The 72089-nt window shown below is 39.4% G+C and overlaps 1 long non-coding RNA gene across 1 annotated transcript; it reads left to right on the top strand.

The window, feature by feature from the left end:
- The first annotated feature begins 23864 nt into the window (after positions 1-23864).
- Positions 23865-30524, top strand: LOC132074637 (uncharacterized). Its single transcript, XR_009418623.1, has 4 exons — positions 23865-23943; positions 24772-24880; positions 25029-25164; positions 28113-30524. It is a non-coding gene; the product is annotated as an uncharacterized LOC132074637 (long non-coding RNA).
- Positions 30525-72089: the final 41565 nt, after the last annotated feature.

The raw sequence follows: 72089 nt of genomic DNA, 5'->3' as shown, positions 1-72089 counted from the left end.
TTAATTAGTCACAATGGTTTTGGAAACATCTTCAAAATTTTCAAAGCATTCAAAACATTTCAAAACTTTTTCAAACATTTTCAAAATTTTCTAAAAAGAGTTAAATGCTACCAGCATACATTAGTTTCTGTGTAGCTGTTACTTGCATGTTCACCCAGGAGGTCTTAAAAAGAAAGCTATACTTCTGTGTTTAAATTAGTGTTAAAACTTTTTTTCTAATTTTTGGGTATTTTTTGTTTTTTCTCCTTGGACTATGTTCTGGACTACCCACTGACTATTGAGTTGCCTATGATGTCAGTCTTTCCAGCTTCATAACTTTCACAAGCAGACCACAACAAATAATCTACAATAACTCATATTTATTTCATGGCTGGAGAACAGCTGGCTAATCAAAACAAAAGATAAGCCCTCTAAAGCATTAGTAAAAGTATATTTACAAAGCAAGTCTTTATATAGAGTTGTGAATTGTTATAATAGTCTAGTCTGCTCTTGGACCTAACAATGTTCATTTGGCATTATTCTGTACATTTTTTCATAGAATAACTTTTACCAAAGTTGGTGGTCCCTGTAAAATTTCCAAAAAAGGGGTATTTCCATTGTATACTGATTTCCAGAAGCCATCAGGCTGCAATTTACCTTTCTGGCTTAAGCCTCTAACCATGAATACTGCTAAGCTGAGGATTTTCTGAAAGTGTTTTTGTTTCCATTGCCTGGTAGTGTTCTTCCTAACAATTGGCACCCGCAGTGGCTCTCCAGCTTTTTTTAAGCTTGTTTCCCTTAAGAGCTGCACTAAATCCGAGGCTGAATTGTTCAAAATGGCCAAAATTGATTTTTTTCTGACTCAGAGTAAGCCCTTTGCTTTATATACACACCTTTCTGCCTGACATTTACCCATACCTTTTCAGTCCTGCTGACACACACAGCATGACATGTTGATTTTCTGGGATCTCATTTATGAGTTCTTTTATATAATCACCCACTGGATGGTTCAGGTCTTCCTCATGATTCATGAATATCACATCACCTGTCAAGGTATTGACTATGATCTTGCATTTCTATAAAAGAGGGCTAAGTGATTGTAAGCAGGGTGAAATGGGCTATGAAAATGTTTTTATAACCAGCATGTAACTGTCTTTGGCATGCTTCAAAGGCAGGCAAACCATTTCATCACATGTACAACTGTGTAATGAACCCAGTTAATTAGTGGGAGGGAGAACTGTAAAAGCATTTACTGATTTACTGGAGTCTGGAGTCAATGGTAATCAAAAAAAAAAAAAAAACCAACTTATTCTTTGGCCATATTTACCACATGAAGAATTTTGGAACAATCTCATAGTCTGGCATTTTGTGGAGCTCAGTGACAAAATTTTATTTCTTTTATCTGCAATTCTGACCATGCAAGTGAAAGGAGATGATACTTATGTTAATATTATGTTAATGCTGTGAATTCTCAAAATAACAGAGGGAAGGGAAGGTGCCATCAAAGTTTTATAATGTCCAACATAATAACCCCTGCTTTTGTTTAGAGAAAGGAATGGAATATATTTTTAAAAATCAAAAATGCTGATGTATACATATACAACATAATATATACAACATAATAACCCCTGCTTTTGTTTAGAGAAAGGAATGGAATATTTTAAAAAAATCCAAAAACTAAAGCTAAACACAAACAAAAACCAAAACAAAAGCAAAACCCAAACAAAACAACAAAACAAATCAAAACAAATAAACAAAACAAAAATAATAAATGTCATAACCAGTTTGAACTTGTACCACAAAGGAATATAATTACTCCTTTTTGCAGGTAGTACATAGCAAGGCACTAATGGTTGTGACAGCCAACTCTTTTTTTGACAAATGCCCAATGTCCCACTCCAAGCCATGCTGTTCTTCTTGTACTCCCAGCTGGGTTCTACTGGCACAGTATACATGTTTTGAGATAACTGGCCTTCTTATGTGTCTTGTCATAAAGAAAAGCATTATCCCACATCTCTTTAAAGTTGTGACTCTGGTTTAGAGTAACAGGAGAAAAAATCATGGAAAAATTAATCATTTAAATTATATTAATAGCCTCTTCATTTAATAATCTAAAAATTACTTGCTCTCAGTTCCTCACCCTGAAATTCATAAAACATTTCACCTTTTTTGTCTGCAAAGCACAGTAGCCACTGAAAAGCTGGAGATGAATGCCAGTCTGCTATTCCTGCTTTGAGGAGGATGTACTGTGATGCTCTAAGAACATTAGGCTGTAAATAGCTGTGAAGATAGATGCCTGGGTCATGCACTGAAAAAGATTATGGTGTCTTCTTAACAACATAAATTTCCAGTCCCTTCTTTTTGCAAAGTCTTTATATACTAAAAGGCCTATTCCTTGTGTAAGTCAAATGTTTCATTTCAACACATTCAAGGTATTACATTTTTTCTCCCCAGTACATAGATGTCAACTCTATGGCACCTCAGATTCTTTCCAAGCCCACTGATATGAGCTCCACAGTACCTCAGACTGTTACCATCTGTACTCTTTGGATAAAGAACTGCCAGTCCATGAAGATCTTCAAAAAGACCAAAATGTGTTCCCTGTCTTCTGCAAATAATTAAGTCATGAAGAAAATTCCTTTCTACTGAAATGCATCATGGATTCCATTCCCATGAGCTATCAGTGCTCAGAATGCTTCCTTTCACAGGTATGACTGCTCACTCCATAAGGAAAATGATAGAATGTTAAATGTGGTTATCAGACACCTAAACTCCCTGTGTAACCTAAACAAACTACAGCCAGGGATGTTTGAAGCAGTTCTTGCTGCTTTTTGAAACAAATGGCACTGAATTCTGCACATGCCGTTACAGCTCTGCAGTTTTTGTGTCTGGCATGACTTTTGAGATTACTCCAAACTTTTTCACATCTGGACCTTGATAACGAAGGTTATCATTAATCTAACTAAAATTTGGGGTTTAAAAAGATTCCCTTTTTACAGAATCACTGTAGCTTTTGATCTGAGAACATTTTCTAAATGCAGCTGTAGTGCTAATTGCTATCTTTTTTTTTTCTGTCTAGCTACTCCAGTGTCTCCTGCAGCTGTTTTGCTGCTGCTGCTATTTCTGCATTCATTGAAACCCCAATAGAAAGAGACAGTTCAGAACAGAAAATACATGTCACTAAAAGTATTATTTTTATATATTTTATATATTATAAAAGGATCTACTATATGTCCCTCCTTTTTTGTGGATGAACATGTTAGAGGGGACAAGATTTACATCTGTGAAACCTCAACTACAAACAGAAGCAACTTCAGATTGAGTTGAATTCCTTTATTCTTTCAAAGATACATACTGATCCAGTTGAAGAAAGCCATGACAGAAAAATTCCCTTTCATTTATTTTCAATTAGAAGGTCAATCAAAATTTCAAAAACTATCATTGTAGAAAATAGCCTTGCAATTCCTCATTATGTCTAGTCTTCAGAAGGCAGTTGGATCAGTATATGCCTCACACAGCTAAAGTCAGAGAATACAGAATCATAGAATATGCTGAGTTGGAAGGGACCCATCAGGATCATCACCTGTGCAGGTCACCCCAAGAGTCACACCATGTGCTGAGAGCATTATCCAAATGCTTGTGGAACGCAAACAGAAGCACTGTACTTTGGTACTTTGACCACTTCCCAGCCTGTTGCAGTGCCCAACCACCCCATTCCACTTTTTCCTGATATCAAATCTAAACCTCTCCTGACTCATGCCATTTCTTTAGGTCTTGTCACTGGTCAAAACCTTGAAGAGACTGGTATCTGCCTCTGCACTTTGCCTCATGAGGATGTTGAAGACTGTCGTGAGGTCTCTCCTCAGTCTTCCCTTCTCCAGGCTGAACAAACCAAATTACCTCAGCCACTCCACATAAGGCTTTCCTTCCAAACCCTTCAACATCCTCACACCCTCTTTTGGATGCTTCCTAATAGCTTTATATCTCTGTTATATTGTGGCACCCAGAGTTGCCCCCAGCACTGGAGGTGAGGCTGCCCCAGTGCAGAGCAGAGCAGGACAATCTCCTGCCTTGCCTGGCTGGAGATGTATTACAGCAACCTGAGGAGGTCTCCAGGGTGAGAGAAGGATGAGAATCTTGTTTCATGATCAGAAGGCTGGATTTATTGATATATGATATATAATACATTATAACTATACTAAAAAGAATATGGAGAGAAGTTGCAGAGGCTTGCTAAGCTAAGAATAGAATAGAAAAGAATCTAAAACAAAGTTCTGTGTCCAGGGAATCTTCTTCCAAGCCTGCTCCTGTGATTGGCCCCCAACTGTACACATGGAACATGAACCAATCACAGGTGCATCCTATTGCATGCCACAGCAGCTGATAACAATTGTTTACATTCTTCTTCTGGGGCCCTTGCTTCCCAGAAGATGCACAGATCCCAAAGAAAGGATTTCTGTGAAAAAATGTCTGCGACATCTCACCTTTCTAAATTGTATAAATTAAAAAGAAAAATGCTGACGTGAAATGAACAGGAAATTTCTTCACCTGTAAAATATACAATACTAACAAATTACTAAAACAATCCTACAATCTAAGAAAATGCAAAAAACAATGCAAAGAGAATTCAAGTCCAAGCAGCTGAGTTTCAGGAACAGTCCAAGAGCTGAAGTTGTTTCTTTTGGAATATCTGAGAGTCCTTTTTGGTCCTGAAACAGACTTCTGCAAAAGTCCCATCAATAGTTATCACAAACCATTGACAGTCTTACAACAATTTCAAACAATTTCAAACAATTTGAACAATTTTGGAAGTTCCTTTTCTGGCCCTTCAATGCTTCAGTGCTTCAGAGCTGCTGGCCGCTATTTTCAATCTTTTTTATTTAATTTTAATTTTTTTTTTTTTTTTGATCGAAAAGGAAAAGAGCAGCAGCCGAGCAGAGCAGTGCCAGAGAAGGAAAGGCCCTGGGGGCCCTGGCCCATGATGGACCAGGAACCCCAAAACTGGCCCACAAAGGGGGACCAGGACCAGTAGGAGAAACCACAACTCCCAGAAACACCAGGAGGCCAAGTGATGGCCCTGGCCCAAAAACTTCCTGAGCCCAACGGCCCAGGCCAAACCCATGAAGCAGGCTCTGCATTCCCACAGGCCTGCACCCTGCTGCCAGTACAATGGCAGCATGGGTAGTGAGATGCTTCCTTTCCCCAAAACCACTGAGGCATGGCAGCAGCATGGAAATAGAAGCCTTCCCCAGAAATGCCATCTGGGGTCTGGAGATGTTTGTTCCCCACAGCAAACCAGCTATGGTCTCCTCCATCTGTGCCCTCTTCCCCTGCAATGCATCGGGTTTGTCTCTCATCCACCCCATGGCATCATCCCCACCCCCTCCGGGCTGGGGATCAGAGGCAGGGCTCTCGGGACCCACCTGCCCCCCGCCACCAGGGCTCAAAAGAGGCGGCAGAGATGGCAGCCTCCATGGACAATCCCCGAAAAACCACCCCCCAACCCGCCAAGAATGCTGATCTTAAAAACAGGCAAACGCACTGCCCCCACAGTCAGCTGGCGAGCACTCCCTCCTCCACGGAAGGAGAGACCAGCCATCGGGGCCGCTGCAGGGGCAGCCTGTGCAGGCAGCGGGGGGGGAGCCGGAACTGGGGAGGGAATCACGCTGAGTGTAGGAGCAGCCGCGGGCTGCTCTGAGGTTCCCGCGGGTTCGGCGCTGTCTTCAGCACCCTCCTGAACAGGGACGGTCTTGGCTTGAGGTGGCAGGAAGGCCGATGGAAGCGGCAGGGGGGCCGAAGGGGCTGCAGAGAACTCCTCTGCTGAGCCGGAAGCTGGAGACGCGTCGTCGTCGCCTGGCAACAGCGACTCAGCCACAGGAAGGGAAGCCAGAGAAGCCGCGGACGGGACCGCCTGGAGAGGCGGAGACGGGATCACGCGGAGAGGCAGCGCTGGCAGGGGTGGGGAGGCCTCAGAGACCGGTGCCGCCCCGATCTCTGAGCGGGGCGGGGTCCAAGAGGCCGGCTGGGGAAGCACCGTCCACTCCCATCCCCTCTGTGGGGGAGAAGGGTGGGGAAGAGAACCGTCCATCTGCGCAGGCTTGGGAGAAAGAGTAAAAAAATCTTCCTCACACGGCAAAGTTTCGCCCCCCTCGCTGAGAAGCAGGGGGGGCTGGGAAGCCCCAAATCATCTCCCACTGGGGACGGTGGAAACGGAGTCTGCCCATAGCAGTTAGAAATCCATGGAAAGGCAGCTGCTCTCCTCTTCAAAACTGGGAAGAGCTTTATAAATGCTGGGTATACAGGAGGCAAAAGACGTCCTTCACTGTAGACGAAATAAAAAATAGAATTAATGCACTCCCAGACGAAAACATCCAAAGCATATAGGACATCAGTAAAGAACCCAAAAAGCTTTGCCCATTGAAAGAACTCATAGAGATCTGTTTCTGACAGAAAAAAAAAATCATCTTCTCTACACCATTCTTGCCAGAGGGCAATAAGTTTTTCCTCTGATGGGGAGAAACAAACCTCTTCCTGCAAGGCATGTGTCTGCCACACGAACAGCCACAAACTACGAAGGGCTGAATCCTCAGGGATAGAAAAGCGAACAGTACCTTTTGAAAGAGTCCAGCTTGCTCTGGCCAGCTCCGCGGGTATGCTGCTCTTGTCTACCATGTTTCCTGAAGGTTTTCCAGAAGAAGGTTCACTTGTGGTCAGCCTTGGCTGTGAACTCTGTCCAAATCAGGATCTTCAGTTCTTCAGCTCCTGGCTTGAATCCACTTCTGTGGTCACTTCAAAGCAACCATCAAATGCTACACATACAGGATTTTACCCAGTGCAGCAATTTGCTCCTCTGGTCTTATCAAATTAATTTTTGCTCTGACACGAGGGGTCACCAAATATTACAGCAACCTGAGGAGGTCTCCAGGGTGAGAGAAGGATGAGAATCTTGTTTCATGATCAGAAGGCTGGATTTATTGATATATGATATATAATACATTATAACTATACTAAAAAGAATATGGAGAGAAGTTGCAGAGGCTTGCTAAGCTAAGAATAGAATAGAAAAGAATCTAAAACAAAGTTCTGTGTCCAGGGAATCTTCTTCCGAGCCTGCTCCTGTGATTGGCCCCCAACTGTACACATGGAACATGAACCAATCACAGGTGCATCCTATTGCATGCCACAGCAGCTGATAACAATTGTTTACATTCTTCTTCTGGGGCCCTTGCTTCCCAGAAGATGCACAATCCCAAAGAAAGGATTTCTATGAAAAAATGTCTGCAACAGAGACGCTGTGCCTGATGCACCCCAGGACATGGGTGACCTTCCTGGATGCCAGGGCATTCCTGACCCGTGTTCGTTTTGCTGTTAATCTGGACCTGCAGGTCCCTTTGTGCAGGGCTGCTCTCTGGCCTCTCATTCCCCAGCCTGCCCCATCCCAGGTGCAGAATCCAGCACTTTCCCTTGTTGAACTCCATATGCTGGGTGATTGGTCTCTCTAGTTTGCCAAGTCCTTCGGAATAGATCCCACATCTTGTCCCAGTTCTTCCCTTCTTCACCAGCACCCATTGTAGGGCCACTCCTCAATTTCAGCCTCACCAAGCTTTTATGTCAGGAGGAGACAGATCTGCCCTGAGGAGACCTCTCTCCATTTTCATGCTCTTCAGCAGGCTGTCTGCCATTATTACCAACTAGGAAGGCACTGCACTGTTTTTCAGAGGGATTTTCAGATCATTCCCTCATCAGCTTTCCCCAGGACATGTTATGCTAACCTGTCATCTTCAGAGCCTTTCCTGTGTTGGGGTTTTGGCCAACAAATGCCCCTCAGCTTTTCTCACACTTGCAGACAAACTCCAAATCTTGAGTTTGGTTTTTTTCCTAGAAAAGTTGCCTCCTGAGGCCTTCGCCCAAGGTGAATTATATCAGTTTGAAGCTTCTAGACTTGCTGGTGTTTAGCACATCTAGTGATTTACCTGCCTGAAGTTAGTAATTCACATGGAATTGTCTTCCTTGTTTCCTCTCCTTTGCCCATCCTTGGCATATCTTTTGCACAAAGCACAAGCTGCAAAGTCCGCCTTGCAGAGGCTTTACTGTTATGAATAATCTGTTGAAAGATCCTGATCATTTCTTCTTTTTTCTTCAAATACTTATCAGGGCATGTCTCAACAAATATTAGAGCAAATATCATGCTGTATATAACCTTTTGTTTAGCAGTAGCTGCTAAGCTGGGAGTCCTGGGAATCTTATCCTCAGCCTGGAAATAAATGCTTAGAAATGGAAAAACTTAGCAAAAAAAAATCCAAAAAAATAAATCTACTTCTTATCAAATCTTGAAGTATTTTAAAAACTGAAAGCCTGAAATCAAGTACATCTAAAATGTGGTTACTTCAGCTCTTGCATATATTTGTCCACAAAATTTTAAATATTTCCCTTTCTGAGGTCTCCTTTCTTCACAGCTTTTCAGCATTTTGAGAGGAGTCTGGTTTTGAAAGAACTATTATTATTGCACTTTTATTACATATCTAAAATAGATTTCGATTTGCAAACAGTAAGATGAACAATATGGTTAGAGGGGGTTTTTAATATGTATTGATTAAAACATTTAGAGCTAGCAGAAAGGAATTTAGAGAAAACAAACACAAAGAATGTAGTACGAGGATACAGGCTACAGACGTGCAACCTCTATGATAGATTATTCTGCAGGATTTTAGAAATCTTTCTTTCTACACTGCTCTTAGCCACAGATGGTCTCTGGAATTCCAGGAAAAAAAGAGTGTATATTGGTTAATGAGGAAAAAAATATTAGTATGGAGACCTATATGTCAAATACTATTAATAGCACTGACATATCAAAGGGGCAGATTTTTCCGGAGGAAAGTATTACCAAGTATAAATTGTAACACTACTGAAGGCAATCTTGCTTTGCCTCTGAATTTCTTAAGGATTTCAATAATCCTCTGTTGAAGAGAAAAGCCTTAATGCAAGAAAGCAGCACTGATTAGTAAAGGTAGGTATGTAAAATTTTTTGTGTCTGAACACATATAAATGTAACTGTACAAGTAGTTATCATCAGAACTCGAGATTTGCAGAAACCCATTTGCAGGATTTTCAGATAGAAGAGAATAAACAAATTTAAAGGTTGAGTTTTCCTATTCTGCACCAGGAAAGTTGCTTTAAAACAAAGTGCAGTGCAGTATAAAAATGTGAAAAGTCCCAGAAACATTCAGTGAATGGATGGTGAAGATGACTACCATCCCCCATCACCTCTGCAAGCAACTTTATACTGTGAAACTCTCAGCTTTTTCTCCTTCTTTCTACTAGCACATGCATTTCACACAATGTACAACTCTATATTTCTGTGTTACTATGAAAAGCAGAATAATAATTTACACTTTTTTCTTTCTGACAGGGACTGGAAATGTGATGATTTTAAAAAGAGAACAGAGACTCACAAAATCACAAAACGGCAGAATCATTGGTAGAAGAAAAGACCCTCAGCTATTGCTGTACTCTTAACTTATTTGTGGCAGAAGTAGCAATAGGTGACCACTTCCTGGAAATTAGTATTAGCTGGAAGTTGGTTGGAAAGGACCTCAAGAGTTCTTCAGGCTCCTGATCAAAGCAGGGTTAACACTGAAATTAGGCCGGGTTGCTTAGTTGGTGTTTGAAAACAATGTCCTTGCTTCCCTTTTCAGCTGTGGGAAGGCTTCAGTTTGGGATGGCTTCTAAATCTTGAACACTGACATTGTGAGGCATGGGAATCAAATCCATGCAAATTCACACTGGGTACAGTTTAAATGCTACTTGGCTATCTGGTATGTGACTTTTAAATTTCATTTTATGTACCTAATGCATACACAGACAGAAACCAATAACAACTGGACAAATATATGTTTTTAGCTTATTTTATCTCAGAAATTAAGTTTCAATACAACTAATATATTTGTTTCTTTAGCACCTCTAGGTTTTCCCTCAATTAAATGCTTTTTTGATAAGTCATTTCTAATCTGTTAAAAAGTATTCATCCTTCATACTGTGTTAAGAGTTCATCAGTCAGCTCAACAACATTAATTAAAAAATCATAGTATAAGGATTCGTATTCTTCTATGACTTTTAAGGAAGCATGCTTTCAGGTTTTTTTAAACTAAACAAACAACCTGTCATAAAGAGTCATATCCCAGGGCTCTGGGACAAAATAACACTAAGAGCAATTTCCAGGTGTAGTTCAGCATAGGAAAACCTCAGGTTTTCCTGGTGAAGTGCAAGCCATGCAATTAAAAATCTCTTGGCCCTGGGCATTTGTCCCACAAGCATTAGGACACAGCTAAATATGGTGTGTATGGCAAGGCTTTTCTGAAAATTTTTCATATCTATAAAAATCAAACATTCTGCAGCTTTTGAAGTACTTGAAATTACTTTTGTTACCTGTTCCAGATGCAATGAACCTTGTTTTATCAACCTTTAGCAAACATGGCATTGTTGGGGCCATTCAATCTCTAATATACCACTACAAACATTATCTGCACTTCACAGGTAGGCCATGTGCACAGACACATTGCAATTTGCTTAACAAAGCTGCTAAACCGAGACTTGAAACCAGATGTCCAAAGTCAGAGCTGTTGTCTGACTTTTTTTCACACTGTCAGAGTAGGTTTTATAGTTTCGCTGCCACACTGTACCGTTGGCATCTGACATACCAACTATTTCACTTGGCCTGATAATCAAGATGTACTCAAGTAACAATTTGGTCCATGTATTTGTCACTAGCACATGCTTTTGGTCCATCTGTATAGCCTGCTCCATTTAACTTCACCCAGAAAAATTTCTTTATCCTTCCACTCCTTCCCCTGCTTTTCGATAGCAAAACTACGGCAGGTAATCTGACAGCAGATGATGAATGCAGGGAAGGGCATCTTGTCTCAAAAAAATCTATAGCTAATAAATCCACTCATGTTTTTCCCTTTCTTTGACCAATCAGTTTAAAATTCATTAGCTTGACCCATACCTTTTCTGAGAGCAGTCTCAGCACAAATTAAAGAGCCATCCATCCTCAACAAATAGGAGGGAGTCTGCTCAATACTCAAAGCCACAGTCTCCATAGTGACCAAAATACAGGATTGTCTGACTATACCATCAGCACAAGGAGTGTTCATAGGGCCCTAACACCATCATATTGTCCTATTTGCCCTGTCACTGTAAGTTTTAATTTAAGCCTCACAGAAACTTCACCGGCAGAAGGCATTTAGCATAAACTGCAAATGTTAACAAAGTTCTCTGATACTTTTGAGTCCAAACATTGCATTTCTTTCCAAGCCATGCAATGGTTTCAGGCCTTAAGACAGCAGATGGAACAAGTGGGGCAAAGTTCCCATGACTTTGCAATCATTGCTGAGCCTTCTCTAGTATCTCTTCCACCAGATCATATTTAATTGAGACAAAGGTCTTCCTTTCATGTGGAATTAATGAGAGGTAATGCAGTTAGTTTTCCTGAGAGACATGTCACCTATTAGCAGAAAGCTTCAGTAAAACAATGGTTTGCAAGCTCCTGTGAGGATACAATTCCCGTCTTGTGCCTTTAACTGTGTGTCAGTTAAAACACCTACGGTGTTCCTGAAAAAAAAGATGCAGTTGGGTAGTTCAGCTGGGTGAGCTGTTCATTCAAAACCACATCAAGAGGAGACATATTCATCCCAGGGACTCACAAAGGTCACAGATCTCATGCTGACTCTCCATTTCATTCTTCTAACTAGTAACACCACTGCAGCAAAAGGGTGAATGAATCAGTCTGTGGTTCATGTCTCCTGCCTCTCTTCCTCTGATAAAGAGGGGGGACAGCTGCAGGGATTCCTGCTCTCTGGGTCTACATGATCATGATCAAGTCATGAGCTGCAAGGAGAAATCAGCTCAGCATTGACTCCTCTTGGCTCCTGTTGGACTTGTTCCTGGGATACGTAACAACCCAAGGGAAGAAAAGGGAAGAAAATTGACTTGGAATGAAAGAATCTCTGCCTTGGCATAAGAATCTCTGTTTCAGTGCCTTGAAAAGGCTGGGGAGAGAATGGCTCTCATCACATCCTGCTTGTCTTAACTCAGATGTAGCTACCTCTCACTTCCCATGAAAAATACCCTGACAGCAGTATCTGAAGGGCTTTATAACAAGCTTGTTGTAAAGCATAGCTAGCCCTGTATCCCTTGCTTCCAGTCAAAGATCCTAACTAATTCTTGCACCTGATTTCCCTTCCCACTGAGAGTGTTGTGAATCTGACATGCTGCCATACATTTGAAACATCATTATGGAGTTCATCTCCCGACCTGCTTCCCTCTCCTCCCCCAGACACTTTTTGAACTGATCTGTTGTCAAGTGTCTTGTCTTATATTTGTCTTGCCTCATCTTAGGGCAAGTAACATGTCTCTCTCCACGCTTCTAAAATGTGTGTGATTTGATCCCACTCTATAAATGTTTTAGAATAACAATAGTACCAAAGGATGCTTGCACATCTCAGCTGTCAGGGAATCAAAGAAGAACATTTTCCACTCTAAATATTAACTGTTAGAGTCTTCTATTTGTATCATAATTGAAAACCATTATCGTAATTGGTTAGTAAAGCCACCAAAGGCACAGGCCTAAAATGGAAATGAATGAAGCAGCTATGGAAATGACATCTTAATAAGAATAATGAAATTCAAACCCCTACTGCAAGTACAGTGTATAATCCATTACATGGAGATTAGATGAGATATAAATACCTGAAGGATGTAAGATGACTGATCTGATATGTCATCTGGTTTTGCAGCCATAAAATGTCAAACAACAGGTATCTGAACACTGCAAATTGCCTAACTACCGCTTTTTCATGGCTTTTTCATGGAGGGTGAGAAAGGAATTTAACAACTTGCACTTTCAGGCAATGCCTTATTCTATTCTGGGTGCAGCATTTTAACTGCGTTTTGGTCTCCTCCTTTTAACCCAGAAAGTCCTGTCAGGGCCTGAATATTTTTTTTAATTCCCTGGATCTGCAACTCAGTGGATCAAGATTCAATTCCCAGTCTACCAATAGTGCTAACCTCTTTATAATTCAGTTGCTTGCTCATGAGATGTAGCAAAAAAGCAAGCCTTTACCATTTATGGGTGGAGGAAACATTTGGTAATCTTCATGACATGCCAAAATACTGTATCAATTCTGGGTACTGTCATATTCAAACTGCTATGAAACCTCAAAGGCACAGAAGAAGGAAGCAATCAAGACTGCATTAAAGAGCATGGGATCTGGGGAAGGGTTGATTCCTCAAATAGGTTGCTAGTCCCAAGATACTCAGCTGAAAAAGCCAGGGTTTTAGTAGACTTTTTAGAATCTCTAAAAATTCCGTGTTTCTCATTGATTTTTAAGTGAAAACAATGAGGATTGACAAGTCTTCTGAATCCCTTCCTATTGAGCTAGGGAGAAATCTTCATCCACATGTGAGTTATTCCAGTGGAAATGACCTATGCTGATGTTTGTATCATTCCTATTTTTGTTGTGGCGGTCCAGAACCTCATAAACATGTATAAATCATGGAGACAGCTCAACACAAAGATATGACAGGCATCTGAGAGTTCTAAGGGTGGAAAAAATCAGAGATTGTTTATCTTCCTCTACAAAGCTCATTCACTAGAAAACAAACAACAGAGCAGGAACCCCAGTGTTTAGACACTAGTCAGATATTCCTGATTTCACCCAAATCATCAGAAGCTCCAAAAGTGGGTGGCCCTAAGGGCATTCTGCAGCAAAGTATGTTTCAATTACAGATACTGAATGCTCATAATTGAAGGACACACCACCATCAGTGTAGCAAAGCTAAAGGGACAACAAGAAGGATGATGCTCCTGCTATGCATTTTCTCTAGACAGCTTTTAGCCTGAATCTCTCATGCTGGTGGTTTCTGTAACACACACACCAGCTCTGAACTTTAAGTGCAGGCAGTCATTGAGCAAAGCTGGGGAAAAAAGTCTCAACATAAGCACAGGCTCAAATACAAACATGGTTTCTTTACAGAGGGCACATTTTCATTTTAACCATGCTATATTCTATCTCACCAGATTTTGGTAAATTTCTGTCTTGCCTGGGTTTTGTAACACAGCAGTCAAAGGCTCCTGATTAGAAGGATCTATATAATGGGCACAGCAAAAGACTGGAGGACAGCTAGGATAATTCACTGAACTTGGAGCACCACGTACAAGCAATATCCTTCAGGTACATACAGATTAGGAGTACTTAGCAAAAAGTAATGTCATAATCTGCAATAATCATTAATGGTAAAACCTGAAATCCACAGTCTTACCTCCTTATTCAGTAGTAACTAAACCCTTTGATCTCCAAGACTGTCTCCTCTACTCATAACAACCTCATTAGCAGATTTATAGCCATAAATTAATTATAGGAATGAATTAATTATTTGGAAGGTAAAATCACCAAGTTATACAGGTTGCTTTAAAGACACTTACAGAAAAGAAGATGACTATTTTCTTGAAGAGTTTCTAACTTTACTCCAAGCCCTGGCTGTTGTGCAATATCCTTCCACAATGACTGGAGAAGTGCTTAACATTATAGGAAGGAGCAGTCTACTAAAGTGTGGGCTGCTTTTATGCTGTTCATTTCAGGCTGTCCCCACTTAAGCCATGTGCACTTTATGCAGACTTCATTAATGTCAGAGCCATTACGTTTGTTCAGCAGCTAATGGGAAATATTAAGTGTACTGGAATAAATAAGGCTAAGTAGAAGAGGCCTTAATATTTGGCTTTCAGCAAGCTCTCTTGTCAAGCTGTCACTTTTTGCATGTTATTGTCTATACATATTGTAGAGAACAAGCTGCAGGAAGGCTGGAATAGGAAGATACCAGGACACCACTCCAGGGTAGCTACAGGTAACTCCCAGCCCAGCTAGCTGTGTCAGCAGTTGCAAGTGGTCATTTTTAATCTCTCAGTCTGCTGAGTTTAACTATTAAATAGCTTGAAGGCAACTAGCTTGAAAATTGCCACAGCTTGGAAGCCTGTTTTGTGTTCAAGAGATTAAGAAGAAACTGGAAAATTTTGGTTTCTATCCTTGGCTCTATCAACAGGTTATGCTGTGTGATTCCTTAATGGATTTTTTTCCCCCACAATTACCCACATCACCACATCCTTTCTTCTGTCTTCTCTAGTTAGATCATTGCTACTCAAATCAGATGTTACACCCTCTGCATACTTGAAAGCTTCCTGATGTAGTGGGGATCCTTTCTGGAAAGACAGTCAAGTATTAGAAGGCATGAAATAAGAATATTCCTGATTCTCTGAGTTTTTTAGGCATAATCTGATTGAGCATCATGCACCAGCTGCAGTCTCAGTAGAGCTACTTGCCACTTCCATTCCTGGCTGCTCCAAAATTTGCTTTGCTGCTATACTACCTTCCTACCTAATTAGGATAATCCCAAGGAAGTGAGGCATTGGGAAGAATGAAGACTTCAGAAAATATAATGGCCTTCAGGAGAAAAAGATTCCCTTGTGAATTCAACTTTTTCTGCCTGGTTTAAATGTCACAGCATTTTATTCTTATCCCACTCACCCTGGCTCCTAGCTTTCAAGTTCTGCAAACTCAATGAGCAGCACATGCTGACACACAACAATATTGGGTCAGTTTTTATGTCTTTGAGTCATTCACATGAGTGTTTTTCTACCATTGCTCTGTATGATCCTTCTAAGGTATCAGATTAAAACAGTGGGCTGGCCCCTTAACACGCCCCAACTACCTGACAGAAGAGGCCAGAGAAGATGGCACATCCCCTTAGAATTTCAGTCTCTTGCCTCTGAGTTTAACAGATGATGAAAACAATTAAAACCCAACTTTTTGTTTTGTTGGGTTTTTTTTTTTTCATTCAGCGTTCTTAGTGCAGATAACCAGACCAGTAATGCAGCTGCTTGGAGTACTTACACACTTATCCCTGTATTTCTACAATTAAGCCAATATAGTTCATACCCAGACACTGTCTGGGCCATTGAGGTCCATTTTGCCTGCAGATTGTTGTCTGCATCAATTCAATGTTACCATGAGCCTGGTACCAGCCTCTCAGTCCCCTGAGACAACCATTTCTGCAAAACTCTACATGCTGGACTGTGCCACTTTTCAATAACATGTCCATGACAGAGGGAACTAATACTGCTTTTAGGTGCTTTGACAACATATTAACAGATGTGGTGTAAGATCTTTCTCCAAGCAGCCCCAACCACAAAATTTTTCTTCAGTGTCAGCTGTTTAGTACTAGTGTTACCCACCCTATTTTTCATTTTCTTCAGCTCAGCCATAACAGACTGCTCAATTCCCACTCCAGTTTTATTTAATCTCATCTGAACATAGGGAGAAATTCAGAAACATATACAGACATGCACACAAAAATTCTCACCATTAGCTTTCATAATGGGACTAATAATTTCCTTCTTCTTGTGGAAATGCATTGATAATATCCCTCAACTTAGCTGAACCTGATGTTTAAGCAGGAGTTTGCTTCAAATTGTTTCCTTTGTTTCTGGTCATGTATTTATCTTAAGGATACTCCAATTAAAAATGTTATTCAAATATATTCCTACAGAGGATGTTTGATCAGTAAACTCTTTCCACTTTACTCATAATAATTTGTCTAATTTGCTAATTATCTACATCCAACACATTGATTCTTCATCAATTCAAATTCTGTTGCCATCATAAAACAAATAACCAAACAAAACCCCACCAAACCCATAATGTAGAGTAGAACAGCATGAGATGTTTGATCCCATTTCCCACTTCCTACATGTATTTAATTATGTTCTCAGATAATATTTTTACTTATAGTCTATATCTATTTCTTATATAGCATTCTCCCACTTTTTAATTGTTTGAAGTTTTTTCTGGTGTTTGACCTGAAACACAGACTACAAGTCTCCAGTATTTATTACTGCAGTCTTCCAACAGAAACATTTCATGCTCTTGAGTTCTGGTTTTAACTCAGAAGAGTATTTTCAACTTTCATTTCTTCATCCTTACTAATCTTTGTCTGCACCCTTAAGATCAACAACTCCATCACTATTACTGAAAACCTGCAGCAAAGTATTCTGTCTGTTTTGAGGAGTATCTAAATTACTATCTTAGTCTCATCCTCACTGAAGAATCCTTCAAGTTTTTTTTCTCATTTTCTATTAATGTTTTAAGAACCTGTTGCTGCCCTGTGCAAGACCTAACTCATCTTGACTCCTCCCATTTCCCGCTTTTCCTACACTTAGCAGATTGTTTTGCTGATTTGTGCTTTACTCCATGTATTTTTAGATATGTTTCACTGGTTTGTTTAAACACACTCCAAATGTACATTTATCCATTTTCTCTTTATTTCTCGTCATCCTGAACTCTTCTCTGTTCCTTGACAAATAATATCCATAATTCAGTACTAAAATACAGAATAGCTGTGCTGATGATCATTTAGGTGTCAATCAGGTCTAAGCCCTCTTTTCCATGCCTGACAATCAGAACCACTACTGCTTACACTACAAAGCCAGATTCTCTAGTCATCTACAAAGATCCCTATTTTGTGTAGACGAAGAGGTTGCCCAAGACTAGCAGAATGGTTTTTGTATTTCTGCAATGAATGTGGCTCAGTGTTTCCTGTGCAGATCTCAAAGATCTCCTCAATGCAGTTCTTGCCATTCAGGCAGACTTTCTATCTTCCATCTTCTTTGCACATTCAGCTATCTGTCACTCTCTTTTGTACTTGTGTTCACCATTTTCTAAAGGCACTCCTGGGATGAAGCGATGTAGTCAAGTTTGTATATCTATAAACTAGACTCAGTCTGAGTTGTGGGCTTTTTGTGCATTTTAGAATGCTTCTTAACCTTTTTTTCCCCCTTGAGTTGCTTAAGCAGTAAGAAAACTCAAGACCAGGATCTGTCATCTTTTCAATTATCTACATGAAGAACTTTGTGGATGAGTTACGCAGAGTAATGTCATAGGACTGTTGGAGGGCTAATTCCATTTTTTGCACTCAGGCTGGTCAGTATAACCTTTACAGATACAGCCTTTACTTCTCACAAATTTCTCTTTCAAAGTGGGTATTAATAGGCATTTTAACCTAGAGATAGTCTAGATAATGAAGCTATGTAGTTAATTATGATGAAAGTCCAGCCACTGTGCTTAGGGTAATGCAGTGGGATTTGGTGGTTACTCTGCCTTAAGGAATATTTTATTTTCCATTTAATTTTTAATATTACTTTCAAATCCCCTTCAAAGTTGTTTCTAATAATCTGAAAACTTTTAACTGCAACTGCATGCTTTACCTCTTGGCATTAGACTACAGATACACATCTCCAAGTGCTAAGTCTCTGAACAGGGTTAGAAACTTACACCAGGCTGAGTGTCTTCATTCATCATTGTACGCTTGTGAATGACAAGCAGTATATCCTTCATGGTAGCAGCTGCAAAAAATAATTTCTATTAAGTATAAAACCAATATTCATAATAAAACCCCAGTTTTTTCCAACCTTTGGAACCATCAAATGCAATTCAGAGTTACTCTTGTTGGGAAATACATCTACGGCAGGTAGCTCTATTTTGTATTTTGGTGAAGTCTGGTCTCACTGTAACTCTCTGAAACACATGGTGCTACAGATTCACAAGCATTTCTAAAGCTCAGTCAGAGAGTGTAGGTAATTTGTGCAAATTTTTCTTTTTATGTAAGCACCATCTTAACAGCAGGCTCTCTCACACCCCACAAAAAAAAAAAAAAAAAAATTGTCAGGGAGAGGTAATTTCTGACTCCAAAATTATCCACAAAAGTCTTTGATTACGTGAGGCAACTGGTCCAGAAGCCACTCCCTGGGGGCCAGGAACCACCCTGCTTCAAGGAGCTGTGTTTATAAGGCAGATGGAGTGAGGGTATTCATGAGGAGAGAATAAGCAGGGATAACCCTGCCTTTCTGCAGTCAGACAGCACCCTGAGTCCAGCAAGAGTAAAGGGCCTTACACTTACTTTGTTGTTTGTTAAACAATTTCTCTTCTGTTTTGTTTGGTAGGTTAAACTGTCCCGACTCCTGCCCCCAGCTAAAGTCTCTGATTCTCTGTGTGCAGCCTTGTATGTGCCTGACTTGTGAAGTTATTAATCAAAGAATCATAGACACAGAGTAGTTAGGGCTGGAAGGGACCTTGAAGATTATTTAGTTCCAACCCCTGAAATCTGCAGGTTGTTCTTTATAATCATGTGTTTTAAGTGACAGAAGAGTGAATAAAGCAGCTCCTGTGAGCTCCATACCAGGTAGAATATGCCTGGGCATCAGTATGGCCTGGAGCAGTGCCTGAATCTAATCCTGGAAGACATCATCCATTTGGCAAGTTCAATGGCTAAATCCCTTGCTACTGTGATCACTTGAGAGGGCAAAATGATCATACTTTAAAACCTTGTATTAGCTTGTAAGATTACAAAAACACCACCTTTTTGTCCTGTGGGATCCTGTTTCACCATACAAATAAAGAAAATTCTTTCTCCCCTTCATTATAAACTATGGAGCTGAGCTACAACATTTAAAAACAAAAAAAAAATATTCAAAAGGGAAAAAAAACCCCAGTTCTTCCAGATTTTTCTGCTCTAATACTGAGCTGCAGCTTCAGAGGAACAAATAATCAAGGTCTATATGGAAATTCCTTGGTTTGTAAGCACGTACGCAAGGAGAAAAGTATTTCGAAAACCAAGAATAAAACAAAATGCTGTATTTTGCAGGGAAATCTTCTGAGACTCCCAAATCGTCTTGTGCTTATGCTTTGAGGGGTGCATGTACAAGGCTTCTATCTGCCACCCATGTGTTGAAATGTAATAGGAAATAAAATGAAAAAACCTCATGGGTAATTGATTTAGAATACATAGGCGATCTGAAGGGGAAATCAGAACCAGAGATGTGCCAGGGGAAAAAAAAAAAAAAAAGAAAGTAAAAAAAAGATGATATTTAAAATGCCAGCCTCCTGTGAGCCCGTCTGCTTCCTCTCACTTATTTTGCAGCTCTGGGTTCCCACGGTGGACTGCTGCTGCCATCTACTGCCACCAGCACTGCCAGAGGCTGAGCTCCTCTCCTGCAGCCGGGTCACCGGAATCGGGGCCAGGGAGGACGGCAGGGCATGAAAGATTTTGAGTCAATCAAGGAAAAACAGTTTCCAAGGGAGAAAGCATAACAGCCAAATTAAAAACTCAAGCACAGATTTTTCCATTAATGATATAATGCAAAAAATGTTTATTTTCTGAGGAGGGAAACCTAAATGGAAAATCTTTTGCTTTTAAAAGGCAAGGGAAAGCTACATCTGGATCCACACTTCTGTCATGTAGTGACCTACACCTATAGTCAAGATCCTAAATGTTATTAGTTTAAGTGACATGGCTGACAGTCTATGTTCAGCTTCACCAGATGATGAAATGACTTGCACAGCAGGAAAGCTAAGGAACGACAAACAGCCTGGGGGTAAGTCCAAGTCTCCTAATTCAGTCACCTCTGTTACTCCTGTTCTAGGAACAGAGGGCTTCAGATGCTGCTAATGGAAATCTTATATCTGACCCTCGCTTAAAATTCACATCAACAAATACTCAGAGAGCAGACAAGCCCCCAGTTATTGCAGGTGTTTCTATATGAAATCTGGAAGGAAAGCATACTCCTCTGTGAAAGACTATGGAAAGAACAGGAAAAAAAAAAATTGGCAGGGGACCTACAGCATGTCTGTTGCTATCCAGCAAGAGATATGTTGGATTTCATAACCTCTGAATTTCACATAGTCCATTGCAGATGGCAGCAAAGATCAGACCCAGACCTCCCTGATCTCAGATCATATTTCTTCTCTGTTGGTGTTATATAGCAGCTTTCATTAGCAATACCAATCCACACAGTGGTTGCAGAGATCTGAGAAGTGAAATAAATTAGCCTTTCCCCTTCTCTGTGCAGCTCTTGTGAGACTGTTCTCACTGTTTAAGTCAATTTAGTTTAGTAGTCTCTAACTTGAATTTATTACATTACCTGAAATGCACAGTGGAATAATTTTAAGTTGATTTAGCTAAGCACAGTGATAAAGTCATGTTTTTAATCCTTATACCATTTATCTTTGATAGCTACACTACACAATGTGGGCCCTGTCTGTATGGATTAAAATACAAGCCAGTCTGTAGGGCTGCCATGCATTTCTGCTACGAGTTCATAAGAATGCAATATCTATGCATGTCATTATCTTTATTATACACAAAGTACTAAAAGCTAAGTTACATTAGCAAGGGTGCTGTGCCCTCGCAGTGTGACTGAAGCCAAACCACTGTCCACACTGACACAACATTGAAGTATCCCCAGGAATATACCCTCTCTTCCTTAATCTCCTCTAGGAGCTGATCTACCAACACACCAGACAAGAATGGCCTTTGTTGACCTGCCTTGCTCTACACTTCAACAGACAGATTCTCCATAGAGCAGCTCTGTAATGAAATAGGAACTAAAATTCTACAGAAGCCTGCTGGGTAAGAGAGAAGACAAAAACAAAAAATACTGGAAAGCCCTGGGGTTTGTGCTGATATTTTTCTTTCAGGACAGAAGTGCTTCCTCCTAAATCTGTTGGCTGAATATTGCACACTTCATATGGAAGCTGATGTGAGTAGGTGGCCTTCCTTAAGATACTGTCAAAGGGTGATCAAAGAGTAACAATTAATTTGACTGAATGTTTGAAGTCCAGCATAGTTTTTTGATAGTTTTTTTTTCTTTCTTTCTAGTCTTTGTCTCTTGCTCAGGTTTCCCTTTTTTTTTAGATTCTGGATTCAGTGTGTCTCTTCCTCATTTCACAGTGGTCAGAAGCTCCCTCCATCCAAAGCTTCTGGAGGACTAAAGGTCATTACAGCTCTTTTACTCAGTTTTACAGTGTCTCAGGAAGATGTATGGGGAAACATTATTTTCCAACAGTTCATGTTAGCAAGGAGAGTTTTGACCTTTGCCTGACATAAAGCCTAACCCAGTGATAACCCATCTCCATAGATGCTTGTTCCCTCACAGAGCCCACAGAAGTGAGGAGAGAGGGCTGTCTGGCACTGCAGTCTTCTGGCAATTTATCTCTTGGCCACACTAGTGAGCCACAGAGACACTGAAGCCAGATCCAATGCCTGCTTTCAGGATGCAGAATAAATCCAGTAAAAGAGTGATACTGTCCCAAAAGCTGTGCGAGGTAAATTGTTAAGATGGGCAAAGTATCATCATCCCCATTTACAGGTAAGAAAGGAACACAGCTTGGGCCTCTGCCTTTCCTTAATGACACTTTTACTGTATGACAAAAACTACACATGTGCAATTCCAGGAGACTAATATAGATGCTCAATAGTGAGCTAAAATATTATGTGACAGTGAGCCAATAGTCAAAGATTAACGATCTAGCCAATTAAACTTGCCAATAGAATTAGGCAGCTACTTTAAATTATCCCAATCATAAGGATGAGTATTCACTGTTTATATCTGCACAATATGTGTTACAGAGAGCCTTTTGGAGATTTCACTAAATATTCTCCATCACCATGGAAGTATCTGTGTAGTACTCATTTTCTGCACGGTTTAAGTTTTTGGCTTGGCTTGCACCTGAGAGCTGAAGCAAGTCCCCACCACTACACAGGGACAACAAAAAAAGGCAACAAAAAAAAAGCCATAACTTTTTTTCTCCTTTTAGAATCTGGCTCATACAAATGCAGTGATTTGTACTTACATGATGTACACTGTTACCCCATGCACATCCACTAGACCATCACAGCTTTCCTAAAAAATTAAACAAATCAAGGGCCATCCAACACTAAACCTAAAGATCAAATCAGCAGAGAGGGGGTCTTGCAGGTGTTTTTGGAACCATGAATCCAGGAAAAATTAGAGGAATCAAAACACCTTGGTTTTCCTCTTCATGCCATGGTGAATAAAAACATGGACTACAATCAAAGCACTCAGGGCTTCAAAGGAATTCTATTTTTCAGAAGGGATTTTTTTCCGCTATTTTATTTATCAGTTTGTGTTGTTCTGTCACTGCATTTACATAAAACTGGATGCATTTATAAAAGAATGTGTGAAAAAGAAATTGATTAATGGGGATACCACAGATCTACTTCTGCCTCTCCCCTCATATCCAGTTTTGACATTTTCAAGCCATTTCTAATATGATTTGGTTTCAAGAACAATGAATTTATGAATTCATAAATTCAATAAATGTCACACTCTTATGAGCTGCTAGTGGTTTGATTTTAAGGTGCACTTTCTTGTCATATTCCAACCACCTACAATATTACAATTATGCCTTTCTTTAAAATAGAGGGCTATTCCCAACATATTAATCCTTATTTAATAATATTACTTCTGTTGCTCTTCTACTGTATGATGGGCTCTTCACCGTATCTCATGCTACTGCTGTCTTCAGTGAAACTCCTGCTGTGTTTCACTCCAGAATTCATTGATAACTACAATGATCCTTTTCCCACATTCTATAAATCATCATTGCTGCCTTTCAGACAGTCAATAAAGACTGCCAAAACTTTGAATGCTGAAAATGAAAGGTGCGCTGCATATTCAAACAAATGTCAAAAATAGACATAAAAACTTCCACTTCCACCCAATAAACTTGGCAGCTTCCTCAGAGCTGCAGATGCCTATCAGCTCTCTGGGATGACTTTAACTCCCTGCAGAAGTGATGGGGCAGTTGTGGAGGGATAGAATGTAAGAAAATAAAGATAGTGCAGAAGGCAGTCTCACACTTGAGGAGTGGCAGCTGCACTAATCACCAAAGATTAGGAACAGGCCTGCCCTTAGTAGGCCACAGCTGTGTCCAATAAGAAGAAGAGCATTATAAAAGGGTGGGTTAGCTGGGTGGAGAGAGAGATGGGATTTATTGGCTGTCCTGTGAAGAAGGGGTTAGTGCTGTGAGGAGATGCCCATGAAAAATCACTGAGAAGGTATGGAACTTTTGCAATAAGATGACAACAGGCAATAACCGATTTTCTTCTCAGCACCTCTCTGAATTTTATTTTGTTCTAGGTTGAGTTTATTAAGGTTATGACCCCATGTAGCAGACATTGAGAAGTTGTCTTATTTGATCAGTGCATCAGACAATAAAAATTCTGAGGAGAGAATACTACCTTAACATGTTTGTCCAATTTAACTTGCATTTGGTGCAACCCTTCTCAAATGGGGCAACCCATGATAGCTCAGGATCAAATCCAGACATCTTTCTCATAAACAAAACAGCCACCATAGTGAAAATAAGGTCTGAGTAAACTTCAGTTCCTTCTTTGTACCACCAGATATCTCTGAAACTTTCAAAAATTTGATCATAAGCTTTAGGATTTATGTTGAAACATTCTTTAAGTGTAGTATTTAAATGTCTATGCTACACTAACACATATTGATGGGAGAACCTCTAATTTCTATCCAAGTATTGTGTGACAGTTTTGTAGTTGAATGTAATATTCAGGAAGCTGAGTGGCTGAGAGTTGAAAACCCTAAAACTAGTTTCATCACAAAACTTTTCAAAATATTTTTCTTTTCCCTGGAGCATGCTGTCCCTCAGATCTTTCTGCTGGCTATGGGAAAAAAGCCACTCTGTGCATGAAGCACTTTAAGTCAGCTTGTAGCATGATAACTTCTAGCACAGCAAATGCCTGTTGAATGTACTATTCACGATCATTAATCTCAGCCTGAGGCTGGGCACTGAAAAATGGGGATAAGAGAAAAGGAAGATGGTGTGGTAGCACCAAATCCTTGACCTTTTCTCATTTTCTTAGATAAAAGAATCTGAGTGGTAAAGAGCAATTCAACCTCATTGGGTTCAGCAGTCATCAGGTGGCGGGGATGAGGTTGGTGTTTCAAAGAATATGCAAGACAGACACCTTTGTGAGTACATTGATCACTATTATTTTAGGGTGGCATCATGCAGTGCTAACTCAACTATTTTCATTTCATTTACAATTCTTTTCCTTCCATGTTACTGTACATAAAATAAATCTGATATTTTTGATCTTTTTCCCCTTCCATTATACAGCTTCTAATTAGACAACTGCAGTTTTATCTAGGTGTGAAAACGTCAGCTACATATAAGGAAAACATCAGTATTTTTCTCAAGGAAGTACATGGCTTTACAGCAAGATCTCTACAGGGCACAGAAACCTATCTAAGAGGTATGGTAGAGAAACCTCACATAAATACCTTATTTACAGAATGCAAATAGGATGGATTTCTTAAGGTGCCTGGCAGAGAAACATGAAAATTGTCAAAGCCTTAACCAGATACTTAAAAGTTCTGGTTTTGCCACTGACTGTCACCAGCTGCCCCAAAGTAACTTGGCACACACAAGGCATTTGCCTCAAGCCTAAAGGCTCCTGGTGAAATGCTGAAATGTAAAATTGTCCCAGGCTCTGAGAAGGCTTGCAGAGCATGTCAGAACAGGACATGCAGTACTGAGAACTTGTACTCATTTCCCTGCACCTTAGCCTTCATTTCAAACCATAGTTGTTTGGTTTAGACTTTGAGGAAAATGTTTGAGGAATGTCCCAGAAAAAAATAAAGTAGTGAAACTGGACAAAACTTCTAATAATTTTGTTCCTAAGACGAATATTCTGTTCTCATATATTGAGAAGCTACTGCCTTCAATGACAACCTGCCATGGTCATTTTCAGGGTGTAATCATTGGTGTGGGAAAAAAATCTCTGCTTTGAATTTCTCAATATATTTCCCTATAAACATTTAGAGATTTTTTTTTTATAGAAACATTAGGAAAATTGATATTTAGGACAAGCAGAAATATGTGCATCAGAGCACTAAAGAGGAATGCTTTTGCTGCATATGTGTTTTTCCCAAGACACTGTTCAACAGGGCTGTATTCCACACAGGACAGATACAGATCCCTATACCAGCTCTTCACTGGCTCATCCCTCATTTCACACTTGACCAATTTTAATCTCTTTCAATTGCTCCAAATAGTAAGACAGACATTATTTCCAGAAGCTATATTTAGGTGGGTCTCTTGGTTCTTTCCAGTGAAAAGTAAAGCAATTAAAATCGTGCTGGGGATCTATACTTGTGTGCTCTCATTTCAGACATGAAAGCCCAGAAGAACAACCTTTGTTTTTTCTTTTTACATGGCTGAAAGTTTATTTGGTTTGAGATCAAAGTTATGATTTGTTTTTTGCTAGTGATTCATAGGTAACTGCAGTACCTGCCAGTTCAGTTGGCATTTGCTCTTCCTCACCTCATCACCACAATAAGCATTCTGCAAAGGAGCTTGATCTTCAAACTGATCTCTGTGAGGCAGCAAGGATTCAGCTCCTTCTGCTGTAGCTGTGTTTGGGCTACAGCAAAAGAGAAGCAACAGCTCTATATTAATCAGCACCTATAACTTGAAGAAACTAACAAAAGCTAAATCAGAAATTTGCTGTTTCGTAGTCACTTTTATGATTATTATATTTAAACTTCATCTATAGTGTTTTGTTCTTTAATGCTAAAAATTACATGAGAAACCTGCTTTTCTGACCTAAAAGGTTTACATAAAAAATGAATGGACAAATTGTAGCTGGTAAAAAAGGCCTGGCAAACAATCAAAACACATTTAAACTAATAATTTATAGCATTAAAATTTGTAGCATTACTGAAGTTTAGTTTCCTAATGCATACATGGATGTGCACGTGCGCTGGCACGAGTGTATATAATGTGCACACAAACATGCGGAGACACAAAGTTGCAACTAGTTTTCCAAACTGTGAGACAAATGCATGGACAGAATCCCCTCGGTCTCCTAACAAAGAGGATCACTTTTGATCTCATGTAAATTCACTCAAGTCAGGGGAAATTACACTGGAGAGAGGTTTGACCCAGAATGTCAACACTTTTGAGCAAGTACAGATTTATTTATTATGCAATTATTCAAACAGAGGGACTTGCTTTCTCTTTTAAGAGAATGTGTCACGCAGTTTGATGTGTGCTGCTCCTTTTTCAGAAACTGCTTTCTCAGTTCAGGCTAAGGCAGAACAAGCAGAGTCAGGGACTTGCCTATTTGATTTGCCTGTCTTTGCAGTAGGAATATAAAGTTTGCAAGTCAGCCACAATAAGATAAGTTGCATGTCCTAGGACAGTGGAGAAGATGGGATTCCTCCTGCCTGGGTAAATAAAGATTGAGATGAATTTTGATACATCTTCTTTGCACCTGTTTCCCTTTTTTTGCTAGAGCTCATCCCTCCCTTTTCCTTCCCTTGGCAATATTTCAGTTTGTTTGGCTACCAGCAGCACATCTTCCCTCTAATGCATATCTAAAGCTCAGTAAAATAGGATCAAGGAGTCCTTTCTGGCACCAAGGCAAATAGTCCAGGCTGACTTGTGTGCCTTTGATTTAGAGCTGCCTTCCCTCAAAACATATTGGCCATACACATGCTCCATAGTACTTTCCCTAGATTCCTCCTTCAGCTGTACATGATTTCTCTATGGTTCCACAGCTTAATTATAATTGGTTTGTGCACTCCTTCCTGTTGGGAGCCAAAGACCAAACAGACACTTACGTAGTGGAGATGGCTGGGTAGAAGAAATGCTTTAGTGTCTTCTTTGGCCCTCATTTATTTAACACCATGCACATACTGATTTTGACTATTTCACATTCCTACAATCTCAAGTAGCTTTCTGGAACAGATTCACTAGATGTTCCTGTACTTTCTTGTGCCCCAGCTGGCAGCACAGCTGCCCCTAGCCAGCAGTTACTGTAATTCTACAACTGGACTTCCTCTGCTTAAATATAGAATTAATTCTGAGGAAAACCACTATCAGTGCCTCTCTTTCTTCTTTCACTCTGAGTTTGTTACCTTGTTTATTTACCTAAATCCAAGCCTGCCCCACTTAATCCTAGACATTCAACCAAATTTGCAAATGATCCTCAGCTGCCCCCGTGTTTAAAGAAAAGAGGTGGGGAGATTCCTTTAAGCAAAGTCATCTCAGAACTGCACTATTTATGGCAGATGTCAGTATTTTTCTTCTAATAATATGGATGCCCAAAACAATCTTATTTGCGCATAGTACTTGATGAATAAAACTCAGACAAAAGGCAGCCCCTAGCTGAAATAAACACCTTGTCTCCCAATGCAGGTAGATATTCAGTGATTTTGGATCTCTCCATCAGCAAATCCTTTCTCCAGGACTGAAATCCAAACCCTATATAAAGTGCCAAATCGAACTCTTCCTACATCTCTTGGCAGGCACAGCCTCAAGATGCCTGTCATCACTCAGCATATTTATCACTCAACTTACACATCAGACACTTAGAGGTAAGCATTGGTGCCAAAATCTCAAGAAGCTGGAAACAAATGTGACTTCAGAGATCAAACACTCAGTGGGACCAAATCCCTCTGTAAGAGCGCTGTGCCTTGGTAGATACATCTCTTGTTTACTGTCTTTCAAAGAATAGAGTTATTTAACAATGAGCAAAATGCAGGCTTACAGACACATCAACAAGAGACTCACTGTCTTGATACCTCATGGGACTGTATTGTGCCTCTCATGCAGAGTGACTAGGCAAAGTGCATGCTCTTTAGACTATGGTAATTTCCACTATAAAGAACAGATAAGAGCATTCCCCACAAATTAAATGATGGAGACAGTAGCTGAAGTCCTGAGGGTAACAATGCTGAGTTTCTTATCAGGACTTAATAAAACACAGCACAAGATAGTCTCTAGGGAATTCTAATACAATCTTCACCCAAAAAAATTTTGTTGGTTTGGAGTTTAATCAGTATCTTGGAAATTACATGCAAATTTACAAACTACTAAATTCATAATTAGTGTAAGTGTTACGAAACTATTTCTGTCCCTTGTAAACTGAAAAACATGACTTACAAAGAATACAATCAGTGTACCAGCAGATGTAGGGATACTTCTGATTGTGCCTGCCCATGTTCCAAAAAGGGCTTTTATCTTTACGTGATAAAAATCTTAAATAGCAGTAACGCCTCATCCTCCAGCTCAGGGACAGTACGGTGTCAATCACGAGATGAGGTTAGAGAGAAATTGCTTACAGAAGCATTGGGATGAACAGATTTATTCTCCAGTAGTGCCTCTGGAATATATATCACAGAAATTATTGGTCTACATTGTCAGTTCAAACCTTCCAACACAGTACTTACATAGACCTTTAAACTGCCTGGGACACAGAGTAACCTGACCACAGCAACACATAGCAACCACTGTGGTCACCAATAAAGCAAACACAAAGAAAACAAATAAGTTTTTTTAAAAAGTTATCATTGCATAGGGACTGGATTGATACAGTGGCAATCCTTAAATGCACTGTCCATATTGAGTACTTTACCTGTGATTCCTGAGCATTTCTGTGTACCAGTCTTCTAAAAGGAGACAAAACTGCCTCCCTCCCTCCAATACGTAGATACTCTCAAAGATCAAATTCATTTAAAAAGCAGCCCATAATTAAGATTTTTTAAAGTTAGATTTTGTATTATTAAAGCATAATGGGGTCCCCTAGGTTCCAATTAGGAAGCTGATTAAAAAATCTTCGAGTTTAAGAAGCTGCAGGTAGGGAGTTCTGCTCTCAGCTGCCTTGAATTAGCATATTGATGGCACCACAGCCCTGGCTGGAAGGAAAGGCAGAGACCCTGCAGACATTTTGCCAGGCCAGCACAGTGCTTTGTGAGCACTCCTGCCTCAGTCCCAGGAAAAAATTACTTACACAGCCAGGCCTGACCAGCAACAAAAAAGTTATAGCAAGAGAAATGTACTGGGCAAAGTATTTGCTGGTAGTGGTACTTCAGGGAAAAGGTACTGTGATTGGAGCAACATGAAAAAGAACAAATTGTAACCCAAAACAAAACCTATGAGGTTTCTGGCTTGGATTTGGAAGGACATTACTCTATGACCTTGATCCATAACAGAGCTGCAGCTTCAGTTTCAGCATACAGCAAAATTCTGGCACAAACCCAGAAATTTGTTTTAGAAAGGCCCCTGAAATCTGGGTTAACTTTCATCCTCTTGAAAATTTAAGACAATTAGACACACTTGTTTCAAACTGAAACTCACAAAAAGTGAGTTTAGCAGGATATTTAATTTTTCATTCTGAGCTCTTAAACATTAAGCTGATGCTGGTAGAGTGCTTATACACAGTTTCATCCTAGAAGTCAGTTCCCAGAGCACTCAGGCACTTACTGAGCCCTACAGAGCTTTGTGAGCGCTGTGAAGCCCACCACAGGGAGCAGGGGGAATTTCCTACCACAGGTGTCCAGCCTGCTGCTCTACCTGCCCCTTCCTGATCTAACCAAGGCTCTTCAAGCAGAAGCAAAGGAGAAACCTACAAGGCACTGTAATAGCAGCTATTAAGGAAGTTGCTTAAACAAGGTGCTCAGGAGACACAGTACAAAGTTCAGTCTTGGTGAGATAATGGAATGGAAAGCACAAGGAAGGAAGGTCTGAAGTCTGTCAGAAGAGCACAGAACTGATAAACTGGTGAAACTTATCAAAGCTTACACACTGATGACTATTACATGAGAAGAGGATGAAAGTGACTCATGCTTTGGTGGAAATGGGGTTTTTTATGTTAAGAATATCACTTTTGCTTCAGGCAGTTCATTTGGCAGGAGACACTGGAGGGTTTGCACATCATCAAGGATTACTCTGGTGGATAAGGTTTAAGCAAGTACAAAATTGTTCCAAGATGTCTGATGACTGAGGTGAAGGGAAAATAATTGGGATTATGGGGTTTATCTTGCTTCATTGTTAATAAAAAAAAATAATAGCACTGAAGGACTACCTTGGCATTTTCTTTATCCTGGATAATGTTGCAGTCTTTAGGCTCACGAACACAGTGCACTGCAGAAATGTGCCCAAATGCAGAGGGAATCTACCTTGGTTCTGGTTCAAGGACTTCCTGTTCTCTGTAGCTTCTCAGGTTAAAAAAGCTCACTTTGACCTGTACAGTTTTCTTGCAAAGAAGTTTTTTCAGATTTTAAAATGGCTCTTCTCCCAAAAAGAATGTGTGAAGCAAAGGAATAAAAATGCAAAGCCAAGATAGGCATGATTATAGCTCCCATGGCACCTGTAACTCAGATGTCTCCAGCACATGAAGTACTTTATAATATTGAATTTGCTGCTGAACTTGGGCCTTCACTGCATTGTATGTACGGTATGTTCTAATGGGTTTGACCAGTCAGCTTATAGCTTGTTAAATACTATGAGTCAGCTTTCCATCTGTTTCCTTTCTGTTAGTCTCTTGACTGTATTCTCATCTCCATCACAATTTCTGTCATAGGTCCTAGACTAGATCCCCCTTTAATTCCTCCCGTGAGGAACTAACTAAAATCCACAGCTAAGGCAGTACTTCTCATCTGCTGCTTCTTTTGAGAAATGTTCTTCCCATTTCCTAGAGTAGGTCATGCCTGAGCTGAGAAATTGTTGTGGTGTGTTCATTAAGTTCATTTAATTCCTCCCCCATTTTATGTATCTGCTCCCCCCATGTTGTGTAAAATGGTTCTGCCCTGCTCAGTTTTCCCGCCACAGCCCTGCCAGTTCTATTGTCAATCTGTTAGGTTATATAATTCCTCCTCCCCTTTTTCCCTTATATGTATGCTTTTTCTCCTCCCTGGGCCAAGTCAATCACCCCCCACTCCACCTAGTGTTCCAGAAGCTTCTCCTCTTTGGGGGTTGTGGTTGGCTGTGGTCCCGGGGCCCCTCCCATACCTGGTACCTATTGGGCTCTCCACTATGTCATTTGTGTTAAGTTCATCCCCTCTTCTCCCCCTATTGGTCTTCTGTAAACCCCTCCCGGGTCCACTCCTTCCCTTTATAACCCCTAAGCACCCTTTGTTCTTGGTCATTCGCTGGGACATCGTGGGCTTTCCAATAAACCTGTTTGGCCCCTGGCGAGTGTCCAGCTCCTTCCTTCTCGTCGTTTAGCAGCGATCCAGTCCGCAGCCAGCACAGCCCGAGGCCTTGCGACGCTGAGGGGCGCTGGCAGGTTATGCAGCTGGGTGTCGGCCCTAACCTCAGCTAGCCGGACTCTGACCTTCTCTGCTCTAGAAGGCCAAATACACGCCGCTGCAAGAAATGACATTGTGTCTTTGTGAAACACTTTGCTAAGCTGGTATGACTACTAAATACCACACTGCAAGTGTGGGCTGAAACAAAGCCACATTCTGGTGAATGCTGCTTATGAATCCTGAGGTTTGTAGATGCATTTTCAAAACTGTTCAGAGACTACCTAAGTTTTCTTCACATGAACACTTTCTTTGGAAATGCCACCTGAAAATGTCAAGTGATGCCAACAGCTTCAGTCCAGACTCTGAAAGTTTCCGTATGTGTGAATTGCCTTTCATGCACAGAAGGGAAATGAGTGCATGAGTTCTTGTTTCACATCCTGTCATGCAAGGGCACCCAGAGACCTCATGCCTTGTACCTTTGAGCATTAGATTTAAAGGAAAAAAAAGAGACATAGTGTTGCCTGTTACGCTGCAGACAGCCAAAGTAACACAAAAGACCTTTCACATAGCACTGAATATTTAGGAAAAGCCCATTTAAGGAAAAGCAATTCTTTGTGAAAATCCCTGGAGTGTTGCTCACTTCTATAATTGGATGTATGTTCTGAAGAAGATGTACTGAAAAAACAGTCATCCTCGTCGGACAAAAAGTTAGTCTAACTCAGTATTATGTCCCTGGGCATCCTGTAAATGCAAAGGGAAAAGTATAAAACCAGGCAAGCACATAAAGATACTTTTCTAAATACTCCCTCATGATTCAGATATTTGTAGCTTTGAAACTGTGCCTTTAAAATACACAATCCATCCCTCAAGAGGAACTCAGGTCATGAAAGGAGAATAAAATGAAAGCTAAGAGTGGATGCACAGATTGCCACAGCAACAGCAGTTGAACTCTTGAATCTATGCACAGGGCAGTTTCTGTTTTGAGGTAGGAAAAGACATGCTCTGATGCTAACCTTGTAGAGACCCTCATGGTTAGGTAGGCCAACAGCAGCTCTTCACTATTTTCTTTAGACTTATGAATTCACCTAAATACATAAATTTTTTATTTTATAGATGAACCACTAAAGTGAGGCAGCAAATAGTTTTCTCTAATGTGGTACATTCACCTATAGATTATTATTTTGAATAAAATGCATTCATGTCTTAAGTGTAGTTAGTGTGGACTAAGATTCTACTGACTTCTTAGAATGCCAGCTGCCACTGAAGTTGTTTAAAAAAACAAGAAAGAAATTTCAGAAAACTGTATTACAATATATTTGCATTTATAATGCAAATCAAGTAGTCATCCTAAAAATTTTAGTGGATATGTATATAATTGGGAATTGACAAAACAAAATCATGACTTGACAGTCTTTGCTGTCAGTTCTTTTAAGTTTCATATATCACAAGAATTCAGGTACAATAACAGTTTTCTTTAATTATTTGGAAAGCCAAGGAATACACACAATTATGCAGTCAATAAGGATGTAAAACAATGCCTTTTTATTTTAGCTGTGATGTGCAAGATCCAGAATGGAAAACACATACAGGTTAATCAGGAAGAAGCAGAAGAAGAAATCAGAGAGTTTATTCAATCAGCTCTTTACAGTTGCTTGAAAACAGTTCTGCAAAACAATCCTGAGAATGAGTAGCTGATACTTTTCTATCTTTTTCATCCCTCAATTTTCTGTTTTATTTATCATAATTAGACTGTAATATCTGGAGTGCAATATGGCATATCTAGTGGCAGCTGGATTATCAAAGAATTAGGACTCCAATTAGTGATGTTTATGGACACTGGAACAAGTGCTTTGCAGAAATCTTGTCTATTCTAACTCTGCTTTTATAACAGTAAATAATGTTACCACCATGGGCTATTATTACTAATTTGTCATCTTACAGCTGATAGTGCTTCTAAAATCACTTGAGAGGGCACACAGACATCCACAACCACTGTAGCACTGTGCCAGGACACTGACCCACAGGATGTACTTCCCACATCCTGCTACACTTCTGTAGTGCACCAGACACCCTACAGGCAGGTCTGCAAACCTAACTGGAAGCAAAAATCAGTGTAATGTCCTTTCAATGTTCTATTCAGGGTAAAATGATTGAAAATACTGGAAGCTGAAGAACTGTATTAACAGAGAGAATTTTCTTGCACTGATTTCTTAAAGAGCCTTACAGTATGTCCTCTGTGGGCCTGTGAAATGTGTGAGGAGAGCTCCAGAAAAGGCAGTCACTCCACCTGAAAGAGAAAGCAGAGGAGGAAAATACACACCTTTCTTGGAGGTGTGTATGTATTCATTCAATATTGCAGTTTATTTCCTTTGCTTAAGCACTGTTTATCTTGCAAGACTACTCTGGAGAGGAGCAAACAGCTCTGGCTGCAGCTTATATTTTAACTAGGTTTCTTAAGACTAAGTCCAGAGAAACAGAGTGAGAGTATTAATGCGACTCGGCTAGAAAGCTCTGGTGTCTTTGTCTCAGTGCAGATGTGCCCCCACTACATGGAAACACAGAAAGAGAAGCCAGAGAACAAAAATCTTACTGTTTTATTTGTTTTTTCCTTACAACCTGTCTTTTACCAGATACATTACATACCATGTCATACATCGTTTTCTCAAAAACTATAAATTCCTAATTCTGGGGAGTAGGAACTACATTTTGGTTCTGTGTTTGCACCTAATACAATGGAGTAATTAGTACTCTGCACTTCAAAACAGTCTATTTGTTCCTCAGGCCACTGTTTCAAGCTGCTCTAACTTCATTTTGCCAGCCAGTTCTGTTGATGTCTGTAGTCTGCTTAATATGCATATTTGCTCTGAGCCAAATCACCTGATATGGGAAGAATCTCATCCCTGCCCAGATGCAATGAATTGTCTGTTACTGTCAATTTATTCAAAATTTTGCAATGGCAGCACCACTGCAAGCAGCCTGTTCTATTAGTTCCCAATTTATATTAATTCCATATGCTGCTGTGTATTAATACCTCTCATCTCTCTTGCCTTTAGAAATAAAAAATATGATTTATCAGCAGCCTCTTTATACTGCCAGTATATAATTGCACATGGGCTAATTGTTAAAGTTCTGAGGGAGCTACACTAAGGGATCAATCCCTTTATTGCTGCAGTAATGAGATTTTAATGGCTGGCTGGCTAGACCTTCTGGCCTTCTCAGGGAGGCAAGCCTTAGCCATACCCTCTCTTTCTGCCCATTAATCATCAGTCTCCCATAATAGTACAACATGCACTATTGCAAACACGGAGCAAAAACCAAGACTCATTGCATCTTATTATCTCCATCAATACATACCTATAACAAAACTGCAGATAATTTCCTTACATTGTTAGAAAAGAAGCCCTGGATGGCTCATGGCCATGGTAAAGATACATCAGGTTTATCATATTTAGGTCAGTGTTTCCCATCCTGGCCCGTGTAATGCTGACCTGTAGTTACTAACAACTGATGACGTGTTTAAAACCTCACGCTCTGGGGAAGCCACCTCACATCACTGACAGCTGTAACTCATAGCTGGTCACTGGAGAGCAATAGCATTTCTGTTTTTGTACAAAAAGCAGAAAAGGCCTTGGCTGTGTGTAAGCCCTGCTCAGCAATAACAAAAACATCTTTCTATTATCAACATTGTGTTCAGCATAAATCCAAAACACAATCCCATATCAGCCACTGTGAAGAAAATTGACTCTACTTCAGCCAAAACTAGCGCTGCACCTTGTCTCAGTTCCTGACAGCAGGACAGTGGAAGAGATGCGCAGACTTCCAAGTGATGGATTTATGGATCCAGTCAAATGGAAAGTGATCAAGTAAGCAGCTTTTCTCCAGTGTCTGGGTAGGGTCGTGGACATGCACCACTGCCAAAGAGCCATGCTGCACAGCTGTATGTTGTGTACCAAGAAAGGGTTCTGTACAGTGCAACCAGCAGGTTAACAGCATCTATTTGAGCCTGCTCACTCACTTCTTCATTGACTATGAGGTGAGGAGTCTGTGATTCAGATTCTTTTTGGCCAACATATTTTTTTATCCATTTGAAGGAACCGCACACTATCTTGCAGGCAATAGCAGCACTGGATTGATGGGAGTCACACACTGTCGCAGACATTTCTCCACAGAAATCCTTTCTTTCAGATTTCTGCGTCTTCGGGAGGCCAGAGGCCCCCGAAGAGAAGGTGAACAATTATTATCAGCTGCTGGGGAATGCAACAGGAACACCTTGATTGGCTCATTTTCTATGTTTATAATTAAGAGCCAATCACCAGTGCAAGCTAGGGGACTGAGTCCTTGAACACAACTTTGTTGTAGATTTCTTTTCTATCTCTTCGTAGCTAGCCTAGCTGCTCTGCAAAACCTCTCTCTATATTCTATTAGTATAGTAATAATGTATTATATATAATATATTAATAAATCAAGCCTTCTGATTCAAGAAACAAGATTCACCGTCTCTCTCTCTCACCAGCCGCGCCCACTCAGGCGCGGTAATATCACACACAATTCTTTTATGCTCTGTCATAAGAAACACAGGCCAGACTAAATACCACTAAGCTTACTGTACACAGAGTAAATTACACCAAGACTTCCTGTGTCACATATTGTTTCTACCAAACTGTAAAGATTTGGAAGACAGTAACTGATGAGTATAGTGTGTTTGAGGGCCTGGTGTTGAGGGAAGGAAACAGCAATGTGGCTGTTCAACAAGCAGAAGTAACATCTTATTTCCTTGCAGTTACTTCATCACCTTTCACATAACACACGTAACATAGAATCATAGAATGGTTTGGAATGGAAGGGGCCTTAAAGATCATCTGGTTCCAACCCTCCTGCTATGGGCAGACACCTTTCACTAGGCAGCTTGCTTAAAGACCAACCAATGTGGCCTTAAACACTTCCAGGGATGAGGACATCCACAACTTCTCTGGGCAACCTGTGCCAGTGCCTCACCACACTCATAGTGAAGAATTTCTCCCTGATATCTAGTCTAAACCTACTCAGTTTTAGTTTCAAGCCATTCACCCTTATCTTATATTACATGTCCTTGTAAAGATTACTTCTCCAGCTTTCTTGTAAGCTCCCTTTAGGCACTGAAATGCCTTCTCTTCAGCTGTCATGTACCTGTCCTTCAAAGAGGAGAACACAAAAAATATTTACAGTCTATTTTTACAGAATAAAATCTCTTCTTTGAATGCAAAGACTATTCTAAATACTACGGAGTAAGAAAGAATCTGGAAACAACACAGTGATTACAAAAATTAAATGGGTCCTCATTAGAAAAGTTTAGAGAAGCTAAAACTGCAGTTAAATTTCCTGTCTTATGTGCTCAAATTGACTTCTTGGTGCTTCCTCTGCACATTTGCTCTTGCCTCCAACACACATCCCTCATCATCCTCCCCACTCACAAATTCTAAACAGTTACAAAACAGCCAAGTAACTAGCACAGGAGAAGGCAGAGGGCAGTTGTGAGAACCTTTTTGAGTATCTCATGCTGTGTATCTCTCACTGCCCATGTAGCCACACACAGATATTCTCATCCCAATCCCTGGCACTCCTCCTCAGACAGGGAAGGATTCAAGGAAATCTGCCTGAAGCCACTCAAGAAAGGTAAAGGCAAGGTGTTGTCAGAGAGTGAAGGCACAGTCTTCTGGGTTCAGTGTCTCTATTTTTGATGTAAAAGTACAAAGGCAACCCTTTGCACCCTAAGAAGATATAGGACCTTTGTGATCTACCTCTTCATGAAACAAAGACAGCAAAAGATAGTTCTGAAATATTTACTTCTAGTTTGTTTTAGTTTGTTCATCCAGAGTTTAAATTTCTTTAGTAATGGACAAAATGTTTTTCTTTAGTTTTTGTATGTGAAGAAAAGGACATGATAGAGACAGAAAAGCAGGAAGATGCAGTGCCTAATTTTGTTTTAATTTGCTGACCTGAGCAGCACTTCTGCCAGTGTTACTGGTTTGAACACCAGACTCCAGCTTTAGTGGTGTTATGCTCTTTACCTATGGCAGTCATCTGCTGGCTTTCCTGACAAATGGCCACAGTGCCTGAATCAGACTCTGGACTCACTGCTGTTGTAATCAAAAGTAATTTTATCCAGACAATCCATGGCCTGTGTGCCTGTGCACAGTTAGTCTGGGATGTCTGGAGCACGTAGGTGGAGTACACAGATGAGAGCTTCTACACATATGCTAATTTTCCCAGTGGAAATATTGACAATATTAAGGACATGGAATCTGAAAAATATATCTTCAACTTTTACACAGATTATATGCTTGGGCCATTGTGCTTTCCTTTGCACTTCTGGAAGAAGGCACACCCATGATCACCTCAACACTGAACCAGCTGTTCCCTGGGGTTTTTAAAAAGACACACAGAAATTCAGAGGTTCCACTGAGGGGGACAGAGGGTTGAATTCATAGTAATTTTTCTTATTATCCAATCACAAATTATAAAACCATGGATATTTATTTTAATAAAAACACAAGACTTAGGCACTGTGGGAAACAAAATAGGCAAACAATTTTTTTTTGCTCTAATTTTTCCCCTTATCATTCAATGCAGAAGAACTGGCAAAACGCAATTTTTTTTCTTTTTGTACTTTGAAGGATAAGTAGTACGAAAAATCTTTTTGCAAGGACAAATCAATTGGATATTTTAAGATAGATACTGACACAAACATATGAAAGATTACTTCATTAAAAAAATTATTCTGTTCTTATTTACATGCTTTCTTAATCTGCATGGAGTTTATCTCTTGATTTCCCATCTTCTATCACGGGATTAGCCTAGAATCCACCATGCTCCACCACCCTGACTAATGGGACAAATTGACAGTAAGCCACTGCTAATGAACCAGGTTTTAGAAATGAACACAAAGTTAACCGAATCAGAATTATCCATGACCAAATTCTGTAACATATTCTACCCTTGTCATTTGCTCCAGTGGAAAAAGCACAGAAAATGAAAACTACACCAGATGGGAACTGATGTACAATGTTTTGAATTATTATTGCTAGCAACAGCATAACAAAGAATTGTGCTCCTACTTTCTAATTCGTTGGCATTTTCTGACCAGTTTGTCTGAAGCTAAGCAACTCAAAGAAGGGCAGCATCCAATCACAGCCCTGTCATCTAGAGGGCAATCTGTCTTTGCCTGCCAGCCATGTAAATGCATGGCTGGAACACCTATTTAGTGAGTCAGCCACGGTCCATTAAGGAGCCAGAGCCTGAAATGGGAAGAAGAGCAATGCAAGCCCCTGCCAGCCCTGAGCTATGGAGAGCAGAGCCAGTCTAAAGGCTAAACACATTGTTAGTGGAAGCTGAGGGTTGAATAAACAAGTCCTGTTCTATCAGACTTTGCTTCTTAAGCCTGCTACTTATTGTGTAGTAAATTGGAAGTCATCAGGATTAACAAGCTTTCTGAGTCAGAAGATGGAATAGCTGGACACCAAGTGTAAAATGCAGCAGTTTAGAAAGCAACATCCAAGCCCTCATCTGACCAGGTAAATTAAAAAGTCATACTTGCTTTCAGAGCACTCACTACACATCACTTGAGGACAACAATGCCCCCACCCCAATTTCAAATACATAGAGGTGCATCTTAAAACAATTAGCAATTAATAGAGTTGGCATGCACTGAAGCAGCAGAAAAATTAGTGCCATCAATCATCTTTCAATATCCACTGCAATATCATACAGAAATCTCATCTATGTATTGCGATGCAGCACAGAAACTGAACTGTTAGTATTGTTATTAACTTAAATAAAACTCAATCTACAGGATTTCAAACCTCCTTTGAAATTCAGTTTATTAAATGCATCTCCCATTAAGCCACTTTCATTATTTAAATAACATCATGCAATAAAAATATTGTAAGATTAAACTTGCCATCTAAGTGATTTATTTGTAAGTCGCAAGGAAAATGGACTCATATCACTTCCAAGCACAGATTAAAATATTGTTGTACTCTCTATTTGAGAGGAGCTTGATCCTTATATATAGGGCATACATTTCAACTTAGGAACATTATGTGGAAGATTCCCTGTGTTAGCACAGATTCTTGTGTCATGCATAGGCACAGGGAAACAGTACCCATTGAAGAGGAGTACCTGGCACAGGTAGTACAAACTCCTCATCATCCCAAGTGCACGTAACTGGCGCATGTTACAGGTCAGAAAGAAGATGTACTGACAGTATTAGGCTCAGGCCTGGAGATTATGCACATGGAATAATTTTTTTCTCCTTTCTAATAGAGAAATCAAAGGAAAATAGTGGGCTGCAGGATGCAGAAGAAGCAGCAGTTTTCTTCTCAGTTAAGCTACTGAAGTCACTGTCACAAAACATGGCAGATACTATGTATTTACAAGGCAATTAATTGGACTCAATCCCAGAATAAATATCTATCATGATTTAATAAATACAAAGATACTACTTCCAGATGATGGGGATCTTGATCCAAATATTGCTGGATGCTGGAGAGTGCACTGGGGAGTTTTTACTGCATCTGGGTTAACTCAGTTCTTATCATCATCCCAGGCACCCAGATCTTACTAGTACTGGAATTTTACATTCTTATTCAAGCACTAAAGGTATTCAAGACACCATGTAAAAACTCCAGTTACTTTAAAAAAAATGCTGGGCATTTATACTCACTAACGCTATGGGAGACAAAACTGTGTTTACTTCAACCTCTAAATTTCACTGCCAAATTAATTTTATTCTGTGTCTCAGGCTCACCTCCATCTCATCTGCAGAGACGTCCACTGTTACTTACAGATTATCATATTAATTGGTGTATAACCTGTTGGTGTTTATCACAGCACTAAATCCAAGACAAGTAATTACAAAGTTCACAGTCTCTCCCACTGAGAGAAGTGGGTCAGTTTTCAGTTCTCCAACTTGCTTTCAGGCTTTCTTCCGAATCAGACCAGATTAAATTGATTTCCACTTTGCTCACTTGCAAATATACAATTCATAAGTAATAGAAATACAACTGCATTAAGAACATCTGTTACTGAAATACATGGATGATTGACAGAAAGTAAATTCTGTGGCTAGAGAACACAAGGCCACTATGATAAATTAATTTACCTTTTAAGAACTCTTGTGAAAGGTTCTACTGTTTTAGATGGGTAACTGTATCACAGAGTGCTTGAAGAACAAACTTCCACCTATTTCTCTATGAGGTCTTCCCTTTTTATTTTAAAATGCGCAGCCCTGTTTCACCCTCTCTGGTAGAGAAGCCTTTTGCTATAACCCTTTGGAGCAGTATGTATCATCTAAGGTCTGATCCAGTCATGGACTCCTTTAAAGATAGATAGATAGAGCTTGGCAGTTCAGCAGAGTAGGCTGGCGAGAAGTAGAAACACCACTATTCATGTCAAAGAGCAAGTTTAAACCAATTTTTGCTTAATCTAGCAGAAATCTTCCGTGTTGGGGAAGGGACTACCAGTGCCACCATGTTTGGTCGTGCCTTAGTTCATTAATAAGGCACAGAATTATACACAGGAAGGCTAGAACTGCACATGCAGATTATCTTGCTTTTCTCACAAATACTGAATTTATGACCAAAAAGATAGAAAACCATAGTATCTCTCAACAGTATCAAGGGAGTCTCCATGGAAAATACAAACTATGTCTGTATAATTCTGAACATGTAACATATTTTCTCTTTACACTTCATTCAGAAGGAAAAAATCCATTTTAGCTGAATAACTGGATTTTACAACTGGACTCTAGAAGAGCTGCTTAAAAAGGAAAGTCATTAATCTATTTTCAAACCAGTAGTAACAATAAACTCTTAATGAGTGCTTGTCATAAGAAAAGATAGATGTAATCTGTTTTAAACTAAGGTGATTTCTGTACCTACTCCAGCATGAGGCCCCTGTGCAACATCAGCGCTGCATCAACAGCCTGAGGAAAGGTTTGCTGGTGACCTGCAGCAAGGGCACAGATCAATGGCAGATTTCAGAGCTCACTTGGAGGTGGCATCACCTCCCATTTTGCTTTGCCCGTGCACTTCATCAAAAGGCTGCAATGAGGAAGTGCTCACTCACAGTCTGTAAAGGGAACTGTCATTTTCCAGACAAGACCAGGCAGCATTTCACAGACCCAAAGGGTTTGCCCATTGTACTGCACTGCAATGCACCCACTGAGAAGGGCTTTTGGGAACAAGAGGAGACTGTAGCCACATGTGACCAAACCCTATGTGGGCTGATTCTGGGAGAGGCCAAGCTCTGAGTGCCACTTCTTGCATTGCCTATGGTGACAGACAGATGGACAGAGGGCATTTGACCTTAACAGATAATGCAGATAAAAACAGAAAAAGGAAACTAACTGAAAGACTGAGTCAGGCAGAATTGAAGCCTTGTTTCCGCACACCCATGAATGTTCCCCCTGGCCTGACATGATTCATGGCTGGATCTGAGATGTTTGATGCTGCTTTGATACATGCAGTTAGCACAGGGCAGCCTAATACCAGTGCTGCCTGAAAAAGAACTGCTAAATGGTTTGATTAACAACTTTTAACAACCACATTTCTAATTTCCTCATTTCACTAGTGTTTATTTTATTCTATTCCTCTTTCATTCTCTTGTCAGGCAAATATAAGTAGGAGAGTTCTAATTATCTAAGGATATTGCTTTATAAAAACTTTGCTAATGACTTACTCTTGCTTATAAACCCTAGGGCATCAGCTTCTCATGTGTCAACAGCTTCCTGTGAAGTCTCATAATTTTGTCTGTAAACTTTGATTCATTCTAGAAAATTACCTCATCACTTCATATGAGAACTTTGATAAATACTTGAAAATTAATGACTGACTCATATAGCTTAATGTATCAAAAGAAGGGCACTCAGAACTAGCTGAAGAGTTCCATTCATTTAGGGATTTGTATGTGTATTTTTTAAGAAAAGGCCACACAACTTAATCACGTGGAAATCTTTCTAGTTAAAAATTTAAATGGATCTTGTTTTGACAGTTCAGCTCTTAGACTCAGCTGCCCTTAGGTCTCTTAGCTTTATGGCAGACTTTTTCAAAATGGGTCAAAGAAATGCAATAAAACTGACTGCTAGTTGCTCTGTCCAAAGCATCATCAGCATGGCTTTGTGGATCACAGAAGTTGACCTGGCTTGAATTACATCCTTTGGTTGCATTTTTCCCACCATCTCCTCTTATTTTATGACTTAAATCCTTATTCCTAAGAGGTATTTTACTTTGCTATAATTGTCCTAAATGGTTCTACTTTAACTCTGCATCTTACATTGGAGCAAGAAAAGCTTTGCCAAAGATGAGAAGGTGCTTTTGCAGGCAACAGCTGTGCCTGTGAAAGTTTCTCTGAAGTCCTATGAAAGGGACTCAACCAAAATGATTAAAGAATCTAAAATATTGGAAAAGATATTCTATTTCTCAGAAGTAGATAACTTATATTTTACAGAGTAATTGCAGTGATGTAATATACATATCAGTGGGATCAGCTTGGTAGAATGTGACAGGAATGAACAAGCACTCACAACCTCAGAAAGATGCCAGAACACAAGTAAGAATCTTTACATGGTAAGAGCCATATCAAAACCAAATTGTTTGTATTTTCAGTCAGGTTTTGGTTTCCCTTGTGTCAAAGCCTGAAGAGGGAAAGGATTACTATTTGGGGTGTATAGCACCAGAAAACCATAAGGAAAGCTGTTTCTGCAGACAGAAGATCAGGTAAAGACTTTCATAAGCTTTCAGTAATTCAGGAATTACATGAAGTGCCCTTGTCTCCAGAACTTCTGAATTATTTCACCTCCAAGACTATCTTGAAACCCAGGCCAAAATCAGACCAAACCACAGCTTTCAGCTTATCTCTGAGTAAAGGATGGCAAGCATCTGGTTCAATGTTCTTTCTCCAGGGTGTAGTTTTTTAACCACTATATCAGTAATCTTCACACTTACCATACTGTAACAGGGTTTTTTTCCCATGATAACCATGTACAGCAAAAGAATAGAAGACTATTTTTCCTTATTTATGAGGGGCTACAGTTTCAACAGTAACCAGAACAAAGTAACTGTCACCATGACAAGAACTAGAGGCACAAAACCTGAAAAGTAAATTTTACCTGTATATATGTTTTTGTAAGCTATACTGGCAGCAGCAGATTGAGAAAATGGGAATGGGGCACTTTAACTCCAAAAAATGCTTACCACAGTTTCATTATGTCAGACAGTAACTGAAAGTCATCTGAGCTTTAGGGAAGGCACAAATGGGAACTTTTAAAGATATAATATACACAACTGACATTTAAAAAGATAAACACCAAACTCAGAGCAAAGGGAGCTAATTTAATAAAATAAGGGTTTGGCAGAGAATGTTTATTTGCCTTAGAGGACTTTATTTCTTTTTTTTACAGAGCACCATTCACGTTGCTCATTTTCAGTCTTGGTTCATCCCTGATGGATCATTTTCTACTTACTACCCTTATTAAAAAATACTATTTCACAGCAGTAGTCCAACCATTGTAACAATACAATGCTGTGTATTTTGCTATTCATCTTAAAAATGCTCCATAAACATTGAAGACTAGATCACAACACTGAAATCTACCTTGAAGAAAGGCAGCCTACAGTTATTTCAGCCAAAGATCTCAATTGTCTCTACTCAAACACTGCAGTTACCCTTTTGCATCCTTCTTGTTGCTAAGGGTTCAAAGTGAGTAGAAGAATGGTTTTACTTGAGTTTTGATTCCTTATTTGTCATCTATATGAGAGCTGAGGCCCTTTTAGAAATCTCAGCATGACAGTGAATACCACACCAATGAAAACTGGACTTTTACTTTGTAAGGTGTCCATGAAAAATCCTCAACTGGAAGCCCATATCCTAAAATGGTTGTTCTGAATTTGAACTGCACCACACTGAACTATGCTAAAAGCCATGCAAACAATGCCTACACAAAAAGCCCTTAAAAATTTTTTCAAATAATTTTCTAAGATGCTAGATCCATTTATAAATTTTCAGAAGAAAAAACACAGAGAAAGGAAAAGAAATTAACATCTTCTAGTCCGAATGTTGTTTCTAACACCATTCTTTCATGCCAAAAGTGCTATTGAGAGGCCACTTCTCATGAAGACCATTTCCTGCAATATTCAGTCTTCTTCAGCTTGGTTATCAGCAGCTGCTCACCCAGGAATTTGGTCAGGGACAAGAGGGTTAGGCACTTTCTTTCTGCACACACTTTAAGGTGGACAGAAGAATTTTGATATTGCTCTAATATTACATTTGGTCTACACAAATACATTCTGTATCAAAGATGAAGGTATCATGTTTAAAATTCATGTATCATCACAAGATATATAATCTTGTGTTATTTAGATGTCTACTGCATCTTCAAAAAAAGAATAGAAGAAAGATAAAACTTCACTAATAGACTATTTATTTTAGTGTGGAAGCATCTACAATTACATAGATGTTTAAAAATTGCAGCTGTCTAACTCTGTTTAGTTGTACATTATGGTTGAGCACAATTTTAGGATTCATTTGAAGTTAATTATATGTTCTTTTTAAAATGAACACTTTTGTATTTCACAGCACAGCTACCAGGAAAATGCTCTTATGAACATTAAAGCCATGTTGATGTTCAAGAGATACCAGGTAGGTATATCTCTATGAAATGTATGCAACTATTCCCTCTCTCGGTTTCAAACACTTGAATAGGTTCTCATAATCTCAAAATGTCAAGCAATACTTTTCTGGAATTCAGACACAAGTAACACCACTGTTGTATCTTCTCTTCTTATGACGGAGCACTAAGAATGTCTTCACAACATTATTTTACTTTATGTGATGCCTCAGGTTTTAGCTTTTATATTTTTCAGATTCTATACTGCTTTAGTGTGTAGTTCTGAGCTTCACATTAGGGATAGTAAGCTCTCTTCACAGAGTAAGTAGACAAAACAATTCCTTCTTTGGTTGGTTCCAAAGACAAGTGATCCGAATCTCAGGCCCAAGAGCATAAACAGTGGAAGAATGAAGAGAGAAAAACAAGAAGGATGGGACTTCATAATCTAAAGCTATAATTGGACAATTAACTCCAATATGTAAATGGATCAGAACTAATAAAAGTGTGAGACACCATGACTGGTCGAGCATTTTGTGACCATTCTGGATTAATTTTGGGTGTAGCCCTGGCTAGGTCTTGTGCTGCCCAAGGTGTATCAATTGAGGCCTTCTCATAAATACCTGCTTTATTTTTTATCTCTGTCTAGCCTCTGTTCTAGGTCAGCCTTCACAAGGCATCATATGGACAACCACAGCTTTAAGTAGTGGTGCATTCTATGCTTCACAACCTTATGTTACATTAAGCAATACAAGTGGTAAACAATTAGATACAAATCCAGAAGAAACATTCTCTAGACGCTCCCAGTAAATCCATGCCTCCAATAATTACTGCCAAATATAAAGAATACAGCAGCAAGATGGCTCAGGTACCTATTAGTTATTAGTAATTTTAGAAGAACTATTTCTGTGAAAGTTGTCAAGAGGGTTTTAATCATGGCTTGGCAAAAACAAACACTTATTGACTTCAAGAAAAACAAATTATAAAAACATTGCATCTACTATAATTTATCAATGTGACCTCTCAGAAAATTTAGCCAGACATCTAAAATTAGTTCCCTTTATTATGAAAGCGGGATTGTGAAATAACACTCAATCTTCAAATTCACCTCCTTCTCACCTATCAGCTTTGCTTGTATTGAGAATTTTTGATTTCTCCCCTTCCTATTCTATGCTTCCATTCTAGTGAACTCAATAGTTTCTTTTCTCAACACTTGTGAGCACCTTTTTTCTAGATTACTATGTCATTTAATTGTTTTAGTTGAGACATAAAAGCAAGAAGGACCCTTTCTTAAAGAGATTTGAGAACCTCAGCCCTTAGGTGAGCCTCTTGAGTCATTTGGAAAACAAGACTTTTTGATTGTTCTGGGAAAGGCAGAATCAGAGGACTGTACTTACAAGAGCTGTACTAAAAATCACTGGACAACATTAAATACATTGGTGGGCAGTTTTTTTCTGTTTGTGATCCACAGCTCAAAACTGTAAATGTGCAGAAACATGTTTAAATTATGGAAACTTCTGAAGGGATCCAGCAGAGAGTGCATCCCAGTGCTTGGGATCAGGTTACAGCCATCAAGCTGGGAGACACTCCAGTATCAACTGTGTGAAACAAAGTTCAGTAACTGAGAAGTTGAAGTGGAAGCAAAGTTGAAAGGCAAAGCAATAGCATTGTTAAGTGTCAGAAAAATTAGTCAAATATGGCCACAAAGGCTGTTTTGCAGGAGGTACAGGGTTGCTGTCAGGAGTCTGGCTCCAGAAGAGAAGGGATGGGGTAAGAGCAGAGAAAACCCAAATGACTGCTCAAAGGAGCAAGGGTCAAAACTGGGAATCAGGGATCATTGTTTCCATGTCCAGGTCACATGGAAACAAGGAACAGCACAAAGCAACTGATGGGTTTATTCTTACACCTATTTGGAGGTAGCAGATCACACAGCAGATTTACAGAACAGTTCTCAAGTGGTCTCTTTGCTGCCCAAGCCAAAGCCCAGACAGTGACATAAAAGTTCAGTTGTCCAGCTGAAATCTAACAGACAATAACCACCTTTAAATAAATCCTATGACTTTCAGGACTGCACAGCAAACACTAGTTCTTGTGACTTCATTTTTACTCGGTTATAACTGAAAACTTCCTCTACCTCCCAACGGAGGTTTGAGAGTCATGATACAGACCTCAATGTTCAAAAATGAATTGCTGTGGGATATGAAATTCAGTTAAGCATAACCAGTACTTGGGACACCTCTGTAAGTACTATAAGTTTCTCATTTTGCAGCCCCAAACAAATGGAATCTACTAACCAATAAAATTTACTTACAGCTTTTTAATCCTGTTGTATGGCATTTTTTGATTCGGGGGGGGGGGAAGCCAGATGAAAATCTTATAACAGCAGTTTCCTGACTTTGATTGTAATGGACAAAAGGAGATTTTAGGATGCTGCAACTGCCCTATGCATTTTACACAGAGTATGAACTGCTGGGAAGAACTTTGTCTGAAGGGCTAGGAGGAGATGCAGATCTGTTGCCCAGATTTCAGTTAACTGCTTGTTCTCCCTAGAAATCTCTGAGAGGTAGTGCTGTCTGCCCATAAGTTGCCTGCCCTCTGTGGCCTCCCTGTGTGAAGCATGAATCCTTGTCTATTGGTTCTGCTATCACCACTGCCTCAAATGGAATTATTCCATTTAGAACCTCTCATCCTCCCAGAAACAAATGCTGCAAGCATGATCTGCATGTAGGTGTAGTTACACCTACACAGATACTAATCATAGATTAAACTAGACAGATGATTCATCAGAAGTCAGTACCCTCTATAAACACAGATATTTAATGCATAGATAGATGGCTGGTAATTGTCTGCTAATAATCTCTGTCAGTTTGATGCAATAGTATAAAGCTTTATTTTGGGCTCTAGCCAGAAGTACAGGATAACCTCAGACTCACCTGGCAACTTTCAGTGCAGGAAAAGGCAGGAAATCATAACACAGCTGCTAGTTCATTACTACAGCACAGGAGAGAAAGCAATCTCTATCACAGACTGACAAAGGTTAAACTCTGAGATGGAGTAAGGAGACCACAGTACTCTCCCCAGGCACACCTGACTTTGAGCAAAATAATTCTTTTCAGTGGGGTTTTAAAATTGCATCTCCAACTTCAATTGAGTGCATCTTGAGGTAACAGGAATACAGTTCAGAGCAACTCAAGCAATGAAGTGCTAAAGGATGTTTTACATAGCACTCACATCATGAGGAGACTTGCTAAGAACTCTGCTGGAAGGAGTCAAGAAAGAGATGAGCAACTTTAATAAGATCAGGGTAAATGAAAGAAAAATTAAAAGAAAATGAAGAAAAGAAAGGCCAATGTAATAGAAATCTTTTCTGACTACAAAGACTGAAGAGATAAAAGGAACTTCATGTGTTTTCTACCTTCTTTGTTTTTGGACTCAGATGCACTGGCACATCTCTGCCATTGTCAGTGAGTCAGAAGGAAAATCAAAAGCAGCAGCTCTGATCTGGGCAGTGTGCTTTTGAAAGGGACACTTCTGCTAAGAGTGTAATGCGGCACATCAGGCCACCTGGATAATGAGGGGCAGCAGATGAGAAGGAGGATTCCTTATGTCAGCTCCTAAATGAGAAGGCTGATGGCAGAAATAGGTCCATTTTGCTGGAGCTTTCATTAGGAATCATTTGTGTAAAAGCATTTGGGGCCTCTACTTGAGAGCACTCTGTTCTGTACAGAATGGGTGCTGCTGGACATAAAATTTCAAGAAGGTAATCTCTGGTTTGGAGCCACAAATGACAAACTCTCATCGCAAAACATTTCCAGAAATCTTGCAAAACACTAATCTAAAGTCCGTTTCTGTCTACATTTTCCTAGACTTGCACAGAATACTATGAAGTTAAAGAAAATTATCTAAGTACTATGACTTATGAATTGCATCTAAAAATGTCGATTTTTCTTTTAAGGTTGTTAACTGATTCAAGAATTGCTTCTGGTACCCAGAGATTTTTGTTATACAATTTTAACAAGGAAGTGATATTCATGTACCAATATCATGACAAATGTGATTTTTCTAGTGACATTAAAAGAAAAGGAAAAGAAATTAGTAATAGTTTAACAGAATTTTAAATAAGCTTTTGAGGTTTTGTTGAAAAGCTTTAGACAGCAAGTATCCAATAGAAGTTCAGGAGAAATGTGGACAAGTGCAGTTATTCTCATGAGAAAATAAAGGCCTCAACACAGCAAGTTGAAAATATCATACAAAGGAACAGCCATGGTTTCTTCCATTTACATTTTAGCAATACATTCCCTTGAAGTATTTACCACTACTGTGAAATAAAATAGGATGAATGCATAATCAAGAAAAAGTTAGCTTGTGATAAATGAAGAATTCAAACTGTAATGCTATTGCTATTGTTTTTCTCATTGAATTTTGTGGTTTACTTCCACAAATATTCATGTACTCATATGAACATTCAGATTATTCAAAGTGTTGAAGGATTTGAAAAGCACAATTGATTTAATTTATAAATAATTAAATTGAAATATCTAAATAACAAATACAGAACAATATTAAATATTTTTTATTATAAATTTATTTGGTGAACTAATTTACAACTGGACATTGAAACAAGTTCTCTGCCAGCTGATCATGATTTACAAGCACATGACAAACAGGACCAGTCAAGGCAGGTAATGATCAAGCATCAGCATTACATTTTGACCAGTGCTTGGACTACCTCTAATATTTGATTGTCTCCACAAAATTAGGTTCTTTTTCTCATGAATACTTGTATTATTCTGCTACCAGGTTTCCCTCAGAACTACAAATGGAAATGTTGGGGAGAAAAGCACACTTGAAAACAAAGCCATGAATGATGGCATTTCAAAGCCCACCAGGGATGAAAGAAAATCAAAGGAAGTCTGTTCTAATGAGATTTCTCCTCTGAAGATTTTTGGATGCACTTGGATACACATTTGAACCCTTCAGGGTTCATCTATTGGGAGATGAATTGCTGGGCAATCCTCTTATGCTCACAAGTCCAAGTTGTGACCTGGAACGCCTTGTTGTGCTAAAGTGATAAAGCAATGAAACTGGATAGCTTTAGAGAATTAAAAGGTTGGAACTGAACCAGGAGAAGAAATGCAAGATAATTAATTGGAGCCCATTAACTTTTTCAGGGTGCTTGGTAACATTTCTCAAATGCAAAGCATTTCCATAAAAGCAAAAGATAAGTGTTTCACATTATAAATGAAGGTGCAATCTGTGTTTATCTAGATGCATCCACATCAATGCTGGCTTTCATCTGAGGATGCATAATTGAGATGGCAACAGAATTGACAGAGTCCTTAATTTGTGTTGTCCAGGGCAGAGTGAATTGTTGGACATACACAGTTTTGCTAATAGAAAAATGCTTTGCTGGCTGACAGCTTTTAAGCACAGCTGCTTTCTGGGAACTAGGGAATTGCACATTTTGCTGTAGCTTTGATATGTTGCCACTTCAGTCCTTTAAATCTCTATCCAAGACAGTAAAGATTTGTGAATGAAATAGTCTAGGAACATAGTTCCAGAACACATTTTTCCTGTCTTAGAAGAGGAATAAGGTACAACATGAGGGCAACCTGTTAACCTGAGTCCCTGGTAATATCAAGGAGTCATGAGTCCAGCAGATGGCTGAAAAATCTGTCCTTCTTCTGACCCAAAATCTCCAGATGAAAAGAACTGTGTGATACTGAAAATTATTATAGATAGTGATTTTGGGGACTAATGCATGTTGAGATGGAGAGAAAGTTTGTAGAAATTTGGGCATACAAATTTGGTTTTACAGCAAACAGCAACACTCAAGCACAAATTCAATGAACAAGGCTGCTAGGAGTGAGAGAAATTTCTCCACCTTTATTCTTTTCTCTTCTGGGTAACAGTAGGAGATAGCCCACAGCAGCAGAGAAACACACAGCAGCATACCTGGAACATGGGGCTCCCATGAAGACAAGCACAGTTACCGAGTCATTGAGACAGAAGGGTCCTTTCTCTAAAGTTTCCTTTAAAATTTTGCCAGCCTTCTTATTTTTTAAAGAAGTCATATGGTTCAAATCAATGCAATTCTGGTTCTTACAATTCCAGATCCAGATGAAGTGGTTTTAAGAATTAATTCTATCACTGCCTCCTCATTGCAATGAATGGAGAGAAACAATTAAGGGCAGAATCTACTTCATCGCTTGCAAAGCTCAAGGGCTTTCTGCAAAGAAATTCAGGGCTGTGTTAAGCAAAAAATGAAAGAGCCAGTCTGGCTTCTCTCTTCTGTGTATTTGCAACATTCTTCCCATGTACACATACTTTCTTTGCTTGCTAAAACAACCCTTTCCATTATTATCAACCTGGCCTTCCTGAGCAGCACCCTGTGTTTTCTGATTTAAAGACAGTGTGCTTTGAAAGCAACCCTGCGTTTCTAGAGTAGACAGGGATTGGTAGCATTTACATAGATTTGTTTGGACAAAGAATGTCATATGTTACTTCAAAGACAGCAGTATTTTTTTTCTTCCAATGTTTGCCCCATATGTTACTTGCCTGAAATTTTTAAGGTCTAGAGCACAAGCCAAAAGCAGCTTTTCCTTGGTTTTCAGCAGTGATTTAATATATTTATTAATTAGAAGTGGGAGAAGAAAATGCAAAATTAAAATAATCCACACATGCTACTTGGATTTTTACATTCATTCCTGCAACTGCGGGCAGGATTCAGAACAAGAACTCACAGGAGTAAGCCACAAAGGAATCAGAAAAACATACCTTCTTCCAAAACTTTTAAATATTATGGGTGAGAGATCCTCTGACACCTGTGTTCATTTTAACAGACCATGCCAAGCAGAAAGGCATTGCAGATGATCAGTAGAAGGTCTTGGTCCTCCATTAGCTGCATGGATTTTTGCACAGCGATGAGCAAGGGCAAGAAGGACACCAGATGGGAGCAGTGGCCAGGTGGATGATGCAATTAGTCTGACAATACAAAACTCAACACCAAGTCAGACATAAACATGTATTTATCACAGAGGACAAAGGCAGCAAACAACTGGAAGGAACCACAAGTCCTGATGTAGGACATGAAACTGGATGGTGGCAAACATTAAGGAAAACATAAAAGCATAGTAAGCCTGACTGGACATTGCACTGAACAGGATGAGCTGGTCAGAAATTATGGAGAACACTAAAGAAACAAAGTGATATGGAAAAAAAAACAGTTCATGTCAAATCAGAGGCAGAAACATGCAAGTCAATAATTGTAAATGTGGTGGCTTTATTTACTAGAGGGGGGGAAAGTGATATTGGCAACTATAAGGCATGATATCAGTCAGGAAAAATATGAATTAATGAATACCATATGTAAAACATCATGACAGATAACATGATCTTATTTGCTAGGTAGGTGATTTTCTAGGGAAATTAGGTAAAATTTAATCCATCACTTAAAGAAATTGATCAACATGGTCTCAGATGAAAAATCATTATTTAATGTGCAGAAAATACAGAAGAACTGTAAAATGGATTAATCTACTATGAGGGGAAGATTGCTGGTGATTATAGCTCTACAGGAGTCTTATGTAATATTTGAATTAACAGGACATAAAGAGAAGAAAGTTATTTTCTAGTGCCAAAAATGGAAGAATTGTCAATATAAATTAAAGTTTGGGGGGTTTTAATAGGAAGATATGCTGCTGATAAATTCCAGAGGGTTGAAAAAACAGTGTTTCAAAGCACTGTGCTTCTAGGCCCTCTACTAGAATTACAATTTCTGCTATTAAGTGGAGAATCATATTTTTTAAACAAACAAAAAGAATGTTGTGGAGTGTTATCACTGTAAATATCAAGAAATGCAACTCTGATCTTAATAAACTCAATTCACAGTATGTACACAGTAAAGTATTTCCAGTGAAACATACTGGTATGGTACATTTCCATCATAAAAGGCTATACCAGAAAAATGCGATTCTATTCAGCCTTGTTTGAGAAAAAAATTACTTGAATTGAAGGGAAAGGAGCAGTTTTTTAGGAAATGGCAACTGTTTGTCCAAGCAAACTGTGCACGGATGGAGGGTTATGACTGCTCTTGTGGAAATAGAGAAAAATTAATACTTTAAGCCAAATAAAAAGGAAAACTAAGAAATACATTTAAAAATCAGGAAAAAATACAGGCTTTCTAATCTCTAAAGCAGAGTACCATAAAAATTGCCTAGTTCTACGACAGAGCTCATATATGAAAAATACTTTGTGAAGGACTTCAAAGAGCAAGTACCTGATCTTCGTCCTTGCTTGGGTGTGCCCCACTGCTCCCCCATGGCTCCAGTGTTTGCCAACAGGCAAGAGGTATCAGATCCTCTCTCACATCGAGCCTGGGCCTGTTGCAGTGGCTGTTCACCTCAGTTCTGTGATCAGGATCCTCCCATCATGCAAATAACCTTTTGTCAGTGCTCCCCTATTTATTTATATAAAAATAAAGAGTTAATAACTTGCTGTTGTATAGAAATCAGTTTATAAATAAAATTACAGTTGCACATAAGGATTTAGTATTTCTTATTAAGAGATATGCTTGAGCATAAATTGGGAAAGGACTACACTGGAATCAGCACTGTGCTCTTCCTTAGAGTCACCAGAACCCAACACGAGACAAATATGTCCCATCAAAAACCAAAGAAACATTAAATTTTAATATTTGGAAGAACACAAATCCATCCAATCTCAAAGAGCAAGGTGTGACTTCTAACTGAAAGGCTATTTCTGCAGCTGAGGGTCAAGGGTATGCAGCTAAGCAGTCTGGGTCCCTCCCACTAAAAGACTGATCAGGGCACAGTGAAATTGAGACTGATGATTGTCTGCTAACTCCACTGACTCAGTGACAGCACACTTGAAATTTTTATTATCTGTTTCCTGGTACATTAACTGGGCTGACTTATATCCCAAACTGCCATAGCAGTGAGGAAAGTTCTCGTGGCCATTATAAACAGTTGCATTGAATTCCTGCTCATTATTCCTCGTGAAGGAAAACCACTATGCCTGCATTATGGCAAATCTGTCTCCATTAAAGCAGTTCTGTGTGAGTCACTGTGGCAGTGGATCTCCAAGGAGCTCTATAAAAATCTCCATGGAAATAAGGCTCCTTAGCACTGGGAGAATGTGACCTGCACAGAGTTATGTCCCACAAATCCTTCTTGCCATATGAGCATGGGATAAGTAACCTCAGACAGCAGTGTGGAAGCTCTCTTCTCAATAAATGATATTAACATATTCACCTTAGCAGTGAGGCCTATGGGAGCCAGTGTGTTCAGGAGATGATGCATTGTTATCTGCTGGGAATAAATGGAGACTGCAAATCTCAAGGAAAAAACAAATTGATTAGATGCAGAAAGCATGAAAGTGCAGTCAGTATCCCAAGCACCTCCAAGAGTTCCTTTCCCAAGGCAGGCTTAATTTCTCACAGTAGCTGTTTTTTATGGACTAAATATGAAAATCTTGTGTGTATGCTACTCTTCCACTGCACTGTGCTCTGACTCAGAGAAGTGACATGGTGTCAACATAAATTTTCTAGAAGCTATGTTTCAGGCTTTGATCCCTAACATCCTGAGCAGAAAAACTGGAAGCTTTGCCTCTTCATTTCCTCCCTATGCAGTGTGGTTATCTTATTCACAATAACAGATCAAATTCAGAGGATACAGATAGTCAGTTGTACTGAGTCTCATGCAGAAGTGATCAAAGAGTACTATGTGTCAACATTTTATCTGATGAGGATATTGCATAGGAAAAAATTCACTGTTTTAAAGTCAAAAGTTCCACAAAGTAGAAAAACTTTTTTTTAATAACTGTAATATAAACACATACCTTGTCTTCACTTTCTTTTTCAATGAGGTAAGAGAAAACCAATAATGAATTAAAAAGTGTCATTTTCTAGGTAGAGACCTAAATTCTGAAAGGCAAAATCATGACAGAGAGCCCAAAAGAAGGAGGCATTCCCCTCAAAAGAATCAAATGCCATTAAAATCACCAGGGCTTTAATAAGACTGACTGGTAATGCATTTGCAAGAGAATTGCCCTGCACCTTGCCCAGCTTTTATCTTATTGCTATATTATGCATATATTGATATCTGAGACAGTTTTTCTTACACTTTGATTTTTAGAGACCTTAAATCCCTAAGGCTTTCTAGAGGATAAAAAATAAGAGAGCATTTTTTTTACATGACGATTTTTTCTGAGTACTCCTGCTAGTGAGAATATTCATTTGCTGCAGTAAATCAAGATTCAGATTTTGGGGTTGGTATATCAGCCCAAAATTTCAGGATTTAGGCACCTCTTTCCTTATAATTTCTTAGAAGTGTTATCTCTTTTCACCCACAGACATAACTCTGATTCCCTATTTCCTGCATCATATCACAGTCAAGCTGCTGCACAGACAGGCTGTAAGATTCACCTGACTGCTTCACAACGATGTTGAAAAGGGGATTCACCCTCTATCTATTGTCATCTTTCAGGAAAAGGATTTTTTTAATACAAGTCAGCCCCTTCTTTCTCTTAGTAAGGAGGAAGAACCCTTTTCAGAGAGGGTTTCAGGCCACCATGGTGCACAAATAAATCCATATTTCCTTCAATTTACGATTCTTTATTAAACCCATCTGATGAGTCCATATCACTTAGGGTTCAAGGACTACTCAGGAAGGTTATTTGTCCAACTGCTTGGGAATCATCCAATTAAGAGGTATCTAGTTCAAATATAAATCGTATCCCTCTTGTGTCACCTCTGAACTCTTTACAATATTGCATCTGCACTGAGGCACAAAAACAGCAGCAGCACAGCTGAGAGTTGTAATAGATCCTGTGCATGAGGAGTGGATGCAAACCCAACAGCTCTACCATTCAGCAGTTACATGCAGAATAACAGATGAGATGTCTAGGCACTCTTAGAGGGATTTGATCAGAGTAAATCATGCAAGACAGGAGAATTCTCCATTTCTAAGTGGTGATCTCACAGAAGCTAGTCAGATAACATGACATTCAGCTAACAAGAAGGCCACAAGGTAAGTAGCTACAATAGCTGGATTAGATTCCTTCTGTCAGAATAACACAACTTCGCTGAACTGAGGGTGCTTAGAACTGTGTGTAGGTGGCAATATATTCTCTGTCCCAAAATTTGTAAAATCAAGGTCCTTAAGTCACAACAAATTCTTTGAAAAGTTAAATTTTTTTTCATTGCTCTCTCACCTTCTAAGTGACTTCATCTAGCACCATATGGAGCTGTGAGTTAACATTTGAAAGAACACACGTGTTTTCATATCCTACACCTACTACATACAGCAAAAACACTGTTTAATGATGTCACTAAACTCTGTAAAATTCTTACTTAGTTGAACAATTATTTTAATTAGACAGAAGGTTAATATAAATACCCTTTAATGGAAAATAAGCCGTGCTGACTTATTTGGTGGTTCCCAATTCCACAATTCCTATAACACACTAGTTCTTCACAATCAACATGCATTCCAACATAATTGGAGGGAGAAGAAATATGTGAAAATTATATTAATTGAAAAGCATTTTCAAAGGCAGTCAGTGTTAATGAGACCAACCAGAAAAGTATAGCCAGCTATAAAAGTAAAATAGCAAGATGCTTAACCCCTTTCTAAGGATGGTAATTAGCAGGAAGGTTAGGCTAAGTATTAATGAGGTAGTATTTTTATTTCATTGAGATTAAATTTAACAAGGCAATTAGTCTAGGCTAGGAAGGAACAGTTGCTAAATACCATCCACAGTAACATGGAGAGGCAGATACAAAATATACCACTCAAAAAATATAAAGGAAATCTATGTGGAAACCTGTTTTATGGGATACCTCTGGGTATTTTAAGGATATATGAATAATTAAAGAGGTCAAATCCCAGATCTTGTAATCTGAAGTCACATTATTGAATCACAGAATTAGAGAATGGGAAAGGTTGGAAAGGACCACTTCTGTGTGGTCACTGCTCTAAGCTCCCTGCTCAAACTGGGTCATCCTAAAGCATATGGCACAGGATTACATCCTGTTCTTGAAGAGCTTCTCCAGTGAGGGAGAATCCACAACCTCTCTGGACAACCTGTTCCAGCACCCAGTCTCCTGTGCAGTAAAGAAATTCTTCCTTATGTTTTGTGGAACCTCCCATGCATCAGTTTCTGCCTGTTGCCTCTTATCCTATTGCTGGGCACCACTGAGCAAAGCCTGTATCCTTCCTCTGGATATCTTCCCATCTCAGTCACCTCTTTTCAAGGCTTAACAGGTCCAGCTCCCTGAGTCTTTCCTCGTGAGAGAGATGCTCCAGTCCCCTAATCATCTTTGTTGCTCTCCACTGGACCTGTGTCAGCAGCTCCAAGTCTCTTGGCCTGAGGAGCCAGAGCTGGACACAGCACTCCAGCTGTGGCCTCACCAGGGCTGAGCAGAGGGGCAGGATCACCTGCCCTGACCTGCTGGCAATGCTCTTCCTGATGCACCCAGGACACCACTGCCTTCCTGGCCACAAGGAAGGGCACACTGCTGGCTCAGGGACAGCTTGTTGTCCACCAGCACCCCCAGGTCCTTCTCTAGAGAGCTGCTTACAAGCAGGCCAGCCCCCAGCCTGTACTGGTACAGGGGGTTATTCTTCTCCAGGTGCAGGACCCTGCATTCACCTTTGTTGAATTTTAGATGGAACAGGCTGCCCAGGGAGGTTGTGGAGTCTCCAAGTCTGGAGACATTCAAAATCCACCTGGACGAGCTCCTGCATAATCTGCTCTAGGTGACCCTGCCTGTGCAGGGGGTTTGGATTAGGTGATCTCCAGAGGTTCCTTACAATCCTAATGATTCTGTGATTGTCTGCTCATCTCTCCAAGCTGTCAAGGTCCTTCCGAAGGGTTGCACAGAACTGTGGGGTGTGGGCCACTCCTCCCTGCTTTGTGACATCAGAGTGTTACAGAGGATTTACTTCACCCAAGTCATTGATGAATAAGTTAAACAATACTGGCCTCAGTATTGGACTGTCTTAAAACTCCCAGCCTAAAATCTGTGTTCTGTCAGGAGTACATAAATGCACCGTGTGGAGATAGTATGGGGGGAGTAATTCTTTGCAGCCAATGCAACCAGTTTAAAACTTTACTATAGCCTTCAAACAATTCACATTGCACAGCACAGTCTGATGGAGGACATCACACACTTCTGCCCTTGGCCTCATAGTGACTGTTCAGCATCTTCCACTCTGCAGTTATTGTATACTCATGAGAATGCTATTTTTCAAACTATCTGTATAATGTCTTGTCTCTTCAACAGAGAAAAAAAAATCCTCAGGAGAAAAGAGAAATACTATTAAAATGAATCCTACAAATCATCTCCTTCTCTATTACTTTTGCTCCCTTCCCAAAATAGGCAGGGATGGATTTGAATTCTCTTTGTGGATTGCTGAGGAGGAGGTTGCATGCACTGTGCCCACTGCTTCTGGCAAACAGCTGTGTGACTTTAGCTGGCTTTGAGTCTTAAATTTTGACACATTGTGTGATGCTCAGAGTCCCTGTTCTTACTGCATGATGAAGTGTCACGCTCAGCTTTTACCACTAAGCATATCTGTAGCTAGATGGTGGGATCAGGCATCAAAAAGCACAAACTTCATTCTTCTCTGCCCTTCTCCTCTAAGGATCTCTATTCTTTTGTATGGGCATGAGTCCATATGCATATGGAAGTCTCTGGAATGAGGCTTTCCCCAAGTATGCAAGCACACACCAGTGAAAGCAGTGCTTAAAGCAACCTACAGGTTTGGGACAGGGATCCTTCTTGCCACACCTTGTCTATTTCCTCAGCACTCAGCAGAATTGTGACTTCTCTTTGCTCTCTGTTTCTATGCCATGAAGAATACACCATCCTCCTTGGCATCCACTTTGGAATTAAGAGAAAAATTAACAGGGGAAATGATTAAGAGAGAGTTTGTTTAGACATATCAATAACAGATTCTGGGATACCAAGTAGCTTTTGGCTAAAATGCTCTTTGCCTGTCTCCTCATACTTCGGCATTTGCTCAGGAATATTAGTAATTTTCAAATATTAAATATTATTATTAAATAGCAAGTTCTGTCTATACTGAAATAACACTTCCCATTACAGTTCTCAAGACCTGAGTATTTGTAAACTTCAGGAATCAGACTTCTAGAGCTGTTGCATCAACCTCTTCCATCAGCCCAACCACAACAGATTTTTCATCAACATTTTTGGGTAGTTAAAACACTCCACAAAGTCTTGTGCTCAACAGATGATTTTGAATAAAGAATAATGCCATATATATGGGCCTACTGAAGTACTGCCAGATACTTCTCACAGTCAGGTCTGCAAAAAACCTCCCCATTTTTTAAATCCTGAAAATTATAAATTTCATGACACAAAGGGATTACTGAAACCTCTAAAGATTGAGAAGTTGGTTGTCTCGGCCAATTCTCACACAAGATTCTATTAATGCAGCTTAATGTGGTGATAAGCCATTTGTTAACAGCAGTAATTGACCAATTGTGAGAAAATATGCTGTATTTGATGAATAATGTCAGAAAGAGTGCACAGAAACCTGCTGGCATTGCTATTCATATTTTTGCTGTCTGGGATAGTGAATATTGATTGGTAAATGGTTGCTTCTAATGGCAATTTTCTGTCAGAGCCCATTACCCCATGAAACAGCAGAACTGCACTCTGTGATAAAGTACATAAAAACAGGAGTTCACAGTAAACTCAGAAGTTTTCTCTATAACAACCTGTACTCCCCAAAGGCTAGAATTTCATATATGATCTTCTCTGCCAAAGAGATTCACTGGTCTTACAGAAGAGCTAACTTTTCCAAACAGTCCAGCAATTCCTCTGTATTAAGCTAGACTAGAAACAAGACCTTTGGGGCTCTGTGGTCTCTTTGCTTGAGTCTCTGAAAGTGCAAAAACATGACGTGGAAAGGAAAGAGGAAGAGACAAGTATTTCTGTAAAAAACTCCCCAATAATTGTCCTATCGCCAAAAGATAAAATTTCCTGTCAATCTTGTCCCCAAAACCTAACAAAGTGTGCTTCAAAAGATTTTCATTACTTTTATTCTTCCTCCCCTCCTCATGTTTTTCCTACAGTTGAATGCAACATACTAAATAGCATTCAGACTGCCTTTCATTGCTTTCTTATCACTTTTCTCTACTCTTATCTGACAGTACAGCTTTTTGGAGGTAGAAGTCTTGAAATGCCATTGAGAAAGAAGACGGTATAAACAAAATACAAACCCTCCAGTGGTTTGCTTCCACTAACAAAAAGCAAGGACAATAGAGAGACAGATTTAAAAAATGTTATGCTACCAGCTCAACATCTCTAGTTTTAAAAACTAAATGGAACTTTTAAGTTTGAGGAAAGTTTTGCAAATGCACTTTAAAAACTGGCATCAACTTTTGATATTACAAAGACAGTAGTGGCTCTAGAAGCAGTCAAAACCAAGGAAGGGCTATGAAAGCCTGTAGGTAGCACTCAAGCAGTAGCCAATCTAGCTAAGGACTCTCAGCTTGTCAATTTTGCAAATTCATTTTTTCAGATATTCCTAATGAAACAAGATTATCACAACTCCCATCATTACAGAAGGAATTAAATGCTTTAGGTCAAAGAATGAAATGTCATCATTCCATACTTGTACTGAAATTTGATAATAAAAATCAGCTTCAGTTTCCATCTGCCTCCTTTTTTGTAACAATTCTGGAAACAAAATTCCTGTTTTATGGGATTCATTGCATTCCAAGAAATAATTGAGAATTTCTTTTTGATATGGTTATCAAGGAGTATGAAATGGTATATAGTGGAAATATGGCTCCAAATTAAGACTGTTTCAGTAAAAGTAAACAGTAAAAAGCTACTCAGCATAATTACATCCTAAATTAAACAAACCAATGCTCCCCAGTTTAAAAGGTAACAGTTTTAAAATACTTGATTCTGGAGGCATTGCTAATAAATCTTAATATTTCCAAAGCAATAATGAATAGCTTGTAATTTAATTTTTCTTGTGCTATTACCAACCCCTATTCTAATCAAATGAAGGCATCAATACCAATTCCTCTAAATCAAGATCTGAAAATATAAAAAATATATTAAAATAAGTAAATAAATACCACCATGTTGCCCTGAAAAAAGAAAAGCCAAAAACACAGACCAAGAACTAAGGAATTTAGAACTTGAGGGAATTTCTGTATGCCTGTCTGTCTCATGTAGATTTGTTCAATATTTTATAATGCCTGCTGTATTTTGCATGTATTTCACACCAACAAATGTCCTCTTCATGTAAGTGTTAAGGGTTGACAGCTAAGGTGCTTTCTTTGACCAAAGGGTTTGTGAAAGAGCCTTTTCTCTGGGGATGAGATGAAATAAAAGATGCAGGGAGATGAGAGAGGATCACCAGACAAAAGAGCTGCCTCCCAGGGCTCCTCTCCCCATGCTGACAGACCTTGTTCCTGCTGCACCAGGAGTCAGAGACAAAACTCCAACTGACTGCACTGGGAAAGTGACAGGCAGAGCAGGACCTTAGGTGTGTGAATGTCACATTTTAGGTGTGGCATGGCAAAGTTTAACGGATGGATCACATCAAAAACAAATGAAGGGAAAGACTTTTAAATCTCCCTCTGATTTCTCTGCAAGATATTAATATGTCATTTTTCCTTTATTAGAATAATCTCTAAGGATCTCAATCAAGCTGGAGATCCACTCTATTACTTATTATATGGAGAGAATCCTGGAATATTTTACAATTTAAGAACACAAGGTTGGAAAAAGGAAGAAAAAAGTGGTTTTGTCACATTTTGGATATCAGTTAATGCCAGAAGATTCCCAGCAGTAGTTCTGGTATTTGCTCGTCCACCTCCCAACAGACAAATTGGGCATGCTAACTGTATAAATGGAATGTGAAGGGCAAAGAGTCTGCACATGCAGCATATTCACACACATGCACAAGCCCACTGAAAAATAAAATAGTCAGCTTTAAAAAAAAAAAAAATCACCTTTGTATCCAAACACCAGGTAGTCCCTCAAGAAATAAGAACCAATCCAAGATGCTGGTAAAATCAAAAGCAGATATCAGAGCAACAGCTGTTCACAGAAGGCAGTCCCATGACACAGCTTCCCTGTCACAACTTCACAGGCACATAAGACACCTCTCTGAGCAGCTGCAGAGTAAGAATCTAAAGTCACCACATAAAACCCCACCCCAAATATGCTGGTTAGTAAAGCCCTGTAGATGTTTGCATCTACTTTTCTCCTGGCTTGTCCCTTCCCACCCTGGGTGCTGTATCTGAAATAATTCAGTCTGTGGTGTAGTGGGGAGCCCAAAGCACTACACAGGAGAAGAGAGAGTGCACTTTCCAAAGGGACACCAAGCAGAAAATATCCACCCATAGCTGCTGCCATGCAGCATCACAGTTCTCTTCCTTTCCCATGAGGTAGCCAGGCAACAGAGCACAGAACCAACCATTTGTTATACAGTGTCAAAGATGAGGAAGAAGAGAGGCCGTGGGAACTGTGCAGCAATGTAAAGCTCACATTTAGTGTATGAGACTGGCTAAGCAAGACCTAAGAAGTGTGGGAAAAGGCCAGCTGAAAGGTATTGTAACACCTAAAGACACAGGAAAGGTGTAAGAGAGTGTATTGCAGACAACTCATCCCAAAAGCATTGTTGTGGGAACAAAAAGAACTCATTAAAAACATTTTAAAACATTTTCAGGAAGAAATTTGAATTATAAGAAACTTTTAATTGTTCTTGTAAAAAGGGAATAAAAATCCAGTGGTCAGCCTTCTTTTAAATTATGAGGAATGAACTGTAGCCATGGGTGGTATTGTTCAAGTTTCTCTGACACCACAGAACACTCAGGTATGGAAAGCACATCAGGGTTACAGCTTTTGGTCTCCTGTGGACGTAGAGCTTATGTTGACTGCTGTGAAGTGTGTGGGCTTGAGGCAGGTTTGCTCCCTAGACTTTTATAGACTAAATGTCTCTCACAGAGTTGTGTGAAAACTGGATTAATTCACTGACCCTGGTGATGCATTCCTATCCTATGAATCAGTTTCTTACTGCAGGGTTGATGAAGATCAAATTCAACATTTACAGTGATTACATAGAGGATAATAGCATAAAAGGTAGAACAAGATTTATCATGTCTGGCCATCACATTAAACATGCTTCAGCTATTTTACTTACATAACACAAGCATAACTTCCTTTGTATTTCTACTTATTCTGAGTTTCATAATAAAGGTCAGGGTTAATACAAAGCAGGCATGTAATACATCCTGAGGTTTCTTTGGGAGGGTTTTGAGGTGTTTTTTAACGTCAGAATACTCTATTTATCATACTTCATCATCTCATAAATAATTGTATACACAGCATTGTAAGCCCTAAAGGGAAATTTAGCTATTATAAAGAAACTACAAAAAAAATCATGTTTGGAAAACCAAACCACCCATACACACTCCTTTCCTCATAAAAATCTCCCAGACATTTTCTAATCCATTTTAATTGCAAACTTCTTTTCAGGATACAAATGGTTTGTATATTGCACAATATAAAGAAAATAGCCACGCACAGAAATCTTTTCCCTGCAGACTGAGAGTTTTTTCAAATACTTGCCAGCAGGTCAAAAAATGTTTCTTATAGAGTCAATTACAAGTAGTGCCACCAATAGTCATTTCAGTCCAGTCTCCTACACCATAAACATTTTTTTTCCAGGACAACTGTGCTTTAAACAAGTACTCCTGTGTGCTTCCTCTACTTCTCTGCTTTGCACCCTCACTCCTGCAAAATTTCACTTGCAATTGTCTCAATATGTTCAGCTCTTACCAAAAAAAAAAAAAAAAAAAAAAAAGGGCATTTCCTTGGAGGAACTATCTTATTGTCACCATCCTTTGAGATGGCACCTGGAGACAACTACCCAAGTCCCTGAGAGGTGCTTCTCTTTAACTGCAGCAGGAAACACGGACAGGAGCAAATTCCAGGTCTCCACTTGGGCAAACCCAGGAGCTGCCCCAGCCCCTGTTTCTCCCCAGCTCTGCCCTCAGCAGCTCCAGCCCCTGCCCATGATGAGGCACCGCCTGCCCAACTCAGCCGCTGGGTCAGCTCCTCCTGCTTCTTCCCCTCCACCATGGAAATTCCAGTTCCAAACACATGGACATACAACACAAGAAAGCAAACCCCTGTAAAGCAGTCTAAGAATGGTGACCCATTAACATGACCATCCCTCTCAAGCATGCCCTTGATGATTTCCCTGCTACAGAACAGCACAAGTTCTACTTACAAGCTACATTTAACCTTTATGAGCCAAGCTTACACCATTAGGTCAGCTTGCTAAACAAAGGAAGGGCAATTTTGCAGCTGGAGAAACTACAGCACTGAAAAGCAATGCCATCCATCACAAAGCAAGATCCTGTTGGGAAAACTGCATTCTTCCTTGTTTTTTCACTCTCCCCTCCTGCACTGCTCCATGCAACACAGAACAAGAAAACTACCATAAGTATAAGAACAGGAAAAATTTAATCTTACTTCAGCCATGTCTTTAAAACATGAGAAATGGGAAAGATGTATATTAAGCAGAGTGGAAAGCTGCATCTGAGAAAATCAACTTCATGGATCAAGCAAAATGCTCCCATACACAGAATTTTTCTATTCAAACTCACTGATTTAGTGTTATAAAGCTAGATATAATTAATATAATTAATTCGCCTTTTAGTTGTGCTGATAAATCCAGAAGTACTAAACTTGGATTCAAAAGTGGAGGAAAACAATTTTTTTAAGTTATAATTTTCTGCCTGTTGTCAGCTGTGTATACCTTCTTCTTTGCACAATTCTTGAGATAGATTCACAGGTTCAAAAGACAACTTGCCATGAATGTATAAGTGAAGGAGAGCCTGTGATAACCCACCTCACTGCATCTCCTTTCCACACAGGATAGATATTAAAATGAGTTAGCTCTTTGCCACGTTGGAAGGTCAGGGGGCCCTCTCCTTTGAAAAACTTATTCAGTAAGCACTCCTGCTCTTAAGATTGCCTCTCTAACTTCCTGCTTACTAAATCAAAAATCTACATGAACAGCAAGGATCTAAAAGCATTTTCTTCATTATTGGTTAAACATTCATGCTTGCTATGACTCCAGCATTTATTGCTTTGTTTATATGCAAATGCTTTGTAATGTAGAGACAGGTAGGTCTGTCTTATCAGCTGACACTATCAAGGATTCTTGCAGTATTTAACATTATCCTGCTGAAAGCCTTTGGGGGCTCTGATTCATGGGGCAGAGGAGCAAACTAAATTATATGGAGAGATCCTCAAATGTATCAGATAAGGAGTGCTAGTGCAGTAAATCCCTCCTTCATGTCATGGCACAGCTGCACCTGCCAAACCTCGCACCAAGTCAAATCAGGGCTGTACGTACCTCAGAGGGCCACAGCCTAAGGTATCAGAGGGACTGGGCAGCACTGCAGTCCATGGAAAGGGTAACAGTGCAGACCACTACTTCTGACAGGCATCACTACCACTAGCACCATAATTTTCCCCCAGAAATAGAGAACATACTGTTCTTAAAACCAACAGAATATAGCTGAGTTTGCTAAGCTATACACTAGATTTTTAGTGGTAAGAGCAGATTTTTAGACATGACATATGAAAGAGGCATTTATGATCACTCATTAAAGAAAAAATACAGCACCTCAGGAATACATGTGAATATATTCTCCAGCTTACCCACAACCACTACTTCCACTCTATTGAAGAATAAAGACCTTCTAGGGCCGTTAGTAAACAACTAATTTCTTTGATCTGTTATTTTGATTCTGGAACAAAGAGTTTCTGAGCAGCATAAAAATTTAGTTCACCCATAATACAGTATGTCAGAGATATTGTTCTCTTCAATGTTTTTCATCTCCCAGCTCTGTAAAAGATATGCCATACCATCTTTTTTTTCTGAGCAATCACATATGGATCCTGATCTCTCTGCACACTACAGAACAGGCAGTGAGAAACTGCAAGTTCCCAGGAATTAATGCAATAAGCCTCACATTCTACTTTTTTATTTTTAGTCTTATCTAAGTCTATTGTATGTTCATAAATTGAAAGCAATACATTTTATTTAGGTTTTGTTTTTATTTGAACTCAGTCCAAACCTCTTCCGTCTTCTCCAAAATTCTTCTGTATTAGTAGGTATGATACCTCATCCATACATCAGAACTAACATGTACTGCACTATACATTGAACCCATAAAGCACACAGCTGACAAGTACTGACATTAAATATCAGCAGAACTACAGGAGACATGAGTGCCTGGACTCCAGTGGCAACAATTTCTAATAGCAGAAACATTCTAAGCATCATGGCTCATTACTTTAATACTTTGTGTGAAGTATTATATCCATTATAGGTAGAGGATGACATATTTCATTAACAGCTCTAAGACAAAAATCACTTAACTTCTCATTACTCTGAAGAGAGCCATGTTCCAGCACTAAACTTAAGAGCCACTTACAAAGCATTCAGCACCTCGTGCTTTCTTGTAGACACTTGCATTGAATTTAGTCCTCACTTCTTACAGCAAGGATGATGCATTAGACACTTTCACTATTATAAACTGTCATGGCAGAATAGTCATTAATTTACTGGGGGAATAAGAACATTTTGCCTCCCCTCCTTACTACACATTACTTTGTCCCATTCTTGTTCCTTGAGCTGACTTATGGAATCTATAAAGTCTTTCATTTTTTACATGAAAAATGTCCTTTTCCAGACAGAAAAATTTCAAGAAAATGCACAAATGCTTTTTAAGGAAATGGAAAATCAAACTTTTGGAGAGTTGCGTTTACTTTATGCCAAGCTACATGCTAAAGAAGATGATAAAAAAATGACGTTTTCTTGTGTCACAAGGTAGCTATTCTAAAACTGGAGACAGTTTGGAAAAAGGTAAGCCCTGAAAGAAGAATGTAAAAAAAAAAAAAAAAAAAACAAAAATAGAGCAAACTTATTTTACTGTACTTATTGGCAAGAAGAAAAGAATTGGCAGATAAGAAGCATGAAAATTCCTTTTCTCCCCTACAGAACATTATGCTTTAAAATACATTTACACCAGTTGTTTCATTTTCTAATATTGTTCTATTTTCTGACAACATCCTGAAGATTTGATTCCCTTTACTTGCATTGTGAAGCATTTTATTTGTGATTTCTTCCACTCAAATTCAGAAAAACTATTTTTAAAATGATTGGTAGCGTGACTGACAAAACTCAGTCTGTATCTTGCCAAGGTCATCAGAGAGGGGAAAAAAAAGTGATTTGGAAAATCCATCTTTCTCTTTTTTTTTCTTTTTTAACCTTTCAGAAGCATAGAATCAATAAGGAAAGAAAATAAAATATCTGGCTGTTGCCATATATATTGCAAGAGTTCTATTGTCCTTATATTGCACAGGTTCCAGATCGCTAGAGTTTCATACCTCCTTGATGTTTCTTGTAGGCATCTCCTCTAGGCACTGACTCTTCCTTACCCCCACAGCAGCCAGCTGACTCCAGTTCCCACCAACCCACTCTTTTATAACACTCTTCTCATTGGCTACAGCTGTGGCCTGTTAACATCAGGCCTGCTCCTAATCTTTAGTAATTGGTTCAGCTGCAACTCTTTAGGGGGTAAGATTACATTCTATACCACCCTCATTTGCCCCTACTGCATGCCCCTACATCTGGTTCTCAGCACAAACCAGAACACTGTAGATGACAGACCTGCATGCTGACTGCAGCTGTCCTCAGGCAGCAGTGCACACCCAGAACCTTCAGAGTACCCCTTCCCTGTCCCCTGCATTACATGGCTGTGGGTTGGTAATGGGTTTGGGTCACACCCTCTGCACAGAGAGACACACTGAGGCTCTTGCTGACACTGTCAGAGGCGTGACTATAACCTGCTGAACTCAATGCAGTACAGCCGTTCTTTTTACTAACTTTGTGCTCATTGCACTACCCTTGTATCACCATCCAAACTACATCAACACCTGAGGCAACTTCAGGCCATTTCCATAGGCTCTTCAGCTTTTTTCACATAATATGAAAAAGCTTCAATAAAAGAGAAAACTGAAATTTACAGTCCTAATAAAAGTTTATTTCCTTATAGCAGCAATAGCTGTTATATTTTCAGCTGTCCAATAAGTTACAGACTTCCTTACTCATTAACTCAAGAAATAGACCAACTCCTTTGAGCTCAGGCATAGTAAATCATAAACTATAGAGCTTCTCATCGCTTCTAAGCTATATAACCTAAATTCTCTCTTCAGTTAAAGCAGCTTCCTCATTACCTGTGCCTGAAACATTTTGCACCTCAGTTCTTATCTTCTTTGTTCCTTTCCCATCAATTCAGACAGTATTCTGTTTTCTAAACTTCCTCCTATTTTTCTAGACATCATATTCACTGTGCAGGTATGCTCTGATGGCAGAGGCTGAAAACATGATGTATACCAGTATCATCAAAATACTTTGTCTTCTTTGAAGTCTCCTTTTTAAGTCAAACATGACCTGAAATGAAAAGTACGGAATTCGAGTATTTCAGTCCTCTAGACAGATCAAAAAGCCTTGAAAGACTGTAAAGAAGTGCAGGGCAGGGGAAGGAAAAATAGGAGCACTGCCTTGGCGTTGAGGGGAGACAATTCAACTGGATTTACTCTATTGGATGTACTGTTCCTCCAGAAACTGTACATGAATGACTGAAAAATGTCAGAAGGAATATAACACCACAAGTTACAAACAGCAAAGCTTGATTAATTCATAAAGATTTTTTTCTTAATATTGTATCTATTTAAATTTCTCCATAAAAGAAAATGGAGATAGCAATAAGGTGTCAGGTAAAATAGGAATTGGCTAACAAGCAATAGGAAAGAGCTCTCGAGCATAATATTCAGTTCCCCTCACCAGCATGTTGAAGAGATGTGATAGCTCCCTGTTTTACTCCATTGCTATCTATCTACTTTTATCACCCTGCCAAAGTCAAAGAATCACTCCATTTTTTTTCGAAATTACAGCTATTGATTTCTCTTTTTCCTGTCCTTGTAGGAGAAATATGACTTATGAAGGGTTTCTCTGGTTGGTTTGGGCTTTGTTATTTTTGAAAGAAAACTTCTCATTCTTCCCTCCCATTTCTTCCTCTCTGTATTCCAACGAGACCAGAACTAAAACCAAGAAGAAAGAGACACTGACAGGCCTAGTCTTTCTAAGGTCAACCAGCACAGTAAAGAACACCCTTGGTGGTTTCCTTCCTCTACTTGAAAAAGGCACAGAAAAATCACACATGCTCTTTGCAGAGACAGTGCATGTAACTGAATCCCCACAGCCGCATCAGACAAAAATATGTTTGTGCAGCAGGAATCACATCATCAGCCTAAGGAAAAAGGGATCATTTGGGAAATAAATAAACCCAAACCACTGGATCACAACAAACAAATGTGATTACCTTGTAGTTCCAAGCTCACCACCCAAATCCAGCTGTTTCATACTCTTTAATTACTGATGGGAACTCCTGGTCCCATGGAAGAATCTGTTCAACCTGCTCATGGCTCATCTAAAGAAGGTAGCATCTACAAATATTCACTCTCTTCACTTAGTGGGAACATCCACAGGCAGAGAAAGGCTGGCTGCTGTGCATAATCAGAATTCATTTTGGTAGGATTTCTCTTTTCTACTTTCCTAGTTTGATTAACATATCATGATTTCCAACTATTTTTAACAAGTCATTTTTATTCAGTCAAAGGGCAAATGCTTTTTCAAGAATGTCACTCATCTAAATTACCCATCATTTTATAGTTTCCTGACAAGCCTCAAGAGACTGTACCATAGAAATAAAATCTACAGCTGAATTAACTTAGACTGCTTTATAGGCACCTGCTATTATGGCAGTGCACCACATCTTGAAGACGGTTGAAGGCTGCGGTCCAAAAACTTTGGTTTTTGCAATAGCTATCTGTAGTACATAAGAATACTGGGTCCAGAACTTAACTTTTATTGAATCTACATAAAGCTGAAAGGATTTTAATACTATCAGTGAAATTATTTTGCATTTACAAGAGTAGAATTGAAATTAAAACAATCTTAGCAGAGATTAGAAAACCCCTTTGATTTTAAAAATGGGATAAATTGGTAACTTTGAAAACACATAGATGGCCAGTCAAGTGTTTGTGGTTTAATTGAATTGTTTTAAGTATGAAATAGCAAGAACATCTAATTTCTCAAATTCAGGGTCTCCTGAGAGTGCAAAACCACCACTACTAGCTGAGAATTCTTGCTTGGCTGATGGTTACCAATCTTGACACTTGCTAGTACTCTGTTGTGAATAATTCAGGGATGCTGAGTTGTTCAGTGACAAACTGCAGAGGGTAAAATGAGATCTGACATGGCTGCTTCCCTGTTTTTCTTCACAGCAGAATTAATAAACAGGATCTCTCTTTTAAACCCTGGGATACTGAGAAAAGATCTGAATCAAAATGTCCTCATAAATACTTCCAATGTTTGCTCCGCTCCACGTGAAAGGAAGAAAGCAAAGAGGGTCTGCCCAACATTGCTCATGAACTTAAAGTAATTGTCCAGTTGCTGTAAATAAAACATTTGATTGAATCTAGAACAATACCGTTTGCTTCTAAGCCACAAAATTAGAGAGAAAGAAGAAATAAATTTCTTCTCTGGAAAAGAAGGAGCTGAAGGTCACAGCCACCTTCTGCTAGATCCAGCTATGCCACTGTTGAAGGGAGTGGTTACGACGTTCTGCTCCACCTTTTACTGAGTCAAAAACATCTACAGAGATGTCAGCTGAGCCCTTCAACACTTCTTAATTTGTTCAAATGAAATCACTTAGGTCATTTTGGGCCTGGTTTGAGTTGACCTGCGTGGATTTAGTCCATCTGCATATCCTGGTTTAGAGAGCACTTTCAGCACTGTCCTGGGGTGAGTTTATGATGCTTGTATTCCCATTTGTCTGTTCTGTTTATGGTGGATATTAAGTTTACACCTTTAAGACTGGTTCCAAGAGAGAAGGGAGGAGAAGTGCAGAGTTTGTTATCAGAAACTGCACTCACTCCCCCACATCCTGCTCCTGGACTGTGTTGTGCAGAGCACAGACAGATGGAACAGAGCTCTCCTTTGCTTTGTAGGGTTTTGTTAGCTAGCTGAGGCACTGAAGTTCCCTGGACTGTGGTTTTTCTTTTTCTTGGAACTGCTCAAACCTGCTGTGGACTGAAAACCCAGAAGAACACCAGGAGCTCACATCTGTGGCCCACCAGGAACCAGGATGCTGCATTCCAGCACCAGAGGGACTGATAAGAGACTGAGAGCGCCAAACTACACTCCACAAAAATGACTTTCTCAATTTGCCATCTCTTCAGAACAGCAAGAGGTTTTATTGTTTAATATTATTTAATTTTTATGCTTGGGAATCCTTTCCTTGTTAAATAAACATTTTTTTCCATTTTCTTTCCACAAACCAGTT

The sequence above is a fragment of the Ammospiza nelsoni genome, chromosome 6, assembly GCF_027579445.1.
Source record: "Ammospiza nelsoni isolate bAmmNel1 chromosome 6, bAmmNel1.pri, whole genome shotgun sequence".
NCBI classification, from domain to species: Eukaryota; Metazoa; Chordata; class Aves; order Passeriformes; family Passerellidae; genus Ammospiza; species Ammospiza nelsoni.
This window is presented reverse-complemented; position numbering and strand designations above follow the sequence as displayed.